We start from the raw sequence: 55,998 nt of genomic DNA, 5'->3' as shown, positions 1-55,998 counted from the left end.
AACTGAATTGGAAGTGTCACATGCAAGAGCGTATTGAGAAAACTCACAGATGTTGGACACAATGTAGACGGGCTGTAGGCTCGAAATGGGACTCGAAGGATAGTGCACTGACTCTACAGGAGCGTAATAAGACCACTACTTACTAACGCCTCATTATATTATAAAAGTGCAACGAAAGCATAATGCAACACGTTCAGAGAACATGTTGTCTTGGAATAGGCGGAGTGATGAGGACCACGCCCACTAAGGCACTGGAGACTGTTCTAGACATTCGACCCATTGACATACAGATTAAGTGTGAGGCAGCCACTGGGGCTATGAGACTTAATGGGGGAGTGGATGAAGGAAAGAAGCTGGTCATACCATTGCGGTATAATCGAGGCGACGATGGGAACCCCGGATGGATCAGAAGAGGTTTCCGCTCGGAGACCTGACACTTGAAGTCGAGTGCGAGGCACTGCTGCCGGAGGCACAGCCTTGGATTGATGGTTCTCTGGTATTGTCATTTGGGAGATCGTGCTATGCAGATGGATCAAAGCTAGAGGAAAGGATGGGCCTGGAGTCTACATTGAGGACCCAGGGACTGGGACTGTTTTCGACTGCCTGACCATAATACCATTCTATAGGCAGAGATCCGGGCGATCACGGAATGCGTGAGTAGTGTGCACAGAAAAAATGAAAAATATGATTCAATAAAGAAATTTGTACATTCAATTAAAAAAATTCGCTGAAATCGCACCTATAAACGAATTTGTATTGTTCATTATAGATTTTGTAATTTGACAAGCTCAAAAATACAATTAAGGGCATTATTACCTCAATAAACCAATTTATTAGAAAGTTGTCCCTTCTCTCAAATAATATTTTGTATATTTTGTTCTTTGCGTTAATAAGAAAATTTTGTTATTGCTAATAAAACATGTAATATATTGCTTTAAAATATTCATTCTTATATATTTTCTAAAAGAAAGAAGAAAAAATTGCCTTTCCTTTATGTGTTTTTCTTCATTGTTGTGGATACCGCCTGTAAAAAGTAAAGTGAACGATATACTTTTTGCACATATTAAAGAGAATCGTAATAAATACCAATCTTAGCACTTTGCGCACAATACCACGAAATCTAGCTTCACATGAAGTTATAATGCATTCGTTATATTCCATCATCTAGTCTCTATAAGAATTATAACATATTAAAATGAAAAAATATTTAATAATATTTATATTCGTCTACAATCCTCCATGTCCTCAAATTTGTTTCGTTTGGATTGTACTTATTTCATTTGTTCATATTCTATTTTTTTTTTTTTGCTTTACACAATTTCAGCATAAAAATTTTTAAAATGTATTGTTTTTACTTAACGATTGTTATTTAATAATTCGTTTTATTTTATTGAGAGATAAATAAAAACCACACTTTCTATTTTTCTTGATTTTTTTGTCTACCCACGCCACAATGTGTCGGTCTATGATAGAAAATAGACATATATTTGGCTCATTCGTACTTCTTCGCTTACATATGTGTGAAAGAGGACACAACAGAACGCAGATATAGATAATCATAATTTGTGTTATAAAACAACAATTTAATTCGTCCAATTAAAAATATGTTCAACGTATGCCTTCTTTACCAATCACTTGCCATGATACAAAAAGAATGGATTTCAATATAAAAAATAATTAAAGCAATTAACACTATGTTTGAAAAGTTTTTTGTATAAGTCAATACCATTTTTAATCGGTCAAATTTAAGAGTAAGGTGAGAAGACTGCCATCAATAAACTTTGTTAACCCGAAGCCTTTCGGGTCCACGTAGTCAAAGTCGACGAATGCGCATGTAACACTGTGTGAGCCATTGGCCAAAGTTGGGGGTTTATACCCCGTGTCATGCACTGGGTATATACTGCAGTTGTCACACATATGCTATATGGTATTGTGGTCTGGTGGACCGCGCTTGAAAAGTCCCCCTACTGTTCTAGACGACCAAGTGGGCTTTGGGGTGTTCTCTATACATCTAGAACTGGTCATATTGAAAAGGTTAACCGATCACTGCAGTGTCTATCAAGCGGAAATCCTTGCAATTATGGAAGTGGTGGAATGGCTATGATATAATTTCATAACGACGATTGGCATAGATATCTACTCAGACAACCATAAAATCCCTGCAGAACGTATTTCTCAACACACCACATATCGGTAAGAAGAGTGCTGTGTCATAATTTGACATAATTTTCTTATACGTACTCTAAAGTCTAGTTGCAATGATCATTTCAAATATCTTCAAAAGAACGGACACAAACGAGATAGGTCGATAACCGTAAAGCTTTTTTATGTCTTTTCCAGGCTTTGGGATAGGGGAAACTCGTTCTGTTTTCCAGTCATGTGGGTAAACACAAGACATTGTTGTAGAGATTAATAAGCCTTAATTTCATTTCAATTGGGTATTTTTAACCATTAGTAAGTAATCTTGCCTATAGATGGGGTGGTTCCCTTAAGTGTCTTAAGGGTTAATCAAATTCTACCAAAAGAACTATTTTCTATATTACTTAAACTTTTGAGGTAAAGGCGTTTCTTACGTACGACACTTTGACTAGGTTGGCGTCAGAACCAATAGTAGCCCATTTCTGCGCAAAAAGATTTGGCAAATCAACAGGGATTGTAACCACGCAATCATTGCACAAAAAAAAAATAAAGAACAAAATTGATATAGACCATATATTGATGTTTTTTCAATACTTGTAATGTTAGGAATTAAATTGTTATTTAATATAAGTATAAATTGTGCATTGATCAAGATTATATTGTGCTCCCTTTCACACATAAGTAATGCGAAAAAAAGTGAGAAGCCTCAATATGTCTCGCTTTTACCATATATAGGTACAAAGTGGCGTCGCTAGACAAAAATATAGCAAGAAAAATAGAGCGTGTTTTTTTATCTCCCCATAAAATATAACCCATTTAACCATAGTTTCAAAGTAAAAAAAAAATAAAGTGTGAATAATTTTACGACGGAATCGTGAAAAGTGGGAAAAATTAGGTTTTGAAGAAATATAATGGATAAATTCCAAACGCAACAAATTGAAGGAGATTGTAGAAAGTAAGCATGCCAATTAAAAGTGTTATTAATACTATCATATTTTAATAGTTTATTATCCATATAGACTTGGAAAACAGCACTGAGAAAATTATATGTTATGGATAGATCTAGATTTCATAGTATTGTGTGCCAAATGCTAATATTGGTATTCATTACGATTCATTTTAAATATTTCTATAAATTAATTTACTCTTTACAGAACATTTCCCGAAACGAAAAGGGACTCATAATGGAAACGACAATTTTTCTTCCTTTTTCGAAAGCTGGGATCATTAAATAAAATATATAACTATTTTTAAGCAATTTATTTCATGTTTAAAGGCTGGTAGTAGGTTTTTTTTGGTGAAAAATTTCCTAAAATCGTTCTTTCAGTAGTTTGACAAGGTTACCACATTTGATTTTTTTGCGTTGCCACTTACATATAAAACTTAATATGGCACCAACAAATTTATCAGCTGCTTGCATGTATGTGTACACACAAATGTGAGTGTTTGGACCGTTCTCTAATGCATATATGGTGTTGTAATCTCAACCAAACCCTCCCCTTCGAAATTAATAAATAATGAAACACAAAACTATTTAACAGGAAACGAAGTAGCTTTTATTTGTAAATATAATTAGATTTTGTAGTATTTTCATTGGTATTAGTTAACTGCACTCATTGATATGTGAGAAGTTTGCCCCTGTCCCTTAGTGGAATGTTCATGGGCAAAATTTGCATTTGCATAAGTTCAATAAGCACTACATTCGAAAAGCCTTTGCCAGCATCTTCCACTTGTTTCAAAATAATGTTGTTGTAATTGCAATACCAAAAGCAAAACACTAGCTTTCACAACGTTATTTCTTCTTACAGATTCATTACAATAGCTTGCGATGAAATAAACATTTTTTAGTTATTTTGGAAGTATATTTATATAAAAATTCTTTCTTATATATGCATCCACAAGTAATAAGTTGTTTTCCACCGCGAGTAAGTACATGTGAGCAAGATCACTAGCACAAACAAACACTTAGTTACAATCAGAAGTTTGACGATCGCGTTTATTATACGTAAGGGCTGGTATTCTATCCTGCTTTCGAAATAGGCGCGGAAATTTTAATTGTTCTGCGAGCGGAATTTGACAGTTAGGTTTTGTTTTTATATGTATACCAAAAGACGTTTTTATCTGCTCTTATGGTTTTTTATTTTCGCAAGTAAATAAAATAACAAAAAGAAAAAACGAAGCATTGAAACCAATAAAAGTGACAATGATGTCAAGCGTTGCCACTAAAAGTTCTTTTTCAATTTTTCACCTATTTTCCTTCAGCATTTCGCCGACGTTTTGTTTTATGTGGAGTTTGACAGCATTCCGCCTGAAAATCTGTACAGAATACTCAGCTTAAGAAAACGACTTCGTCATAAAATGTAAATTTTCCCTAGATGAAAAAAAAAATTATAGTGAAAAAAACATTTTTTATTAATAATTTCCGCTTTTTTTATATGGAGTTTCACCGCGAACACCGAATATAGTACCAACGTTTTTATGTAATTGAATCCAATAAAATAAAAAAGGGGTTTTATTCATGTGAAAAAAATTAACTATTTATTGTTATTAAAACAGTACAAAAGTTGGTTAAAAGAAAGCCAATTTCCAAATTATTGGCTTATGGTGTTAATAACCACTTTAATTAGGTTTTTGAGGTTATCATTAATCCAAATTGTAAAATTTTTAATCAATAATACAAATTCCTTTATATATCCGATTTTATCAAGTTTTTTAATTGATCGTTCAGCTTGATGGCAAAAAGAAGGATTGCAACATATCATTCGAGGTTGTTGTACAAATGAGACCACCTTTAATTGTTTCGCCATGAATCGAACCTAGTTTTTATTTTTTTTCTGTGTACCAATGCAACAACGTACAAACTAAAAACATTTTGTTAACCAGTGAGATCCATACACTTGTACCATTACAGGTAGTTGCAGTTGCTGTGATTAGTGCAACTCTGATTTTGAGTATGTCACTAGATCGCGCCATTTTTCGTTGTTTGTGTGTCTTTTAGTTCCTAACTATAATACACACACAACAAAAACTCGTTGACAGATAGTGCACTTCGCTAGAAAAAATTGTTTCTTGTGTTTAAGGAAAATAAAAAATATTTTAATGCAATACATTTCATTTTGTATCCGCAATTAATCGACTAAAGAAAAAATGTTTATTATTAATTCAAGTTTTGGTATAGGACCGATTTCGACAAAATTTTTATTGAATATAATACAAATTTCTTAGTTAAATCAAAATCACATCGTTTGGGTGCCGGGCCATTTTTTTCTGTGTACTATTGGCTCTTTCCAACTAAATAATAGCAAATGCCGCCGACTAAAAAGATGATTCTACGCCGTCAACAAGACTTTGACCCGTCTTCATTCTTAGTGCTCTCCACGCGTATGGCTAGCTGTGTTTACGTTTTTTTTGTTATCAGTCTTAGCTAAACAAAATAATCTATGCAAATTCATTGTCAAGTTAATAAAATAAAGTAAATAGAGTTATCGGGAAACAGCTGATATAAACAAACCATCAGCGGATTATTTGTGTCAAAGTGAGCGAGTGCAACATAAGCCTTTGAATTCTAACCTAAAATCGTGTGTCTCGTTGAATATTTCGCTCACTGCCCCTTCATTCGGACGGACGGACGCGTCACCACCCCACCGAAAGAAAATCGAAAGTGGTTGTATGGCGTTACCATTAAATAATCGTTTGGTTTGAGAGCGATGAGAAATGGGGAGTGCATTTGGCCCATAAACAAAGAAAGAGCGTAGCAAAACAAACTCGCAATTACAAAAGTTGAACGCATTGGGGTGACCACCAATCAAGATTCTACAGAAAGCTTCAATTAGCCGGTTTGACAAGCAGTTTTCGTATTGTTTATGCCTGTGCGACATCGAATGTATCATTCATTCATCATAGCACACACTTAAATACATATGCACACAATATCTGTAGATTGCTGGTGCTGCTGTGCGGATTTAATATTTGGTTTAGTTGAACATTAGCCGCAGAAGAGAGCATACACAAGTGCTGACTAAGATTGCGACGGCCCAAGATGCCCGTGACGGAATTACAATCACCCACCAGTGAAATGGTTCTTCTGACACCAAATCAGGAAAATCCTCCTCCAATTATAGGTGTCAATAATCATGCCGGTAAAGCTTGCGGCAATGATGATCGCAATAAACGTGGAGAATCTGCGGATAGCAATGACAGCAGGGTTCAGATGAAGAAACGTCTGGGACTATTAGAAGGAGTCGCAATCATTTTGGGAATCATATTTGGTTCCGGTATATTCATATCACCAAAAGGGGTAATACAACAGGTGGAAACTGTTGGTACATCTCTGATCATTTGGATTCTTTGTGGTCTGTTGTCTATGATTGGGGCCCTATGTTACGCGGAGCTAGGTACATCGATACCACAGTCAGGTGGCGATTATGCATACATATTGGAGGCCTACGGTTCATTGCCCGCATTCCTCTATCTATGGGATGCCATGATGATATTTGTGTAAGTCTCCTTTTCAATTGTACTTATTTTTTTCTTATTTTCTTATATTATTTTCATTTGTGTGTGCGCATACTACATACGTAACAGCCTAATTGTTTGTCACCGATGTGAGCTTTTCTATCTTTGTTGGATTGCTCCATTTGGCTTTCAATAAAACGGCCAGGCCAATGTTGATCAAACGACAATAGTTGTTGTTGCATATGCAAAAAAGCAACAATTCGTACATCAGTATTGAACATATTTTTATTTATTTATTACTTCCATCATATAGTAGATGTAGGCTGGAATATACATGTGTGAAGTAGGTTTTTTAAATCACATCAGAATGTGTAATAAATTCGAATATTAAGTTGGAGTTCCGAGGGGTATGGAGGCATTTCTCAAAAGATATGTTGTTGATATGTTTCTATCTAGGATTTGTTAATGCTTTGCATTAATCCTGGCGAGAATACAAAACAAAAATTTTCAGCGGTTGTCATCCCCTCCTAATGCTGGCACTGCGACACGCCGTTCGGAGTCGGCTATAAAAAGAAGATCCCTTATCTTTGAGCTAAAACTTGAATCGGACTACACTCATTTATATGTGAGAAGTTTGCCCCTGTTCCTTACTGGAATGTTTATGGGCAAATTTTATAGCTATTTGGTTAAAACCGTATGACCGATTTGACTTTTCTCAACCCAAAACCATGCACAAATTTATTACCAACCAATTTTTATTTGTTATTTTTTTTGTTGTTGTGGATTAGAAAAGCAAGTAAAAGCGGGTGAAGTGCGGCCGGGCCGAATTTTATATACATTTATAACTTATATGGATTATACTTTTTAAAGTATACAGTAGCTTTATTAAGTTATGGACCGATATGGACGATACTTGTCATTGTTGTTAGAAGTCATAAAAAATGCAACGTTAAGAATTTCAGCCAAATCGAATAATAACTGCGCCCTCTAGAGGCTCAAGAAATTAATTCGAGAGATCGATTTTTGTGGCAGCTATATCACATTATTAATCGATTTGGATTGTTCTCTGCACAGTTGTTGGGAGTGAAAACAAAACATAATGTGCAATATTTTAGCTAAATCGGATAAGAATTGCGCTCTTATCCTCAAAAAGTCAATCTCTAGAGGCTCATAAAGTCAATATATTATTAAATTATAAAATTATATTGCATATATAGTTGCATTATGTTAATGTCGGAGTGGATAAGCAATGTAGGATTTTGTTCAGTAGAATTGATTGATGAGATTGATTGATTGAGATTGATATGGAAACGTATGCGCCGACTCCGCTGCTAAATATGCATGTATGGAAGCAATGAAAGAAATACTATAATGGAGCGAATCGATTTAAAAATTGTGATTATAGCCGAACTTCTACAACAACAATTCAATAATCGTAGAAAATTCCAACATTGTCACTACAACGTAATTAATCCGAACTGCATAGATCCAATATACCCTAATTTTATCGAAAATAGGAGAATCCGTTTTTTGCCCTAGGTATGGGTCATTTCATTGCAACACACCAACATCTCATTAATAGAAGTGTTGGTCACCTATGCTCAAAGTATGGAAACCCTTCTACGGCAAAACATTTTCTAAAAAAATGCATATCAATCTCACACTATCATCAATCAATTCTACAGAGAAAACAGTCCATAATCGATTGTGCTTAACACCAACATTTTCACGAGGTAGGTCAGATCATTTGGGTGGGTAGCACTTTAATAATATTGCATCAAGGGGTAAGATCCTTTTTAAGTTTTGACTGATCCTTCCGACGGTAGTTTTCAAAATGATGCCTAAAATCTTAAGATTATTAACAACGGGAAAGATCAAGTTGTGGGCACAAAAAATAAGTAATTATTTATTGTATTTATTTATTCAATACAAATACAAAATTTCAAGCGTCTGGCTTTTTATTTCTTTGAAAGTTAGGTTGGTTTAGACAGACTGACAGAAGTGCAGCCTGGCGGACGGGCGATCAAGAATACCAGCATATGTATATACTTTGTTGGGTCTGAGATCAATAATTCGATGTGTTAAGAATGATGGATGTATAAATTAGGGACTCTCTATATCAAGTAGTACATCAGGCGGGTCTTAATAGCATTCACGAGGATATTGTAGTGGATAATATAATAGTTCTGGCATAGGCACGTTCCGCACTTTGTAGCTCCGTTAACTCTTTTAATGTTTCAAAACCAACCTTAGGTAATAAGTTTGTTATTTTTGCTCATAGTGTTGTTCTTATTCCTGAATGAAAGATTTTGTTGATTTCCTTCAATTGCAAAGATGCACATTTTTCATTGATTTTAAAAACACAGACTATTTTAGACTGAATAACAAAGTGTACTACATAAAAGATAGCATTAGTATTTGCCTTTCTTAGCTAGGCATCAATACAATTTCCATCAATACAACTTCCAACAGATGATCAAAAATCATGTGTGGTACGGAAGCAGTGTAATTTACCACATACAGAATGTCTGCCATTACACAAATATAAATGCATTGGAAAAAGTACAGCTAATAAGCTGGATTGTCGAGCTTGGTTAATGTGGTAATTGTATCATAGATGCGTTTTCGCAATTAATACAATTCAAATACACCATACCAACGCACGATCCCTGAAGCCATTACACCTAATATGGTTGAAAAGTCTTCTAACCAAAGACCAAAGTGTTGCTATCTTTGGCTTTCCTTTTTCATTTGCATCTCCGATCATTGAGCTCGACTCGAAAGAGAAACAAACAAGAATTGTAAAATTTAATGATCTCGCCTTAACAGGCAAAAAACTTAAAACATTCTCTTACAACATAATTTCTCATGGCCATTAGCTCGACTCTCTTTGGAAAAAAGGCCTAAAATAATTAAAACACATGGCCGGCCAAACACACAGAAAACAATAAATATCGGTTTCAATCACGAAAATAATTGATTCAATTAATTTTTTAATTGAAATTGCTTCAATAACGAAAATGATAATATCAATCACAGTTTTTGGGGAAGGTGATTGAAATAATTCTCAATTAAGAAATGATTAAAAATATTTGAAATTTCCTATTATTTTTTAATTGATCCAATAAAAAAATTATTGAATTTTCATAAATTGTTAGTTAAAAATCCAATCAATTCTTTAAATTTATCGATTAAAATTTTAATTGAAAATATTCAAATATTAGAATTTTTACGAAAAGTCCGCTGGATAACGCGCTCTTCGCTGCAACATGGTCCACACATGTAAAACTTCTGGAACACGAATTTGAGGTTTATGTTTGAATCCATGATCACTCCTAAGAAACAAAGCACTTCCATGGGTTTTTCCAAAAATGAAAGGGTAAATATCGTTTTCTGAATTATAAAAAAAAGAGTAGCGAGGCAGTAACTTTATGAATTACATGCGGTGGGAAAGTGAACCCAACAAAAAAACATTTATTTAAATTATGTTATAATTAGATCGATGCTAAAGAAACCGTTATGCCATAAATATGCATATTTCGATCATTTATAAAATTAGAAATGCGTATAGAAATTTAAATAGAACGTCGAAAAACTGTTTGTTGGTGGGGTGGTTTTATCTTATTAGAAATGCGTATAGAAATTTAAATAGAACGTCGAAAAACTGTTTGTTGGTGGGGTGGTTTTATCTTATATCTATAAAGAGTATTTGTCAAAATTTTGAGCGGCTAGACTTTTTCAAACACGAGCAGTCTTAACAATGCTGTCGAATCTAAAAAACTTTTCGGGAAATACTTCCTAGACCACTAACATTTTTTTTTTCTTTTCTTTACTCAATTTGTTCGCCAAATCAATAAAAACAGCTGTTTTCCGTCTGTAAAATGCGCTTTTCAATGATTTGATAAACGAATTGAGTGACAAAAAGAAAAAAAAGTTATTGCTCATGGTCTTTATTGTACAATTGTAGAAAAAATCAATTTTCAATCACATTATATATATAAAAAATTTTTTAAGATTTATTCAAAAAATTATTGAATCAAATAATTTTTTAAATAAAAATTTTAAAAATTGCAGTCACGATTGTAATTGAAGAAAATTTCAGATTTAATTTATAAAATTATTACATCACTTAATTATACCCACCACCGATGGCGGTATATTCATTTTGTCATTCCGTTTGCATTTCCAGCCCTATAAAGTATATACATTCCTGATCGTCGTAAAAATCTAAGACGATCTAGCCATGTCCGTCCGTCTGTCTGTTGAAATCACGCTACAGTCTTTAAAATTTGAAATATTGAGCTGAAACTTTGCACAGATTATTTTTTTGTTCATAGGCAGGTTAAGTTCGAAGATAGGCTATATCGGACTATATCTTGATATAGGCCCCATATAGACTGATCCGCCGATTTAGGGTCTTAGGCCCATAAAAGCTACATTTATTATCTGATTTTGCTGGAATTTGGGACAGTGAGATGCGTTAGGCCACTCGACATCCTACCTCAATTTGCCATATAGACCGATCTCTCGATTTAGGGTCTTGGGGCCCTAAATGGCGCATTTATTGTCCGATTTTGCCTTAATTGGGAACAGTGAGATGTGTAAGGCTTTTCAACATCCTTCCTTAATTTGACCTAGATCGGTTCAGATTTGGATATTGCTGCCATATAGACCGATCTCTCGCTCTCGAAGACGGATTTATTGTCCGATTTCGCCGAAATTTGGGACAGTTTTTCACCGAATTATGACGAGAGGTGGTTTACATAAAACCTTTTTACATGTTGTTTATTTGAAAATGACAAAAATTTCAATCACGATCGTAATTGAAAAAGTATAGTTTCAATTAAAAAAATTATTGAATCAATTAGTTTTTAAATTGAAAATGACAAAAATTTCAATCACGATCGTAATTAAAAACAAGTAAAAGCGTGCTCGTTCGGCCGGGCCGAATCTTATATACCCTCCACCATGGATCGCATTTGTCTAGTTCTTTTCCCGGCATCTCTTCTTAGGCAAAAAAAGGATATAAGAAAAGATTTTCTCTGCTATTAGAGCGATATCAAGATATGGTCCGGTTTGGGTCACAATTAAATTATATGTAGGAGTCCTGTGCAAAATGTCAGCCAATACGAATAAGAATTGCGTCCTTTGGGGGCTCAAGAAGTAAAATAGAGAAATCGATTTATATGTAAGCTGTATCGGGCTATAGACCGATTCAGACCATAATGAACACGTATGTTGACGGTCATGAGAGGATCCGTCGCACAAAATTTCAGACAAATCGGATAATAATTGCGACCTCTAGAGGCTCAAGAAGTCAAGATCCCAGATCGGTTTATATGGCAGCTTTATCAGGTTATGAACCGATTTGCAACTTACTTGACACAGTTGTTGAAAGTAGGAATAAAATACGCCATACAAAATTTCAGCCAAATCGGATAGGAATTGCGCCCTCTAGAGGCTCAAGAAGTCAAGACCCAAGATCGGTTTATATGACAGCTATATCAGGTTATGGACCGGTTTGAACGTCGTGCAAAATTTCATTCCAATCGGATAAGAATTGCGCACTCTAGAGGCTCAAGAAGTCAAGACCCAAGATCGGTTTATATGTCAGCTATATCAAAACATGGACCGATATGGCCCATTTACAATACCAACCGACCTACACTAATAAGAAGTATTTGTGCCAAATTTCAAGCAGCTAGGTTTACTCCTTCGGAAGTTAGCGTGCTTTCGACAGACAGACATGGCTTGATCGATATAAAATGTCGCGACGATCAAGAATATATACACTTTATGGGGTCTCAGACGAATATTTCGAGTAGTTACAAACAGAATGACGAAATTAGTCTACCCCCATCGTACATTTTTGACATTTTGCATAGGTCGTTTTGGAATGACTTCCAACAACTGTGCCAAGTATGGTCTAAATCAGTTAATATAGCTGTCATATAAACCGATCTCCCAATTTGACATTCTGAGCCACTGGAGGGCGCAATTTTTACTCGATTTGTCTGAAATTTTGGAGGTGGTATTTTGTTATGTCTTGTAACAGACATGACAAGTACGGTTTATATCTGTCAATAACTTAGGGTTGTCCATACATATTGAAAAAGTCATTCAAAGAACTTGACAAATGCGATCCATGATCCATTTCTTGTTTTTTTCTGCGGGGCTTCTGAGAACCCTCGTTGGGCCGAAGACTGAGGGCCGTAGGCTATTAATTGTGTGTCAAATTTTTGGATAATTTCCGTGGGAAACGGATGTGGAAACGTTTTATATATAACCATTAAACGATTTTTATACCTACCACCGAAGGATGGGGGTATATTCATTTTGTCATTCCGTTTACAACACATCGAAATATCCATTTCCGACCCTATAATGTATATATATTCTTGATCAGCGTAAAAATCTAAGACGATCTAGACATGTCCGTCCGTCTGTACGTCTGTCTGTTGAAATCACGCTACAGTCTTTAAAAATGGAGATATTGAGCTGAAATTTTGCACAGGTTCTTTTTTTGTCCATAAGCAGATTAAGTTCGAAGATGGGCTATATCGGACTATATCTTGATATAGCCCCCATATAGACCGATCCTCCGATTTAAGGTCTTACGCCCATAAAAGCCACATTTATTATACGATTTTGCTGAAATTCGGGACAGTGAGTTGTGTTAGGCCATTCGACATTTTTCTTCAATTTGACCCTGATCGGTTCAGATTTGGATATAGCTGACATATAGACCGAACTCTCGATTTAAGGTTTTGGGCCCATGAAAGGCGTATTTATTGTCCGAAGTTGCCGAAATTTGGGACAGTGAGTTAAGTTATGCCACTTGACATACTTCTGCAATATGGTGCAGATCGGTCCAGATTTGGATATAGCTGCCATAGAGACCGATCTCTCGGTTTTAGGTTTTGGGGTCATAAGAAGCGCATTTATTGTCCGATTTCCCTGAAATTTGGGACAGTACGTTGTGTTAGACTCTTGGATATCTTTCTCCAACTTGGCTCAAATCGGTGCAGATTTGGATATATCTGCCATGTAGGCCGATCTCTCGATTTAAAGTCTTGGCCGCATAAAAAGCGCATTTATAATCCGATTTCACTGAAATTTGACACAGTGACTTATGTTAGGCTTTTCGACATCTGTGTCATATATGGTTCAGATCGGTTTATTTTTAGATATAGCTTCTAAAAAGACCAACATTTTGTTATACACAATTACAACTTATTAGTATTTGGTCCAAATCGAAACATATTTCGATATAACTGCTGTGGGACATAGGGTATGCAATTTTCACCCGATTTTGATGGAAGGTGTTTTACATATATACCCGAGGTGGTGGGTATTCAAAGTTCGAATTTTTCATAATAATAGAAGACGTCCAAATTGAGCTGGCTTTTAGATTGAGGTGTTCTTTCGACACCAGCTGTTGTTGTTGTAGCCACGTCTTCATATGGAGTTGGCGATCCTCGTCAAGCTCCTGTATGAGAAAGCCCGTTCCGAAGCAAAGGACTGATTGCCGCGGGAACAAGGTGGCCATTGGTTATTTAAAGGCGCCAATAAATCGCCTTGTCATATCAAGCATCATAGGCACTCAGTATTTGTGCAAGAGCCGGTGCCTCCCGACCCTTCACTAAGACTCTCCGCACGATACCGCTGATTATCCGCTACGTCCGTTGCAGCTACTCCGTATGGAACATTCCACTATCCGCAACCTGTAGACGCGCCCGGTAGCTCTCAGCTAAGCTTCTCGTGACAGCATTGAACACTACACAGATCGGACCTCAATGCACCAGCCTGTGTGGTGCTCACAGCTATCCCGTGCCTGGTTCGACAGCAGTCGTAGTCGTAGTCGAATTCGAATTTAAATTTTGTATGTACATATCATCGTACTAACCAAAACCAGTACTCAGCATGATCTTCGTAAATTTTTAACATTTTTTGAAATTGAAATTGCTAAAAATCATTTGTTAGTTTCCTAGAAAATGGATGGTTCTTTGATCCCTTCTAATGTTTGCCTTCACTTATTCGCGTTTTCGGAGAAATGTCTAAGAAAGCAAATATTAAACCCTTATACATATTTTAGTATTTATCAAACAAATGCCATAAATTTTTATAGCGTTATCTTGTTGTTTATTCTAAAAATACATAATGCAGAAAGCAAATCTACAAACACGAAATCAGTTTGGTGGACATGGAGTTAGCACACAAATTGTAAGAAACGCAATTGTTTCTTAAACATATGGGCAAGATAACCTGTTTGAGTGTTCTTACATAATATTATGTATCTATATATACATACACGTTATTTGTGAGACATTAACCTTGTGTCTTGACTCCTATTCAACATTGGCCTTCAGTTAATCTTTAATGCCAACGGTTGTGTTTATGCACTTTTTTACATATGCAATACAACAATAGAGAATATCCATAGCCAATGTGATCGTATGATGGCATTTTCGTTGAATTTTTTGAAAAGTTGAATGATTGATTCATTGACTATTATCGAGTCTCATGACATAATGAAAATTGCGAGTTGCGAATTTCATTTTCATATGCTTCTTAGGTCAAAAAAACCGGAATGGTACAACCTAGCACCTAACGAAGAAAAGTCATTAAGTGGTCTCTTTTTTTATACTCAACTGGATTCGAATCCTGACGAGAACAAAAAAAAAAATCAGCGGTGCCTATCCTTTCTCATAATGGATAGCCATCGCACTGCGGGACACCGATGGTGGTGGGAGGGTGGGAATACTAATCTAGCCATAGGTATTCTTGATCGTCTTCACATTCTAAGTTGATCTAGACAATTCCTTCCGCTCGTCTGTCGAGATTATGGTGGCGGTCGAACAAATAAAGATATCCGCTTATAATTTTGCATAGATACTTTTTATTGATATCGTTGGGGATTGAAACTGGGCAATATCGGTTCAGATTTGGATATACTTAATGTTTTGAGATCCTGAAAGCCATAATTGAAATCCGATTTGGCTGAAATTTTTGCAAATATCCGATATCAGATAAATCAACAAATTCTGAAGTCTTCCGACAACATATTACCGAGTTCGTTCTGAATTCTGTTCGACACTCTGAGGAAATTTTTGTACCGACAGTTCTGAAAAAAATCTAAGCGATGTTTGACAATTTTTTCGTATTGTTTTTTTTTTTTTAATTTTTCTTCCGACTTCTGAACTATTTCTGCACTGTTTATCTGTAGGAATATTTGTTCAGAAAGTTCCGAAGAATTCTCAACGATATCTGAACGTCCTGTCGTAAATTTTTTAATTTTTCTTCGATAGTTCGGGTGTAAACTTTGAACGTCGTCTGAACGCCGTCTCGGATGTTTTTAGCTTTGTTGTGCTTGTTTTTTCACATAATTATTTGTTTGAACCGTAAGGAATTTTTGTTCCGACAGTTTTGATGGAATTCGGAACTCTGTGTCGGATTCCTACTGTCTTCTGTTTTGTGCTTGCTTTTGTGGCACAATTTATCGTTAGAAAAAATTTCGTTACAGTTCGGAAGAAATTCTGAACGATGTCCGAACACATTGTCTAATGTCTTTGTAAGCCGCCCGTAGCTCAGAGGTTAACATGTTCTTCTGTGACGCTAAGTGACTAGGTTCGAATCCTGACGAATACATCACCAAAAAATGTTCAGCAGTGGATATCGCCTCCTAGTTCTGGCGACATTTGTGAGGTACTATCATCAGGAGTCTTAAAGACAACTCTAAATTCCCTTCCGAATTTCCCATAATTCTGTGAACATTCTGTCAAAAACTTTGGCACATACATTAGTTTACCCTCCGACATTTCGTTCCGAAATCGTGTCAACCACTCCATATATTTTTCGATAAGAATTCGGATAGACTTCGGATCCGAATTGGGATAAATTTAATAATAAATAAATTTCCGACTTTCGTAGAAGCTTGTTCTTGACCATAGAATCCATCGTCGCAGGATCGTTATGGCCATTGGATATTCAAAGGCGAGAATAACTCCCCTTGCCAAATCAAGTATCACAGACACTCAGTATTTATTTATTTTTTATTTATTTATTGATTCAGAACATGTAACAAAAAACCATAAAAACGGCCAATGTAGATAATTACAATGGGCTACTCATTAGAGTGTTTTACAGTTAATAACCATAATAAGTTAACAATAATTAAGTAAGCAAGAGTCGGTGCCGCCCGACTTCTAACTGAGACTCTCCAATTAGGTTAGGTTGAAATGAGGGTGCGGATATTAATCCGCCCCATGTCACTATGAACATACACCTTAGACAGTAATCGGCTTGTTGTGCCCTCTAAAAGCTAAAAAGTAACCTCGAAAAGAAAATTTTAAGTTCGGAATTCCGTGCTATTTACAAAATTCTTTCTTTTCCATACCACTCCCCAAAGTTGGTTCAGGTCTGGTTCGCTAAAAAAGATCTAATGTTTTGTGGTATAAATGTGTTTTATAGGGTGTTCCTAACATTCCGAAAATGTTGCCAGTAGCTGATATGATATGGTCCTTCCATGTTGGTGTTCGATTAATAATTACACCAAGATTTTTTGATTTATTGGGTTGCCCAAAAAGTAATTGCGGATTTTTTAAAAAAAGAAAGTAAATGCATTTTTAATAAAACTTAGAATGAACTTTAATCAAATATACTTTTTTTACACTTTTTTCTAAAGCAAGCTAAAAGTAACAGCTGATAACTGACAGAAGAAAGAATGCAATTACAGAGTCACAAGCTGTGAAAAAATTTGTCAACGCCGACTATATGAAAAATCCGCAATTACTTTTTGGGCAACCCAATATATACCTGTATGATAGCGTTATTTCCAATTTGTACACTTCTGGCTGCGGTTTGAAAAGTTCATTGATATATTTTGATTTATGTGCAGTTTGTTTTCCATAACCCACTTGTTGACATTGCTTAAGTCAGTGTTTAGCTTCTCTATTCCATGGCATAGCTCAGTCTTTGAGCAACTCAGACAAATGTGTACACCGTCTGCATAGATTTGGATATTTGAATGCGTCAGTCAGTCTGATGATAGGCCCTTAAGGAACTCCCTGCTTTGTATGCAACGGTGTGAAAACGTGATTTCCTATCACGACAGATTGAACACGATCCTATAGGTAGTTAGATATTAGCTTTGTTGCAATGCTTGGTACATATTCTGCATAATATGTTATGGTTAACACAATCAAATGCTTTGGATTGACTTAGCAACACAAGCACAGATAGTATCAGTGTCTTGTATAGTGTAAATTTCGTCTGTCGAGAGGTGGCTATGCTCCTCATCTGCTTGCTTAATCCAAACTAGCATATGTTAGCCAATATCCACAAATGAAGATTTGAGAGCCCGAACAATTTTTCGAAATACCTAGTTGACTAAATTTAGGATCCTGCCAAGAGGCACCGGGACCACCTATGATCTCGATAACACTTCTGCTCTTACCCTTTCAAATAGGGACTTTATAGCACCTTTAGGTATATTGCCAAAATGCATTACTCTAGTCTTACTAGTGTTTATTACACACCAACATGTAAACGAAACACAGAAAAGTCAAATAATCTTTGAAGGACATCCAAATTTGCATAATCACATCGTTAGCAAATGCAAAAGCTGAACAATTACTAGACATTAAAGACGCAAACAAATCTTATATATAAATTTCAATTACCTTGAAATTTTCACAGATGGTGTAGGTTGGTCTGGAAGGAAATATTGGCTATATAATTTTTTGATATCGGGAGGGGGCGGACACTCCCCCATCACGCCAAAAGTACTACCTAAAACTAATAGTGGACCGATCGGGACAGTATGGGATTCAAATGAAAAGTATTCAAGAGTAGAGTACGAATTTCATAATAAAAGTTGGGTCCAAGTACCTGGGGGCCACCCCAGCCCCAAAACCCCTAAAAATAGGTTTATTTGACGATCATGACAATATGGGACTCAAATGAAAGGTATTTGGGAGTAGATTACGAATATGGTCAGGAAGTAGGAATAGGCTTTATAATTTACCGTAACCCCAAAAAGACCACTCAAAATCAAAAGTGGACCGATAACGACAATATGGGTATCAAATGAAAAGTATGCGGGAGTAGATAACGAATCTGGCAAACAATTTCATGTGGAAGTATAGAGGGTCACCCCACCCCCAAAAAAACGCCCAAAAATGGGCACATTAGCCAATCACGGATATATGGGACTCGTTTTGTTTGTTCCGTATAGACTGAAAAACGGCAGAACCGATTTTCTCGAAATTTCTCATATTGTTTAGGTTGATCTGGAAGGAAACATAGCCTATATAATTTTTCGGTATCGGAAAGGGGGACGGACCCTACCCCTTTTACCGAAAACACAACCCAAAATCAAAAGTAGACCGACCGGGACAATATAGGTATCAAATGAAAGGTATTGGTGAGTAGAATATGGTAACTTTTGAATCTGAGAAACTATCGGGCCGCCCCAACCCCAAAACTCCCCCAAACAGACATATTGGACGTTCATTTCAATATGAGGCTCAAATGAAAGGTATTCGGGAGTAGATTTCTAATCAGGCATACAAAATCTGATCGAAGTAAAGGGGGTCACGCCACCACTAAAAAACGCCATTAGAGCCATTATGACCATATGATAATTGACTGAACCGATTTTCTTAAAATTTTTATAGATTGTGTACGTTTGTCTGTAAGAAAACATAAGCTATATAATTTTTAGATATCCGGTGGACGCGGACCTTCCCCCTTTCCCCAAAAACCCCACCCATATCCGAAAGTGATCTGATGGGCACAATAAGGGTATCAAATGAAAGGTACTGGAGACCAGAAAACGAATATGTCATTAAAATTTGGGTCCAAATACCCAGTGGGTCCGCCAACCCCAAATCTCCTCTAAACAGATATATTCGAAGTTCATGTCAGAATGGGACTCAAATGCAAAGTATTGGGTTGCCCAAAAAGTAATTGCGGATTTTTCATTTAGTCGACGTTGACAAATTTTTTCACAGCTTGTGACTCTGTAATTGCATTCTTTCTTCTGTCAGTTATCTGCTGTTACTTTTAGCTTGCTTTAGAAAAAAAGTATATTTCATTAAAGTTCATTCTAAGTTTTATTAAAAATGCATTTACTTTCTTTTAAAAAATCCGCAATTACTTTTTGGGCAACCGAATATTAGGCAGTAGATTACAAATATGGCATAAAACATTAGGTCCAAGTAATGGGAGGTCGCCCACCGTCCAAATACCCCCAAATAGGCATATTAGCCGACCATGGCTATATGGGACTCAAATGAAAGGTATTTGTGGGTAGATTACGAATATGACATTAAAAGTATTAGGCAGTAGATTGCGTTTCCTCCTAAAGATACCTCAAATGGGTTATTTGACCCATTATGATAATATGGGACTGAAATGAAAGGTATTTGAGTGTAGAAAACGAATTTGATAAACTGAACTTCATTTCCGTTGGGAATAAAGAACGAATTTGATATCTATTTTCAGTGCAAAGTGCCGGTGTTCGCCCTAGCCCCAAAACACCCTCCAAACGGTTCACATTTATCGGCTATGGCAACATGGGGCTCAAATCAAAGGGATTTGGAAGTGCAGCACGAATTTGATATACATATTTGAGTCGAAATGTCTGAGGTGCCATCCCTCCCCTAATGAGAACATTACCCTAAGAAAAAACATTACCACCAGGAATAGAGAAGGGGCAAATTCTCACACATAAATGAGTGCTTTCCGATTCAAGTTTAAACTCAATGATAAGGGACCTTTTTTATAGCCGAATTCGAACGGCGTCCCGAGGTGCGACACCTCTTTGGGGAATGACCATGCATGGCATTGTATCTCGTAAATGTCGGCAACATTAAGAGGGGATAAACACCGTTTTGTCCGATGTTCTCGCCAGGATTCGAACGCGTTCAGCGTCATAGACAACAATGGCGTGAATTCGATATCCGCATTCAGGGCGAAGTATCTACTCACCCTATTCGTTAACGCAATGCGGTTGCGCCTAAAACTTTAAATAAATATTTTAGGATCTTTAATATATTAGAAGATATTATCTGTATTTGGGATGTTTAGAGGTTTCAAAAATTCGCATCTTGGTTTGGCTGTTTTTGAGATGAAAGTCTTAAGTGTATGTTCCAATTTTGAAAAATACTTTTTTATTTCAGATGCTTATTCACGCAAATATTTAAGTTTTATGTTTTTCTGCATATTTATTAACGTTTTTAATTTTCTATCATTTGTACAGACCTACAACAAATGCCATTATGGGACTAACATTTGCTTCTTATGTACTTCAACCTTTCTTCGATGCGGACTGTGAAATACCTACGGCTGCCAAACAACTATTGGCTGCAGCCACCATTTGTTTCCTAACATACCTGAACTCTAGTTACATGAAAGTGACTACAAAAATGCAAAATATTATTATGTTTACAAAAATTGCAGCATTGGTCCTTATTATTATCATAGGCTTAGCGTGGATGTGTATGGGTGAGGTGACAGCAAAGCGTGCATGATTTCCTTGCCATTTATTTGGCTGTTTTTTTTTTCTTAAACAGGTCATGTTGAAAACTTCTCGGATGCTTTTGCCAATACGGAAACTGATCCTGGCAAACTATCGGTGGCATTTTATTCTGGCATATTTTCATATGCCGGTTGGAACTATTTGAATTTTATGACTGAAGAACTGCGTGATCCTTACAAGAACTTGCCAAGAGCCATTTATATTTCACTGCCTTTAGTGACAATAATTTACGTGTTGGCAAATATGTCATATTTAGCTGTATTAACTGCGTCGGAAATGATTGCTTCAGATGCTATCGCCGTGGTAAGTGATACTTTGCCATGACAGCTTTAAAATACATGGAAAACTAAAACTTGGCTGTTCTTTCTCTTCACAGACTTTTGGTGATAAAATTTTGGGCGCTTGGTCACTAATTATCCCCTTAATGGTAGCTATTTCGGCATTTGGTGGTCTTTCGGTTCATATTATGACTTCATCACGTATGTGTTTTGTTGGTGCTCGCAACGGCCATATGCCGGCTGTATTGTCTCACATAAGTGTTAAAAAGTTCACTCCGGTGCCGTCTTTAGTTTTTCTGGTATGTATAGCAACTTATCGATATAAATGCCTCATGGTAATTGGAATTCATCTTAGTACACACACGAGTTCTACGATGTATTTAAATTATCTTGGTGATACAGCCCCTGTGCATAAGCATTCGAGTGCCATTAAATTTATTTTAATTTCATTTGTCAATTAATTTAATTCCAGTGTATATTATCAATTATAATGCTGCTGTGTAGTGATGTATATGTGCTAATAACATACTGTAGTATCGTGGAATCTTTCTTTATTATGTTGTCAGTATCGGCTGTATTGTATTTCCGTTATACACGACCGAATTTGGAGCGTCCCATAAAAGTATGACTTCTATTGAATAGCATCTTGTCATAGGAGGCAAGAAATATTTTTGCGCTAATTTGCTAATGGCTATCTATCATTTCAATTTACAGGTTGCCCTATGGATACCAGTAGTGTTTGTCTTGATATGTGCCTTTTTAGTTGTAGTGCCCATTTACGTGGCACCCTATGAAGTAGGCATGGGTGTTTTAATTACGGTTGTGGGTATACCATTCTATTATGTTGGTGTGGTATGGCAATCCAAACCCAAATGGTTGCTCAATACAACAAGTGAGTATATCGAAACAATTGAATGATTAGTAGCCCCTTGACGATCTATGTATATACAAAATATAGGTATTTGTAATAAAGGTAATATGTTTGGGTTAAAAATCGAGTGGGAAAACTGAAAATTTGTTTCAGGTGTAGTGTTATTGCCGCCATTTGTAGATAATTTAGCCATATGAAAAAAAATCTTCAGATTAAAAAAAAATTCATGTTTCGCTCAAATTAAAAATCGCTTTTTTTGTTCGTGGCTTTTAACGTCAACAGTGTATGTGTTTACCCGAAATTGGGCAGTTGTGGTTTCGTTTTGTATGGGCATATTCAATAGACTCCTTATTTCAAACATAGATTTGATTGATTACTAACTGAATTGGGCTCATCCCATCGAAGTCCACATATTGTGCTATGCACAAAATCTCTTATTTGCTTACTTTTTAATGCACTTAAATCCAGGGCTGTGGAGACGAGCAGTTCTGACTCGACTCCGACTTTAGGCTAATTGCTCAACTCCGACTCCTGAGTCGACTCCGGGCACTTAAAAATGCTATGTTTTATACCCACCTCTAAAGAATGGCGGTGAGATGCTCCAACCTGGGCAATATGGGTATCAAATGAATGGTATTAGCGAGTAGACTATGAATATGTAAAAACAAACAAGTAAAAGAGTGCTAAGTTCGGCCAGGCCGAATCTTATATACGCTCCACCATAGACCGCATTTGTCAAGTTCTTTGTCCAGTATCTCTTTATAGACAAACAAGGAATAATGGATAAAAATTGCTATTATATTGGACGTTTTGTAACGATTCGGACCATACTTAGTTTGGATGGTGGAGGGAAGTAATTGTGCAAACCATAGTAGAAGTAATTGTGCAAACTTTCAGCCAAATCAGATAGAATTGCGCCCTATAGGGGCTCAAGATATAACATCAGGAGATCGGTTTATATGGGAGCTATATCAGATTCCCATGGCAGCCGGTTGTTCGTATCGGATTGACCCGATGGATTCCTTCATCGGCAAGGTCTGCCGCCTCAGTGTACAACACTGCTACAACAACAACAACAACAAACCGATACAGATCATATTTGGCACATATGTTGAAAGTTATAGTAGAAGTCGTTGTACAAAATTTCAGCCAAAGCGGAAAAGAATTGGGCCTCTTTATGCTGAAGAAGCATAATGGGAGCTACATCAGGCTATGAACCGATTTGAATAATACTTGCCATAATTTTTAGAAGTCAAAGCAAAAGATTTCATGCAAAATTTTGGCCAAATAGGATAATAATTGCGCTCTCTACAGGCTTAAGAAGTAAAAATCCGAGATCGTTTTATATGGCAGCTAATCAAGTTATAACCCGATTTAGACTATACTTCAAACAGTACCAAGATCGGTTTATATGGCAGCTATACCAAAACATGGACCGATATGGCCCATTTGCAATCCCAACCGATCTACACTAGTAGGAAGTATTTGTGCAAAATTTCAAGTGCCCAGCTTTACTCCTTCGAAAGTTAGCGTGCTTTGAACAGACAGACGGACGGACATGGCTAAATCGACTCAGAATATCAAGACGATCAAGAATATGTATACTTTGTTGGGTCTCAGATCAATATTTCGATGTGTTACAAACGGAATGACGAAATTAGGATATCTCCATCCTATTGTGGAGGGTATAAAAATTGCACCTGGGAAGGGAACTATGGGAACTTGAGGATTTTGGACCCCCTTTAACCCAAGGAAATGTGGGTACCAAATAAAAGATATTAAGGAGGAGGAAGCGTTTTTTCCAATTTTCATTTCTATCCAAAATTTAGGATGAAGAGGAGGAGGACGATGGTGAGTATGAAGACATCAATCATATAGTGGGTGTAAATGGACCCCAATTTAAATATACTCCTGGGGGCATTAAAATGTGATTGCCACATTCACGCGGCAAACCCTGGGTTGCGCCAACGACAACAATGAGGAGCACGTCCCCCGAGGGGCCATTTTGACCTTTTTCCCAGAAACGGATTTCAGAATCTCGTTCCTGGGCTCATAACTAGGGGGTGCGCCCTATAAAGTGCATTTTTCCTTCATTTCGTAGTCAACACCTCGAAATATTTGTAATAAATATTATCAAGTATTCAGTCTAGCCATATCCGTCTGTCCGTTCAACAGGTAGGCAAAATCACGATACCTTCGGAACGAATGAGGCTATCCGCAAGAAATTTTGCATAAATACTTCTTATTGTGGCTCGTTTGCTGTCCAATATTGGCCATATTGTGTAGATCGATTTTAATTTATACAAAAAGAAATTTTAAACCATATACTTAAAAATTGTAGTGATTAATGGGCAACTTTTTCCTGAACTGTCTGTTCGGAAACTGAACTTATTCAAAAAAGTGTGCAAGTTTTTAATAATTTTAAATATTCATTGCAGGATATGCAGAATAAATATGGAAGAACTAAAAAGTGACATTTTCACTTAAATAATCAAACAATTTTTGTCCTGTGATACAAAATTGAACGAAATTTTTTCCAAACGTAAAATTTCCAAAAACTATTTCGATGAAGTGTTTTTTTTAAGGCAAAACTTTTATTGCAATTTTTATATAGAATTTTTCATTCCGATGTTTTTTAAAGAAGAGAAAATGTTCTAAACACAATATTTCAAGGACATTTTTAAAGACAATATTTCAAAAGAGTTATTAACGAAAAATGTCATTGATATTTTCCAAATTTTTTCTAAAGGTAAACTTTCAATAAGATTATTTGTAAGGACAAAATTCGATGAATTTTCTTTAAAGACAAAAATTCATTGAGATTTTCTCAAAGACTAAATTCCAATAAAATTTTTTCTCAAGACAAAATTTCGTTCAAATTTTCTCTAAAGAAAAAAATGTCGACTAAATTTTCTCTAAAGACAAAATTTCGATCAAATTTTCTCTAAAAACAAAGTTTCAATGGAAATTTTTCTAGAGACAAAATTTCAATAAAATTTTTCTTAAGACAAAATTTTACCCAACCTTTTTCTAAAGACAAAATCTCAATCAAATTTTTTCTGAAAACAAAATTTAAAAGACTTTTTTTTAAAAACAATGAAATTGTTTCTTTGACATAATTTCATGACATTGTTTCTAAAGACAAAATTTCAATGACTTTTTTTCTTAAGACAATATTTCAATGAAATTTCTAATACATTTTTTCTAAAGATTATATTCTAATGAATTTCTTTTTTTTATGTAATTTTTTTGTTGGAACATTTTTTTCTATTTTGCCCGGAGTCGGTGTCGAGGTAATTTTTTTGACTCCGACTCCAGGGAAAATGGCTCGATTCCGACTTTAAGCCTCCGACTCCAACTCCAACCCGGATTTGTATATTAATCATACGCTTTGTTCTTGAAGGATATGCAATTGTATTTATAATCCTTACTGTCATTTATAAGACTATTGTCTTGTTGTGCAGGAGAAAAAAAGTAAACATTATTTGAAGGTGTGAAAAATGATAACATTATGTTTTTTTTCTACTTTGTTCGCTTATAACTTCCAAAAAATCGACGATAAATGAGCGGCGATACAAATACGCGTTTAGATAAGGGATGGCAATGACAAACAAAACACACTAATTATTGACGATAAACAACAACAAATAGCTGCTTAGTTAAGTGACGTTAGCATTTTATTTATTTATCGGATACCTGAGATGGAACTTCAGGTCGAGTGCGAGGCACTGCTGCCAGCGGCACAATCTTCTATTGACGGAACTCTGGTATTGCCACCTGGAACATAGATGGATCAAAAGTAAAGGACAGAGTGGGAACCAAGGGACTGAGATCTGTCTATTTTCGACTGCAGAAATGCGGGCGATCTCGGAATGCATGAGGTGGTGTGGTTATAACTTGAGGACGTCGGGTGTGTTAACGTCTTTAAGGATAGTAAAGTGGCCATCTAAGCAGTATACTGTCCGTACTGTCTTGGATTGTAAGAAGTAGATTAACGTCTTTTCAGAGGATAGCACGATCTGCAACTTTTAGGTATCGGGCTATACTAAAGTAAAGGGAATGAAACAGCAGACGATTTGGCAGTGAACGCCAGAGGACTGCCGTCAATAAACATAGTTAATCCGAAGCCTATCAGGTCGACGCAGTACGAGTTAAGGGCGTGGGCGACGAACGGTTGGCAGGACGCCCAAAATCCTCTGGGAAAATCCTGATTGTGAAAGGAAGTAAGAAGGAGGTCAGTATTGCCTTCGGTATCATAACGGTACATATAGGACTATGGCCTCACTTATTCAAAATGGGTGCGGCAAGTGATACATGTGGAGGGCGTATGGTAAAGATGACGAGACGTTGGGGCATTTTCTATGCCAATGTCTGGCTTTCGTAGCTAATAGACACAGGTGGGGACACAGTTCCAGACATGAATCAACTTAGGAGCCTGGTATGGAAAACAATTACAATGGAATACAACAATTTTGTAAGTAGCACGGAATACTGACTTAGAATTTCTTCTTTCGAGATTACTTTTTTTAGTATCTAGAACAACATGGCGATTGCTACCTTATTTGTATGTTCATAGCGGCATGTGGCGGATTAATATCTGCATCCTCCTTTCAACCTGTCCTAGGTTAGGTTAGATTTAAGTGGCAGTCTGCCATCAGACTCAATTAGACGTTTTCGTCCATTGTGATACCACAGGAACAGAAGAAGGAAGATGCCTTCTAGTTCTTACCGTTGAACCATCCAGATCGCTTTAAAAAGCGCAATAACTTTCACATCCGCTAAATCAGACAGGTTTTCAAAGAAATGAGATCCTAAAGTCGAACTCCTTCTAACTGCTAGTGCGGGACACACACACAGAATGTGTTCTATATTCTCTTCTTCTTCGATGTCCTCACAGCTTCTGCAAAAGTCGTTGCTGGCAACCTGCAGTCTGTCAGCATGTTTTCCGTCATGACGGACACAATAACTGAGACGTCTATTTTAGCCAATGACAGCAGAGCAGTAGACCTCTTCAAGTCTAGATTTGGCCACATAGTTTTGGAATGCTCACAGCCCCCTCTTTGTGACCATCTATCATCTGAAAACTAAGCTTACATGTCGCTAGAGGCATACCCACGGATTCCAGTATCCTTGGCATGTGTAGGGTAGTTCCTAGTCTCGCAAGCTCATCCGCTTTACTATCCCCTGGGATATCTCTGTAACCTGGCACCGAGAACAGGTGAATTTTGAACTGTTCAGCCAACTCGTTGAGAGGTCGGGGACAGTCGAGGGCGATTTTTGTGTTCAGAAATACGTTCTTCAGGGATTTAATGGCTGCCTGAGAGAAGATATTTATGCCAATCGTCGTAATGACACTACATCTTAGCCAATCAACCACTTTCTTAATTGCAAGGATCTCTGCTTGATACACACTGCTGTGATCGGTATGACCAGTTGTAGATCTTTAGAGTACACCCCAAAGCCCACCTAGTCGTTTAATTTGGAGCAGTAGGTGCATTTTTGAAGCGCCATCCACCAGACCACAACGCCATATAGCGTTATAGGTTTGACAACTGCAGTGTATACCCAATGCATGACCCTTGGTCTATACCCCCAACTTTTGCCAATGGCTCTCTTGGTGTATAGGGAAAGAGTAGCCTTTCTTGCCCTTTCCAAAATATTGGATTTGAAGTTGAATTTCTTGTCCAGCAAAACACCCAGGAATTTTTCGCTTTCTGTAAATGGAAAATTCTCTCCACCCAAGGAGACAGGTTCCACTGTAGGCAACTTGTATCTCCTGCTGAAAAGAACTACTTTTGTCTTGCACGGACTTATACCTAGACCCCTTTCGGTAGCCCACTTTGCTGTTGCACTGCAAGTGCACAGAACTTCCTGAAGTATATCTCTTAGGGTGCTGGGAAACTTTCCTCTAACTACAATTGCCACGTCATCAGCATATGCGACCACTTTTACGCCTTTTTATTCCAGAGACAATGATATATTGTTAATGGCTATATTCCAAAATAGAGGAGACAGTACACCTCCTTGAGGTGTTCTTTTGCTGACCCATCTTTTTAGATCCACAGATCCCAAGCCTGCTGTAATGCATCTTTTAGTAAGTAAGTTATTAATAAACTTTCTTACGGTAGAGTTGATGTCTAGAAACTCCAACTCCTTCATGATGGACGTGGGTTTTACATTATTGAAATCAGCTTCAATGTCAAGAAATGCTACCATTGTATATTCCTTGACAGCGAGTGAACCCTCTAGTAGCCGACTAGGTCGTGAAGGTCTGTTTCAGTGGATTTGCCTTTACTATATGCATGCTGCTGCCGCGACAGGTGATCTCCAGGGAATTTTGCCCTAAGATATGTTTTATTAACCTCTCAAGACTCTTACGCATAAAGGATGACAGACCAATATGACAAAAATCTTTCGCCTTCGTGAGGTAGGATTTTCCTGCTTTCGGAATGAAAATGATTTTCATGTCCCTCCATCCCACAGATATATATGACATTCTGATACAAACAGAGTATATCACCCTATGCTAGGGAACCAGTCTATCAGACACAGTTTGTAATTCAACCGGTGATACATCATTAGGGCCTGGCGATTTAAAGGAGTCGAGACTTCTTATAGCCCAAAGATTTTCGGCTCAGACACAATTTCTCTGATAGCCTCCGACGAATGCATACCAGTGACAACCTCTTCTGGCGCCACGTTGTCCGTTGGAGAATTTCACGGGAAATGTGTATCAACGAGTAGTACTAGTGTTTCCTCACTGGACATTGTCCATACATTCTCTGACTTCTGAATATACCCCACCGTAAAGGTCTCGAGGACAGAATCTTCCTTAGCCTAGAGGCCTCAGATGTATCCTCCACGGAGCTGCAGAATTCCACCCATGATTTGTTCTGAGCCTTTCTAATCTCGCCCTTATATTTTCTTAGCCCAGCCTAATAGATGTCCCAATCGTGTGGTGGTCTTGTGGCTTTTGCTCTGTTGAAGAGTTTTCTGCAGTCCTTCCTTAGACCAACCAGGTCTGGGGTCCACCATAGCGGTCGCTGTTTGCCCCTTGGATTGGCAATAGGGCTTGCTGACATAAGCGAGTCATTCATGGCCTTCGTGATTCGCTTGACCACTATGTCTATATCCTCCATAGTTTCCACTTCCTTTTCTAGTCTAGAAGGGATAGACGTGCAGAATTTGTGCCGAAATTTATCCCAATCCACCTTTCTTCTATTTAGCCGAGGGACCACTACTTCAGTAGTGACTTCAAGGCTGAAACTAATATAACGATGGTCAGAGAAGCTGTGGTTATCCAACACTTACCAGTCGCATATTCTTCCACTTATATCTTCCGATACAAAGGTAATATCTAGTACCTCCTGCCTGTTCCTGGTAATAAAGGTCAGTTTATCCCCTTTATTACAAATCGCCAGATTGCAACTTTTAATATATTCACAGCGCAGCTCACCCCTTTCGTTGATATCCGAACTTCCCCATATCTAGTGATGTGTATTAGCATCACTTCCTACAAGAGGCTTTTCTTCTCTACAGAAGCGGCTTCAACGAGGGACTTAAAGTTTGAAGGTGGCATCTCTGAATCATGTGCCATATATAGGAGAGTCAGCCAGTATTGAGACTTGTTTATTTCAAGGCTGGCTATTACTAAATATTCATTGCTTAGCGACGGAAAAAGAAAAACATTTAGACTACTAACCTGTCCTAACCTTTACGCATCATAATAGAACAATTTAACATTGAGGCTAGTACTGTGTTTGCTTTTCGCGAAATTATTTTTTTTCCATTAGTGACGCGATAACTACCGCAAAAAATTTTTTGATATTCTCGCCAGTATTCGTACCCCGGCGTTCAGAGTCATAGCCGGATATGCATACCTTTGTGACACGACGGTCACCTTATTCGATGTGTATCAACTCTTAAAACTTCTTGCTGTTGTAGTTGCCACATATATGCATGAGGGGGTAGCGACACTCGTGTAGCTTCTATAAGCAAGCAAGCTCGTTTCAGTCCATATAATCGATCGCGCCGGGAAAGCGATGATCATTGGTTATATAAATGCGCCAATAACTTCATATTTCATATCGAGCAGCATAATCACTGAGTATTTGAGCAATCGCTATATCTTGGAGATCGGAGTACAGATTTAAGTGAAAGTTTGTTTGCTCTCTTAGGGTTATCCAAAAATGCGAATCTGTTATAAAACTTTGAGGTCAAATTACATGGGAGAACGGCCCACCCATAATTGGCATGTAATACTATTTTGACAATAACGGTGTCATATGAAAGGTATTTAGATTGGAATACGAGTCTGATATAAACATTTGCCCAAGTGCCTGGAGGCGCCGCCATCACACCACCAAACAACTCTCCCCAAATCGACGAGATGATCGATGGTACTCAAATAAAAGGGGTTCGAAGTATAGAACGAATGTGATATCGTAGTTTTGAGAACAAGTTCCTGAAAACCATCCCACTGCCTTACGGATATGTGTATGTATGTATACGCCGACCGGGAAATATGCATCAGTTAAAAAGTTTTTGAACCATTTGTTGCTAAGGGGACCATCCACCGTTCAAACCAATCCGCTGGTAGGCCGAATGGGTTAAAATGAGGTTCAAATGTAAGATCAATTGGAGTAGAATACCGGGACCGGCCCACCTCCATAAAATCCTCCAAACGATCATGAAGGCTGTTTAGAAACCATGTGCTTTAAAGATAAAATATTGACAATTCTTCGCCTATGTGCGTTCAAGACAATTTGTTTGGGTTGGCAGTTACCTTTCAAATACGGTACCAAATCCTTCATCAGCAGCGTATTTCCACTAATTATCAAGTCAATTATCAATTGCTTTGAAGAGCTTAGTTAAAATTTACCCAAATGCGAACAATTTGCTCTTAGACTCGTAAAAAGCTGACGGTAAACACATTTGAAAACCTTTGGATTATTATGCATTTCTGCAATCTGCGGAGAATATGCATAGCATTGTCTGACACAGGAAAACTATGAGCAACACCCAGGCTGAAACTTTGAGCTTCGATCTGTGTGCTACCGCACGCGTTCCCAGGTTTGCGGATAGTATTGGGTTGCCCAAAAGGTAATTGCGGATTTTTCATATAGTCGGCGTTGACAAATTTCAAATGTCAGTTATCAGCTGTTACTTTTAGCTTGCTTTAGAAAAAAAGTGTAAAAAAAGTATATTTGATTAAAGTTCATTCTAAGTTTTATTAAAAATTCATTTACTTTCTTATAAAAAATCCGCAATTACTTTTTGGGCAACCCAATAGAATGTTCCATACGGAATAGCGGTAACTGCAGTCGGACAATCAGCGATATCGAGTGGAGAGTCTCAGCGAGAGGTCGGGCGGCACCGACTCTTACTTAAATACTGAGTGCCTATGATCCTCAATATGATATGGCGAGTTATGACAAGACCTTAAATTAACCAATGGTCATAACGTTCCCGGTGATCGGTTCTACGGACCGGAATAAGATGGGTCGCTTATGGAGCTGGACGAGGATCGCTACCTCCGCGTACAAATGTAGCCACAACAACAAAAAGCATTACTGTAGTTGCCAGAGCAAAAGCAACAACAACAAACTCTTTCATCGTTGTTCGTTTTTATTGGTCTACACCAGTGATGGGCAAACTGCCACTATTGAAAAGACCAAACTGCGTTTGTGTATCTTCAAACATCAACTAAATAAAATAGCTTTGAAATAGAATCAGCCGAACAGACCCAACAGGCTCATCGTCAAGACGTTTAAATAAAGGGTTCATGACCTTGTTAAATCGTTGAAGACATATAGTCGACAGCCCATGCAAATCTTTGATGAAATTTTTATATATTGTAGTTGTCGTGAAAATCATGCATGACATTTTTAGCGTCATTGTGAACGAACATGTCGCCGATGAACATAATGATGACGGAATCCCCCATATGTTCGTAAATGAAACTATTTCAAAATATCCGAAGGATCCGCAAAATTGTTATTGTCGAATCAATTTATTCTTAAAGTTATTTTTATAAAAAAAAAATAAATTTTTTGAAAATATATTAATTTTGATTCTCCTTTTGTTACCGAGAATTTGGTTTATGGGTGGTGTTATTTTTTCCGCCTCGCCTTTTATAGACTTTTATGGACATTTAACTACGCGTAATATAAAAAGTATACTTTACAATAATTTATCTATATGTTTTTACGTTTTTTGTTTGATTACAAAAAATAATTTAACCAAAACATTTTAATATTGATATTGTTTTTTTTTCAGCATACTTGACGTACATGTGCCAAAAAATTTTCGAGTCTGCCAAAGAGGAAAAGGAAGATTAAATTTGATTTTGTTTTCAAGTGACCTGTATTTTTTATGTTATGCTTTAATTCGCATTTTTAAATGCGTGTAATGGATGGCTTATATTTTTGAGGCATTTTTTATTTGAAACTTTTGTTTAAAATTTGATTTAAGATAATTAAGAAACGTAATTGACTGACACAAAATTGCTAAAATATTTGTTCTGCGAGAAAAGTCACAAAAATTTGATACCAGTGTTAGATAGATTTTGTACGTAGTTAGTAATAAATTCAGTGAACATAGGTGTATGGCTCATGAAGCAGCCACAATTTGGAAGTCACCAAAAGTGAGGTTATTGCAAACATCGAGCAATAGGGCCAAATAAACAACAACACATCGAGCATTCACATTGGGCAACTTTTGTTTTTTTCGAAACAAATATATAAAAATTTTCAAAATATATGTTCATAGAAATTAAAGCATTTACATGTGCACTTAAAATGTCATCACAAAATATGTTTGTTTATATGTAGCATTAGATATATCTTCATTTTTTTTATATACACTTTTATATAATTTATTGTAATTTTGATTAAAACGTGTTGATATTTTTGATTTAAGATTTTGTAATTTATTAACAAAAAATTTAATAAAAAATTTAAAACTTTCAGGTATACCAAAGTTATTCAAAGCGAAAAAAACAGATTACATGCTCTATGCATGTATAATTTATTTATTATAGATTGTTGATTAATAGAAATATTAATCGATTGTTTTGATTTATTTAGTTATCACCTCAGGTTAATTTATTACTTTGAACGATTTTATTATATTAAATGACAAACTTCCAAATATTGACCTTAAACATTAATGTATTGTAATAACGCATCAATTTATAGTCGAACAAAATAAAATACAAATTAAATTGCATTACTTGTCGTTGCAATATTTATGTAGTTTCAAAATATTTCTTTAAAACTTATGGAAACTGGTAGAAAAAAATCTTATAATTATCAAAGGAATTCAAACTGGTATATGGTCTTAAATAAAGTGATATTTTGCAAGTAAACGTACAAAAGAATAGTTAAACCTCCATTATTCCGGCCTCTTTTATCAGTGGTTACCTCTTATTATCCGTGCTTCAATTATGTTCCCTCTATTATTTGTGCACCACAAACATGACTTTTTATGCAAAAATTTGGAACTCCACTTTTTTGAGTTTAAGTTGAGAAAATGGCCCAACAACAAAAGAGAAAAAAGAGCAAGTAAAGTGCCTAGGTTAGCATGTCCTCCTTAAACGCCGAACGCCTGGGTTTCAATCCCCTGGCAGCTGGTTGTACGTACCGAATTGACCCGATGGATTCCTTCATCGGCAAGGGCTGTCGCCTCGGTGTACGTTTTCGTTCTTTTTATACCCACCACCGAAGGAAGGGGTATATTAATTTTGTCATTCCGTTTGCGACACATCGAGATATTCATTTCCGACCCTATGAAGTATAGATATTCCTGATCAGCGTAAAAATCTAAGGCGATCTAGCCATGTCCCTCCGTCTGTTGAAATCACGCTACAGGTAATATTATATTAAAAATAGAGATATTGAGCTGAAACTTTGTACAGATTCATTTTTTTTCCATAAGCAGATTAAGTTGGTAGAAGGGCAATATCAGACTATATCTTGATATAGCCCCCATATAGACCGATCCGCCGATTTAGGGTCCTAGGCCCATAAAATCCACATTTATTACCCGATTTTGCTGAAATTTGGGACAGTTTGTTGTGATAGACCAGCCGACATCCTTCTTCAATTTGGTCCCGATCGGTCCAGAATTGGATATAGCTGTCATATAGACCGATCTCTCGATTTAAGGTTTTGAGCCAATAAAAGGCGCATTTATTGTCCAACATCGCCGAAATTTGGGACAGTGAGCTAGTTAGGCCCCTCGACATCCTTCTTCAATTTGGTCCAGATCGGTTCAGATCTGGATATAGCTGCCATATAAACCGATCTCTCAATTTAAGGTTTTGGGCCCATAAAAGGCGCATTTATTGTGCGATTTCGCCGAAACTTTGGAAAGTGAGTTGTGTTGGATCCTTCGACAGAACTCTTCAATTTGGCCCGGATCGGTTCAGATTTGGATATAGCTGCCATATAGACCGATCTCTCCATATAAGGTTTTGGGCCCATAAAAGGCACATTTAATGTCCGATTCCGCCGAAATTTGGGACAGTGAGTAGCGTTAGGCCTTTAAACAACTTTCTGCAATTTGGCTCAGATCGGTCCAGATTTGGATATAACTGCCACATAGACCGATCTCTCGATTTAATTATTTTTGCCCCAAAAAGGCGCATTTATTGTCCGATTTCGCCGATATTTTGGACAGTGAGTTGTGTTAGGCCCTTCGACAACTTTCTGCATTTTGGCTCAGATCGGCCCAGATTTGGATATAGCTGCCATATAGACAGATCTCTTGATTTAAGGTTTTGAGCCCATAAAAGGCGAATTTATTGTCCGATTTCGCCGAAATTTAGGACAGGGAGTTGTGTTAGACCCTTCGACTGCCCTCTTCAATTTGGCCCAGATTGGTTCAGATTTGGATATAGCTGCCATATAGACCGATCTCTCGATTTGAAGTCTTGGCGCCATTAAAGGCACATTTATAATCCAATTTCGCTGAAATTTGACACAGTGACTTATTTTAGGCTTTTCGACATCCGTGTCGTATATGGTTCAGATCGGTTTATATTTGGATATGGCTACCAAAAAGACCAATATTTCGCTCTACAAAATTAAACAATGACTTGTACTTATTATCTCACTATCCGTGTCGAATTTGGTCCAAATGGGACCATATTTCGATAAAGCTGTAATGGGGGCATACATTATGCATTATTCACCGGATTATGACGGAAGGTGGTTTACATATATAACCGAGGTTGTGGGTATCCAAAGTTCGGCCCGGCCGAACTTAACGCCTTTTTACTTGTTTTTGTTCATGGGAGAGGCACATCCCGGAGTGCCTTCTCCGCACGTTTCTGGTTCATGCCGGGATTGAAAAAAACCCCGGACCCTGGTTCTGTTCCCAAAAGGGGTAACCGGTGCATGGAGTGGGTGCATTTCCGATCTTGCTCTGGCCTTACGTCATTACGGGACTTAATATGTTGCAAGGTGCTGTGCGAACATAGACAGCGGTAGGTCACAAGCGTCGCCGCCGTCGCCCTCTGCGTCCTAGTCGTCGGACTATATGACCCCCCGACCTCTCCCGTGCGACAATATACGCAACAGCAGCATCCCAGCCCCAATATTGATCGATGAGATAGTGGATTTTATTAGTCGAAAGAACATATTGGTTACAGCGATCCAGAAGAAAAAGCTGACCAACAGCTGCAGCTTGGACAGTTGTCACGGATACAATGTGGTGGGTACGGATCGCTTAAGGAATGGGAAAATGGGTGGAGAAATAGCCTTCCCAACATGGAGTGCATTGGGATAGCAGTGAAGTCTGGTACTGCCGAGATAGATCTATATAACGTGTGTATACCGCAGATTGGTAGTTGTGACCCAGTTAGTGGCCAAGCTTACGAACCCGACATAAGTGGGCTACTGGCCGTAATCGTCTGGTTCTCGGAGACTTTAATGAGCATCTCGTTTTATGCCATTCTACCCTAGGTAACGACCAGCGGGCCATAGCTTTGGCAGAGCAAATTTAAGGCTTTACGTTTTGCCCGTTTAATGACGATGCCCCCACTAGGATTACGGGGAGGTGCAGCAGCTCGCCAGACATTTCCATTGCACCCCCTGATTTCCTGAGTGACGTATCCTGGCAAGTCGTCATTTCTTTGGAATCAGACTTGGGTCGGCTTCAGAGAGTACACCAAGCGCCGCTTCAAGGAACTGACACCCCCTCAAATGTTCTATTGGGTTGCCCAAAAAGTAATTGCGGATTTTTTAAAAGAAAATAAATGCATTTTTAATAAAGCTTAGAATGAACTTTAATCATATATACTTTTTTTACACTTTTTTTCTAAAACAAGCTAAAAGTAACAGCTGATAACAGACAGAAGAAAGAATGCAATTACAGAGTCACAAGCTGTGAAAAAATTTGTCAATGCCGACTATATGAAAAATCCGCAATTACTTTTTGGGCAACCCAATAGTTGCCGAGAGGAAATTCCGAGACATCATTAACCTAGCAAATGCTCGCTTTATACCAGCCGGTCGAATAACCTAAGTGCGGCCCAATTTCCCGGCGCAGGCAGTGGTACTCGCGGTCGAGAGTGATGGGATTCGGTGCACGGACACCCCAATAACCCCAGAATCAGCGAACTGAATCTGGAAATAGACAGGATAGTCAACAAACATAAGCGGAATTTGTGGCTGGAATACTTGGAGTAATGTAACCTTAATACCGGTGCACAGTGGAAGAAAATCGAAAAAATAGTTAAAAAATATGCCGTATGAGAACGGATAACGATATCTCTTTGAAATTTGGAAAAGTTAGAGACGAGGTGGTCGATTGCGGATGCGAGAATTAAGCCCCTGTGTTGCACGATGACTGCATGCCATCACCGCACACATTTGCTGTGGCTTCAATCAACCCAGGCCATGTGATAGGAGGGTCCTATTGGCACTGAACTTGTCGAAGGCATTTAGCGATGCCGAACTATTTGAGGACATCGCCAACACGTTCCTCCAGCTAGGCTTAAAACGCTGGGTCGCGAATTATCTGTGTGGTCGCTAGTCATTTGTTGAATTAAGGGATAAGAAATCGAAACACCGTGGAGTGAAACAGGGAGTTCAACAATGCGATGCGATCTCCGGTACTATTTGACTTCTACGTATCCTCCATTCCATACCCACCAGACGGCATAGAGATAGTATTATATGCAAACGATTGTACGATTATGACATCTGCGGTAGGTCAAACATCTCCTCAGTTTTTTTAAGCGGACTATCTCTATTAGGAGACAAAGATTCTTCCCGTGCGAAGACAAAATTACATGCTACATCCAAATCATCATCTTGTGGATAGATATTTAACGCCCAAAAGCTTTAAGGTAAATCCACCTGATCTATAGCGTGAGATTCAGTGCTACAAGAGAGAACGTCTAGATCAAGCGGGCCTGGACAACTTTGAAGTAGAGATGATAGCAGATGCGGTGAATAACTATAAAGCCTTAAGGTGAATCCTCCTCATCTAGAGCGTGAGATTCAGCGCTACAAGAGAGAACGTCTAGATCAAGAGGGCATGGACAACATTGAAGTAGACATGATAGCAGATGCGGTGAATAACTATCGGGTGATTGTGGTCCTTTGACCCCACCGTTAAACCAGAGTGGTTCTGGCTCAATTACGAACCGGCAGATGCAGCCGCTTCAACTCCTACAGAGCAAGGATTGATGCCAACGTGCAGGAAGTGTGTCCCGATTGTACCCTGGGACCACACGATACACATCACCTCAACAGAATCAAACAGGCGAAAGATAGAACACAGCACACTGCTACGAAACATCAACAACGCATGGGTTCAAGTTATGGCAATAACATCAAAAATGTTAAAATTTTTAGCGGTGGTTATCTCTTAAGCTCTTTTTAGATAATGATTTCGAAGCAAAAATAAAAAAAACTTGCTGATTTCATTCAGCAGGTCATTCCGTCATTACTTATGAAAAAAATTTTCATAAAAGTATTATGTTATCACTGAGATTTTTGTAGTGTTTCAAAAAAGTAACCGTGAAAAACACCTTAATACTGAACTCAAAAAAATAACTCGTTTCACACAAAGAAATTTTTCGCGAAGTAAACATCTTTTCTGAAAAACGTCGACTTTTTATTATTGTCCTAAACCTGTCTTTTAACACTCTTATAGTTCTCGATGTCTGGAAGATGGACAGAGTGATCCCGCTACTCAAGCCAGGAAAGGACCCGAGTTTGGGGGAGTCGTACAGACTGATATCCTTTCTCTCAACAGTAGCCAAGACGCTTGACATACTACTCCTCCCGAGCCTAGTAGGAGAATTTCCATTAGCCGGGCATCAGCATGGATTCCGAAGACTGCATAGCACAACAACTGCTTTGCGTGCCATAACCGAACACCTTTGCCGTGGCTTCATTCAGCCCAGGCCATGTGATAGGACGTTCCTTATGACACTGGACCTATCGAAGCCATTCGACACGGTCAGTCATGCCAGACCTGAAACGCTGTGTCACGAATTATCTGTATGGTCGCCAGTCATTTGTGGAATTTAGGGATAAGAAGTCGAATCATTGCATAGTGAATCAGGGAGTTCCCCAAGGCGGGGTGATATGTCCGGCACTGTTTATCCTCTACCTACCATCAATTCCACCCCCCAGACGGCATAGAGATCGCATCATATATGACTTTTTATAAGCCAACGACTAAACCTTTGGGTTTTTTGTACATGCTTTGAAACTAAATCTATTTAGGACTCGTAGTAAGCTTGGTAGTAGGCTGGGAGAAAAATAGAAATTGAAAAGAAATATATATGTATATAAGATTGTGCCACAAAAATAATAAAAAGGCAAAACGGGACTTTCCGATATAGATTTATCTGAAGGAGGACAGAAGACAATTTTGCTGTCCATTTGCTGGGGTCATTTGCAATACTATCGAGCAGAGAGACATTATGAACCTACAATTCTCCAGAAAGAAATTCTCTAGAAATTGAATGCAGTAAACTTTAAATTTTGAACCTCTCCTTGCCAACATTTCGCCGGAGCAGCAATTCACAAATGTGCCAATTTTTCAAAATACCCGGATGTGTCAACTTTTATAAAATATCTAGATATGCCAAATATTACAAAAATACCTGGATTTCAAGATACTTTTTAGCTGTTCAACCATTTTAAGCTGTAACTAAAAAAAGTGCCAAGAATCCATAGAACTTTCTTTGCAAAATATATTTTAAATTTATCTCATTTATCATCACAGTTAGATTAAGTATTTTTCGTTAAAATCAACATTTTATACAAATTAAATATGAAATTAAGAAGACTACCGTCAACAGGTCTGTTGACATCGTGGGAATTAATTTGGTAAGTCCAAAACACACTTACACATATTTCATTCCATTTTTATTTGTTTTTAAATGTTTCATTATAAAATTAATTATCCATAATTTTAGTTTTATTTGGCTTATTTTTGTTTACCTCACTTATCTTTAAAACCCATTTTTTTTCACAGAAAATTAAGAATTTTTATTTTACATTTAAAAAATCATTGAATTACGCAAAACATAATTTCACGTTTTGTACCTTATTATGAATTATCATTCACTTTTGAATATAAACGTTTGTTGTTGATTATGAAACTTTTAATGGTTTCATTATCTCACGAAAGGTGAAGGCAATCTGTTAGGAGGTGCAATTAGGGCTGACGAGAATTGGTAAGTCAGCAGGTTGGGCGGGTAAAGAATCCAGAGCAACAACCTTACATCTAATGTTGCTCACTTACTATTAATACCATCCGAGTTCTCAAGCTCACTAACACTAATATACAAACACACACATCACACATGACACAATAGCTACCTTTTATGTAGACGCATCCGAATAAGTCTCCAAAGGAAAACAACTGCCACAGGACTGAGCACGGCCGGGGCCAGAAGGTAGCGACTCCGAAGGGGATTGAACCAGATGGGTGGATCATCACAACTATTGTACGATTTTGACATCAGGCCCCGACCCATGGATGACATCTGCAATCGGTTGAACGTCAAACTCAATGAACTTGCCTCATATTTCGCTGCAAGAGATCTGAAGATATCTGCCACCAAATCTTCAGCCACATTGCTCACTTCAAATACGCGTGAAGTGAATACTGAGCAAAAAGTGATGGTCGATGGAGAAATGATTCCGAACATCAAGTGTCCCAAAATACTTGGCCTAACATTTGACATTCCCCCCCCCATGCCACAGCAATTTGCGATAGAGTCTTGCAGGCAGCACTTGGGTGCTGACAAAGAAACCTTGTTGACCACATACAAAGCAGTCTGTGGTAAGTCATGCAGCGCCGGTGTGGTCTCGTCAGCTCTGTGACATGCAGTGGAATAATATTCTGATCAGTCAAAATCCCGCCCTTCGATTTGCGACGGGCTCGACCGCCTCCATCAGGAGACAAAGATCCTTCCAGTGCGAAGACATAACTACATGCTGTCTAAGCAACATCTTTTGGGCTGTTATCGCAGAGACCATCCAAATCATCATCTTGTGGATATATATCCGCCGCCCAGTGTGAGGTTCAGCGCTACAAGAATGTACCTCTAGATCAAGCGGATCTGGACAAAATTCATGCAGACATGGTAGGAGATGCGGTAAATTGCTACCGGGTGAATGAAGTCCTTGGAGAACGACCGCCTCCCGTTGTACCTGAAGAAATTGACCTTCCCCGGCAAACCAGAGTAGTTCTTTTCAATTACGATCCTGCAGATGCAGCCGCTTCAACTCCTACAGAGTAGGGATTGATGTCGACGTGCAAGATGTATGTCTCGAATGTGATCAGGGACGACACGATACATGTCACCTGTTTAACTGCCCAATCAGACCCAGATCCCTCTGGACGCACCACATATTAGTCGAGAGTTCCTGGATCTGGAAACTTAACAGAATCATGAAGATGAAAGATAGAACACAACTAACTGGTGGAACAACGTGACCTAGCTAACGCTAGATCGTGGTCCTTATGACGCCATTATTCGCCATCAATGCAGACTGCCCCATTTTACCGATGAGTCTTTCATTCAAACACTCTAAGTACTCCCTCGTCTGATGTGGCAAAATTAAGCTAAAGCTTAGATGTAGCTTTAGCTCTACTTTGTGCATTTAAATTTGTAGCAAAGTGTAAATAACCAACATTAATTAAACCTGAACAATATATACGCTTGATTATTCTGAAGGTATATGGCGATTAAAATATGTTATTTCACCCAGCCCCAACGAAATAAAAATATGCGTAAAGAATAAGAATAACATGTACAGCTACATTTATTAGTTAAATTTTATAACTTCTAAGATGTGCCATACGAATTTTAATTAATTTATTTGAAGAAGGTGTCAACTAGAGATGCGCTGGTAACCAAAGCAACAAATTTCTTACGAGGAATTAATTTAAAGCTGCCTTATACGTATGAAATATTTATTAACAAACAACAAGCGCTTTGAAATGGAAACGCGGTATTGCAAAATTAAGGTTATAAAGGGTGATTTTTTTGAGGTTAGGATTTTCATGCATTAGTATTTGACAGATCACGTGGGATTTCAGACATGGTGTCAAAGAGAAAGATGCTCAGTATGCTTTGACATTTCATCATGAATAGACTTACTAACGAGCAACGCTTGCAAATCATTGAATTTTATTACCAAAATCAGTGTTCGGTTCGAAATGTGTTCATTCACCGTAACGTTGCGTCCAACAGCATCTTTGAAAAAATACGGTCCAATGATTCCACCAGCGTACAAACCACACCAAACAGTGCATTTTTCGGGATGCATGGGCAGTTCTTGAACGGCTTCTGGTTGCTCTTCACTCCAAATGCGGCAATTTTGCTTATTTACGTAGCCATTCAACCAGAAATGAGCCTCATCGCTGAACAAAATTTGTCAAAATTTGAACACATTTCGAACCGAACACTGATTTTGGTAATAAAATTCAATGATTTGCAAGCGTTGCTCGTTAGTAAGTCTATTCATGATGAAATGTCAAAGCATACTGAGCATCTTTCTCTTTGACACCATGTCTGAAATCCCACGTGATCTGTCAAATACTAATGCATGAAAATCCTAACCTCAAAAAAATCACCCTTTAGTATATTATTATTATTTATTAATAGATTGATTTCAACTTACAATTCAAGATTTTTACATATTCTTTATAAAGTCCTTAAAAATACAATCTATTTAAGGCTTAGCAAAAATGTTGGTAGCCGTTATACAATGCTTTTTATCAAATTGTTGTTTGTTTATAATATATGTGTTTTCTTTTTTGCTTATCAATTAATTAATTTTCTATACTTATTACAATTTTCTATGTATTTATGTAGTGATGAGTTATTCGTGCCATCTACATATATATAAAACTCAAAATGTGTTTGCTTGCCTGCTCATCTGTTCCGAACAGATGAGACAATTTTCTTGAAATTTTCACAGGCATATTGGACGATAATGACAATATGGGAGTCAAATGAAAGTTATTAGGGAGTAGATGACGAATATGGTCTGGAAGGAGCAATTGGCTATAGAATTTGTTGATATCGTAAGGGGCCGGACACTCCCCTTACCCCAAAAGCCACCCAAAATAAAAGTGGACCGATCGGGACAATTTGGGACTCAAATGAAAGGCATTAGGGAGAAGATTGCGAATATGGTCTGGAAGGAGCAATAGAATATAGAATTTGTTGATATCGTAAGGGGCCGGACACTCCCCTTACCCCAAAAGCACCACCACATTGCCCGATCGGAACAATATGGAACTCAAATGAAAGGTTTTCGGGAGTAGAGTACTAATTTGATAATAAATATTGGGTCCAGGTGCCTAAGGGCCCCGCCCGACCTAATCCCCCTTAGATAGCGTATTGGACGATAATGACAATATGGGACTCAAATGAAAGCTATAAGGGAGTAGAATACGAATATGGTCTGTAAGAAACAATAGGCTATAGAATTTGTTGATATCGTAAGGCGGACCCTGCACCTTACCCCAAAAGCACGACCCGAAAATAAAAGAGGACTAGTCGAGAAGCATGTGAATATGGTCTGGAAGGACCAGAAGGCTACACAATTTATTGATATCGGAACCTTACCCCAAAAGCACCACCCAAAACTTAAAGTGGACCGGATGGATGGATGGGGACTCAAATAAAAGCATTGGAGGTTAGAGTACGAATTTGATATTAAAAATTTGATCCAAGTAACCACCCATGACAATATGGGACTCTAAAATTCCCCCCAAATAGGAATATTTGCAAAACATGGCTATATGGGGTACAAAAAGGGTATAGAATTTGGCAGTAGATAAACAAATGGTTGTCGGGAGAATATGATCTCGAGCTGGAATATGTTTAAAAACCAATTTCAGTAAATAAAAAAATTGGAAAAATTTCTCTTTGGAAAAATTTCTCAGCTTTCTTTTGAAAACAAATACTTTTTAGGACAAAACTTGGTGTAGCGAAGCACACCGGGCCAACTAGTTTAATATATTTAATACTTCGAAATCATTAAGTCAATATTTTCCAAAATAGTTTCTTCTAACTTCCCAGTACATTGTTAAGGTCAAGTAAATCACCTCTAGTTTTTATGATTAAGCTACAATAGTAGCTCATGAAGATAAATTAGCAGTATTAAATGAAAAAATATTACAATCGAGCACAGAATAGAGATCGTGGAACTGTGAACTTCTTGCATTAGATTCGAATTCATCTCGTTCTTGAATTCTCGAAATTCTGATACATTGTCTGGATAAAAACATATCGGAGTTGTAGCATTAGCAGGAATATATTGTAGAGTTTGGCTTATATTTGACCATTCGTTTGCCCACTACACATTCAATTCTATGATTTTTCCCTCAGTATGCGACATAAACGGTAAGAGCTTAGTCGCAATATTTTATTAATATAACTAAATTGTAATTTAAGAGTATTACAAAACATAGAGGAAAGCCCAGTTTTTCGATATACCATGTAGTTTGGTGTATTATTAGACAAATAAAGCATTTTCTTAATAAAAAAAGCGAAACAATTTCTCTACATCATCAAACCTTGTGTACACTGAAAAAATGAAAAACTATGTTCAATTAAGAAACTTGTACACTTAATTAAAAAATTTGCTAAAACCGGGCCAATAAAGGAAATTGTATTATTAAAATTATTATAAAAATCCAATTAAAGTGGTTAGTCGGCGACACTCTTTGTAAAGATAATTATAAATTGTATACATTGCAATTTATATATATAAAAAATTTAAAATGAGTCGTTATAAATACTAATCTCAGCATTTTGTTTGCAATACCACGAAATCTAGGTCCACATGTTTTGTCTTCCATCCTTAAGTCAATTTAATCTATTTGCTAATTTTGCCCATGAACATTCCACTAAGAAACGGGGGCAAACTTCTCACATATCAATGAGTGCAGTCCGATTCAAGTTTAAGCTCAGTGATATGGGACCTCCTTTGTACAGCCGAGTCCGAACGGCGTGCCGCAGTGCGACACCTCTTTGGAGAGAAGTTTTACATGGCATAGTACCTCATAAATGTTGCCAGCATTAGGAGGGGAAAACCACCGATGAAAATTTTTTTTGATGGTCTCGCCAGTTTTCGAACCCAGACGTTCAGCGTCATAGGCGGACATGCTAACCTCTGCGCTACGGTAGCCTCCATCCTCCTCTATAATCTATATATGAATAATAAAATAAGATTATATTAGTAATAGGTATTTATGAACCATTTACATTCTACAATGTCTTCTTATTTGTTGCGTTTGGAATTTATTTATTCTATTTGTAAATATTCGACATTTTTCTGCATTACACCATTTCAACACAACATTTTTCACAATAAATTTGTTTTAAAGGGTGATTTTTTTGCTATTATCTTTTTGGCAATACTGGTTTAAAAAAGCTCACGCACGTTTCGTGTCTCGTTTCACTGTCAAACATCTTCAGTTTGGTCTATAATTTAACCATAAACCGTCTTATAAACGAACAACGATTGCAAAGTATTAAATTTTAATATAAAAACGTGTGCTCTGTTAAGAAAGTTCATCGTCCGCTTTTTCATTTTCCAGTTTGGCTCAATCGGCACGTAAATAAGCAGAATTGTCGATTTTGGAGTGAAGATGAACCAGATGCATTGCATTGAAGATCAACCAGACGCCGCCTAGATCGAGCGATTTAACGCTTTTAGACAATTTTTTGTGTGGCTATGTTAAAGCTCGTGTCTATACGGACAAGCCCGTTTCAGTTGACGCATTGGAAGACAACATTGAAGCATTTATTCGCGAGAAATGTTGGAAAGAGTATGCCAAAATTGGACCATTTGAGGCACAGTCACGGTCAACATTTGCTTGAAATAATCTTCAAACATTAAATTATATGGACAGTGCTATCGATTCAAATAAAGATTTCGTGCATTTTTCTGAATTTTATGTGCTATTTTTTGAGAAACTTTCCTATTGCTCTTAAAAAATCACCCTTTGAAATGGACAAATTTTAAACGCAACAAATTAGAGGAAATTGTAGAATGCAAACGTGGTACAATCAGAAAAGTTCTTATCGTAAATAGAAGTTAATTACATAATACTCGTTAGTCCATGATATTTACCAACGATTAGTTAAAATTCCTAAAGAGTGAGAAAATAAACGTTGTACAAATTAAACTAACTACAGGTGAGTATAGATAAAATAGCTTACAATTCGATGGAGTTAGTAATTTTCCTTAAACGTTCATTTTTGAAATAAGCTAGAATTTTACTAAACATTGGCAAAGGCATATCATCGTTGACAATACCTTTTCTGAAATTTATTATTGAAGGTACTACTTAAAGAAATAAAGTTTCTAGTTCAATATAACTAAAACTTTCATTCCCATTCCCATTTCTTGAGTTCATTCCCATTTTCTTGAACAAAATAGACATGGCCTTCTTTGATGAAAAGAAGTAAGAAAATGTTTTGCTATTAAGTTGTTAATAAATATTGAAATGGAAAAATAGTCGAATACTCAAACAATTCTGATTTGGATGAATGAGTATAGCGTCTGCTTTGTAAACAGAAGGTTCTTGGTTCAATACTCGGCTGGGACAAAAGGTAAAATTTTACTTAATTTATAATTGCAATGTTTCATATTAAATTTGTATTCTTCACAATAGCTGAGCAATTGATAGCGAGGGAATGGGTTTGAGTAATAAGGATGTGTGTAAAGATGGATGCTCCGGAGTGTTCGGAAAGATCGAATTTTTTCAATAATATTATCTTTCATTATCAATGCTCTTTAGTTTATATTTAACCTGTGGGAAGTTGAAAGTGGACTAATACTATGTATAAACAATTTCGTAGCTATAAAGAAATTGTTGAACTCGCAACTTTATCGCCATAGGAAGTTCAATATTTCCCAAATTTAGTTCATTTTAACTAGTGTTGAGGTTAAAATTTTTTTGAGTGTATATATAACATATTAATACTATTAATATTATCTTATTTTAATAGTTTATTATCCATATAGGATGAAAGATAACATATGTGGACCTAGATTTCGTGGTATTGTACGCAAAATGGTAAGATTGGTATTTTTTACGATTCATTTTAAATATGTACTATATAAGTTATTTTGTTTATTATACTCTCTACGGACCATATACCTGTCAATGAAGAGAGTCTTATAAAGGAAACGACCATTTTTTTCTTTTTTCGAAACCTGGTATTAGAAAATAAGAAATGTATATAGATTTTTAAGTAAAATACAACGGGACACATAGGACTACGAGCTCACTTATGTAAAATCCGTATCAATTATTTATTTTTATTAAAGTAGTAAAACCTTGCTTAAAAGAAAGAGGTACTTTCAAAAAATTGGTTTATGAAGTTAATAACCACTTTAAAGTGGAGCTTACCATAAATCCAAATTACAAAATTGTTAAACAATAATAAAAACAAATTACTTTACAGGACCGGTTGCTAAATTGAACCTAGTTTTTAATTTTTTCTGCGCATAACACTGTCTTGTTGCTTAGGCTTGTAATATCGGATCAAATAAAACATCATTCTAAGATTTTAGAAAAAATCACAGCTGTATTAACAAGCATTTGACATTTAATATTATTAAAAAATCAAAACAAAAATGAAAAAATTGTACTCAGCTGTTCGTCTGATCTCACATTATAAGTGTATCCTCTATTTCGTCACAATCCGGTGAAAATTGGATATCTTAAGGACCCAAATTCGGCACGGACATTGAGTGGTCTGATATATATGTCACTATTCAATTTTGTAGAACAAAATATTAATCTTTTTGGCAGATATATCCAATTATAAACCGATCTGAACCATATAAAGGTCGGATATCGTGAGGCTCAGAAAAACTCACTGTTTAAAATTTCAGCGAAATCGGGTAATAAATAAAGCTTTTATGGGCTTCAGTCCCCTTATCGGCAGATCGGTCTACATGGCAGCTATATTTAAATATAGTCCGATCAGAACCATATTTAGGTCGGATATTGGGAGGTCTTAACCTACTCACTGTTTAAAATTTCAGCAAAATAGGTAATAAATAAAGCTTTTATTGGCTTCAGACGATCTATATGGCGGCTATATCTAAAAATAGTCCGATCTGAACCATATTTAGATCGGGTGTCAGGAGGCTAAAAATAACTCACTGTTTCAAATTTCAGCGAAATTGGTTAAAAAATAAAGCTTTTATGGGTTTATATGACGGCTATATCTTAATATTGTCCAATCTGTACCATATTTGGGTCGGATGTTAGGAGGCTTAATACTGCTTTTATGCCTTCAGACTTTTTATCGGGAGATCAGTCTATATGGCAGCTATATCTAAATATAGTCCGATCTGAACCATATTTAGGTCATTTGTTGGGAGGCTTACAATAACTCACTGTCTTAAATTTAAGCGAAATCGGGTAATAAATAAAGCTTTTATGGGCTTCAGACCCTTTATCGGGAGATCGGTCTAAATGGCAGCTATATCTAAATATGGACCGATCTAATCCATATTTAGATCAGATATCGTGAGGCTCAAAATACCCCACTGTTGTAAATTTCAGATCGGTCTATATTGTAGCTAAATCTAAATATAGGCGGATCTGAACCATATTTGGGTCTGTTGTCAGGAAGCTTTAATCTACTCAATGTTAGCATTAGACCATTTATCGGAAAATCGGTCTATACAGCAGCTATATCTAAATATGGTCCGATTTGGCCCGAACTTAACCAGCGTGCATAAAAAATACGTATCTTTGCCAAATTTCAGCTCAATATCTGAATTTTTTAAGGCTCTAGAGTGATTACAACAGACGGACATCGTTAAATCTTTGTCTTCGAATTTTACGACAATCCGAAATATATATACTTTGTAGGGTCGGAAATTGATATTTTGATGTGTTGCAAACGGAATGACTAAATGAATATACCCCTATCCTACGGTGGTGCGTATAACTAGGTTCAATTCAGAAATTTGTACATTCAATTTAAAAATTTGCTGAAATCGGTCCTATAAACGAATTTGTATTATTGATTAACAATTTTGAAATTTGGATTTATGATAAGCTCAAAAAAAAAAAAATATTAATCCAAGTGAAAATTGCCCTTTCTTTTAAGCTTCTTTTTGATATTTTTGATATGACTAAAAAAATTTTTAATTCATTGGATTACTATGCGTATAAAACACGAAATATATTTCTTAAGCTTAAAAATATACAGTATCAGCCAAAACCTGAGCACTCCCTCGATAAATTTTTTTATACCCTACACCACTACTGTGGTACAGGGTATTATAACTTAGTGAATTAGTTTGTAACACCCAAAAGGAAGAGAGATAGACCCATTGATAAGTATACCGATCGATCCAGAATCACTTTCTCATTCGATTTAGCTATGTCCGTCTGTCCATATTAATTTGTGTACAAACTACAGGTCGCAATTTTCATCCGATTGTCTTCAAATTAGGTGCAGGCATGCTTTTCGGCCTAGAGATGAAGCCTATTGAAATTGGAAAAAAACGGATCAGATTTGGATATAGCTCCCATATATATGTTCGTCCGTTTTGCAGTAATAGTGCAATAAAAAGGTCACTTGTTAACCGATTCTTTCGAAATATGGTAGGAAGGATTTTCTTGTGACTATCGACATTATTGGTGAATTTCATAAGAATCGGTTCAGATTTAGATATAGCTCTCATATATATATAGCCCGATTTTTACTGATAGAGCCATTGCAAGCGCATTTATTAACCAGTTTTCTCAAAACTTTGTACAACGCCTAGCTCGATGACTTCCACATTATCTGAGAAGTTTGCTCGAAATCGGTTCAGAATTAGATATAGCTCCTATATATATGTTTGTCAGATTTTGGGCAATTTCCAATAATTCTGTCATTTGTCAACCGTAGTTATTATAAATAGTTTGAACATATTTGCTCGCCGAGGTCGATCAAAATTGGTTCAAAATTGGATATAGCTCCCACATTGTACTTATAGGGTAGGTGTAGGGTATTACACAGTCGGCACCGCCCGAATTTTGCCCGATACTGTATATTTGTATATATTTCGTATTTCTTGATCAGAGGTTTCGAAAAAAAGAAGACAATTTTTCCATAATGAGCCCCTCTTCATTGTCAGGGACGCGGTAAAGAGTATTATAAACAAATTTATTTATATACAAATATAAAATGAATAAAATAAATAAATACCAATCTCAGCATTTTGTGAACAATATGTTATCTTACGTCTTCAACGCCGTTTTCCAAGTCAATATAATCTCCATTTAGATAATAAACTATTAAAATAAGATAATGTTAATGATAATAATGTTTATTAAAAATACCACGTTTGCATTCTACAATGTCCTCCAATTTTTTGCGTTGGGAATTCATCCATCTTTTTTTTCCCATCCTTATTTTTTCCACTTTCACAATTTCAGCGTAACGTTTTTAACAATAATTTTTTTACGTTGAAATTATGATGTAATAAAATATATTTTATGGAGAGATGAAACAACTACACTTTCAATTTTCCTGATATTTTTTTTTATCTAGCCACGCTACTTTGTGTCTTTTTGCATTACATATGTGTGAAAGGAAACACTGTATAAACTTGACCAATGCACAATTTATAATATTAAATAACAATTTAATTCGTACAATTAAATATTTGTTCAACGTATGCCGGCTTACCAATCACTTGCCGTGATACAAAAGAAAATCGAATATTTAGGAAAAAAATTAAAGTAATTAACGCCATGTTTGAAAGGTCTTTTAAAAGTCAATAGCATATTTAATCTGTCAAATTCAGGTCAATATTTTTTCTGCAAAAGGCACATCTGAGCATGGTTATCGGAATTATAACAGGATATCGACGCCTCGAAGGACAGATTTCACTTTCTTTGCCAATGCCCTGCTTTATGTCAAAGTACAATAAAAACAGGTTACAGGGCTCTTTTTTCTTTAAGGCACTAGAAGAACTGAGAGGCGTAAATCCGCACAGGCACTAGAAGAACTTAGAGGTGTAAATCCGTACAGGATCAACGGTTTACTTTGTGAAGTGAGTTCATCGGAAGAAGAAGAGGGAAGATGAACAATCACAATGGGCCTTAATTTGGCCAACGTGGATGTTCAGACGACTAAGGCCTTGACATCATCCTAACCTAACCTACAGAGAATTCCGATATTTTATAGAACCACAGTAAAATGCAAATTTTGCCCATTAACATTCCACTAAGGAACAGGCGCAAACTTCTCACATATCAAAGAGTGTAGTCCGATTCAAGTTTTAAGCTCAATGATAAGGGGCCTCCTTTTTATAGCCGAGTTCGAACGGCGTGCCGCAGTGCGACACCTCTTTGGAGAGAAGTTTTACATGGCATTGTGCCTCACAAATGTTGCCAGCATTTGGAGGGGAAAACCACTGCTGAAATTTTTTTTCTGATGGTCTCGTCAGGATTCGAACCCAGGCTTTCAGCGTCATAGGCGGACATGCTAACCTCTGCGCGACGGTGGCCTCCATAGAACCACAGTGGCGAGAGTTAAACGCCGACAATGCAATATTTAAGGGTGTTAATTTACAATGTTCACAATGTTGAGTAGGTCATCTTGTAAGAAGAAAATTGAATTAAACAAACTTGTAGTCTTATTGCAAAAAATTAAAAAAAAAAACAAGTAAAAGCGTGCTAAGTTCGGCCGGGCCGAATCTTATATACCCTCCACCATGGATCGGATTTGTCGCGTTCTTTTCCCGGCATCTCTTCTTAGGAAAAAAAAGGATATAAGAAAAGATTTGTTCTGCTATTAGAGCGATATTGAGATATGGTCCGGTTTGAACCACAATTAAATTATATTTATATTGGAGACCTGTGTAAAATGTCAGCCAATTCGAATAAGAATTGCGCCCTTTGTGGGCTCAAGAAGTAAAAAAAAAAGAGAGATCGATTTATATGGGAGCTGTATCGGGCTATAGACCGATTCAGACCATAATAAACACGTATGTTTATGGTCATGAGAGAATCCGTCGTACAGAATTTCAGTCAAATCGGATAATAATTGCGACCTCTAGAGGCTCAAGAAGTCAAGATCCCAGATCGGTTTATATGGCAGCTAAATCAGGTTATGAACCGACTTGTACTTTATTTGACATAGTTGTTGAAAGTAACAATAAAAAACGTCTTGCGAAATTTCAGCCAAATCGGATAGGAATTGCGCCCTTTAGAAGCTCAAGAAGTCAAGTCCCCAGATCTGTTTATATGACAGCTATATGAGGTTATTAACCGATTTGAACCATATTTGGCACAGTTGTTGGATATCATAACAAAATACTACGTGCCAAAATTCATTCAAATTGGATAAGAATTGCGCCCTTTAGAGGCTCAAGAAGTCAAGACCCAAGATCGGTTTATATGACAGCTATATAAGGTTATGGACCGATTTGAACCATACTTGATACAGTTGTTGGATATCATAACAAAAGACGTCGTGCAAAATTTCATTCCAATCGGATAGGAACTGCGCACTCTAGAGGCTCAAGAAGTCAAGACCCAAGATCGGTTTATATGGCAGCTATATCAGGTTATGGACCTATTTGAACCATACTTGGCACAATTGTTGGATATAATTACGAAACACGTCGTGCAAAATTTCATCCCAATCGGATAAGAATTGCGCATTCTAGAGGCTCAAGAAGTCAAGACCCAAGATCGGTTTATATGGCAGCTATATCAAAACATGGACCGATATGGCCCATTTACAATACCAACTGACCTACACTAATAAGAAGTATTTGTGCAAAATTTCAATCGGCTAGCTTTAGCGTGCTTCGAAAGTTAGCGTGCTTTCGACAGACAGACAGACGGACGGACGGACATGGCTAGATCGACATAAAATTTCACGACGATCAAGAATATATATACTTTATGGGGTCTAAGACGAATATTTCGATTAGTTACAATCAGAATGACGAAATTAGTATACCCCCCATCTTATGGTGGAGGGTATAAAAAACAAGTAAAAGCGTGATAAGTTCGGTCGGCCCGAATCTTATATACCCTCCACCATAGATGGCATATGTCGAGTTCTTTTCCCGATATTTCTTTTTAAGCAAACAAAGGACAAAAGAAAAGACTTGCTATGCTATTGGACCTTTATCAGTTATATGGGAGACCATAGTAGCGGTCATTGTGTAAAATTTCAGCCAATTCGAAAGAATTGCGCCCTTTAGGGGCTCAAGAAGTAAAATAGAGAGATCAGTTTCTATAGGATCAGGCTATAGATCGCTTCAGACCATATTAGACACATATGTTGAAGGTCACGGCAGAATGCGTTGTACAAAATCTCAGCCAAGTCGGATAATAATAGCGGCCTCTTGACCCTCAAGAAGTCATGATCCAAGATCGGTTTATATGGCAATATCAGGTTATTGACCGATATGAATCATATTTGGCACAGTTATTGAAATTCATAACGAAACACCTCATGCAAAATTTCAGCCAAATCGGATAAGAATTGCGTCAAAAGTTAAGACCCCATATCGGTTTATATGACAGCATTATCAGGTTATGAACTGATTTCAACCATATAGTTATTGGAATATATAACAAATCACCTCCAGAGAAATTTCAGCCAAATCGTATAAGAATTGCGCCCTCTAGTGGCTCAAGAAGTCAAGACCCCAGATGGGTTTATATGACAGCTATATCAGGTTATGAACCGGTTTCAACCATACTTAGCACAGTTATTGGAAGTTATAACAAAACACTTATGCAAAATTTCAGCCAAATTGGATAATATATCAGGTTATGGACCGTTTTCAACCATACTCAGCACAGTTGTGGGAAGTCATAATAAAACACCTCGTACAAAATTTCAGCCAAATTTGATACAAATTGCGCCCTTTAAAGGCCGACCTCAGATCGGTTTATATGACAAGACCCAGACGAACGGACAAGGCTAGATCGACTTAGAATGTCATGACGATCAGGTTATATTAGGTTAGGATAGGTTGCAAAGAGGGTGCAGATATTAATCCGCCCCATGTCACTATAGACATACACCTAAGCCTGTAATCGGCTTGTTGTGCGATCTAAAAACTATAAAGAAACCCCTAAAAAGAAAATTTTAAGTTTGGAATTCCGTGCTACTTACAAAATCTTTAATTGTTTTCAATGCCACTCCCCTAAGTTGGTTCATGTCTGATATTGTGTCTCCACCTAAGTACCGGTATCTGTTGGACGCAAAAGCCGGGCAATGACAAAGGAAATCCTCCAACGTCTCATCAACTTCCCCGCATGCCCTACACATGCTATCACTTGCCGCACCGTTATGATACCAATAGCTATATTGGCCTCCTTCTTGCTTCCTTTCAGTAATAGCCTCGTCTTCTCACGATCTGGATTCCCCATATGATTTTCGCCGTCCTATCGACCGTTTCGCTGTTCCACAATGTTGCATGCGCATTCGTCGCCCACTCCCTTAACTCGGACTGCGTCGACCCGAAAGGCTTCGGGTTATCCAAGTTTATTGACGGTAGTCCTCTGGCCTTCACCGTCAAATCGTCTGCCCTTTTATTTCCCCTTACTCCGTTATGGCCCGGCACCCAAACGATGCTGATTTTGCCATCCTCAGAGAAGGCGTTAATCTCCTTCTTATACTGCAAGACTGTTCGTGACCTTACCGTCCTGGTTGTTATTGCCCTTATGGCAATTTTACGGTAAGAATGTTCACACTCGACGACATCGCGTTTGCACCACACCACTTCACGCATTCCGTTATCGCCCGGATCTCCGCCTGCAGGACCGTATTATGGTCAGGCAGTCTAAAACAGATTTCAGTCCCTGGGTTTTCAATGTAAACCCCCAGGCCCACTCTGTCCTCTAGCTTTGTTCCATCCGTGTAACATGATCTTCCAGATGGCAATACTAGGTTTCCGTCAATCCAGGACTGTACTGATGGCAGCAGTGCGTCTCACTCGACTTCAAGGTTAATCTCAGTTATCCGATCGGAAATTTCTCCACTTCCTTTTATGTTTCCTATCGTTGCCTCGATTATACAGCGATGGTATAAGCTGCTTTCATCAATCATCATGGCGATCAAGAATATATACAATATATATTTTATGGGGTCTTAGAGGAATATTTCGACAGAATTGCGAAATTAGTATACTCCCATCCTATGGTGGAGGCAATGAAAACTTCAGGCTTGAACAATTTGGACTTGAGCTCCCGGCTTCCAGGGGCTCAAGAAGTCAAATCGGAAGATCGGTTTATATGGGAGCTATATCAGGTGATAGACAGATTTAGACCGTACTTGACACAAAAATGGGGGCTTCCAGAGGCTCAAGAAGTAAAATCGGGAGATCGGTTCGGATCTTATTCTGAACCGATATGGCCCATTTGCTATCCCCAAAGACCTACATCAATATAAAGTATCTGTGCAAAATTTCAAGGGGCTAGCTCTACGCTTTCGACCGCTATCGTGATTTCGACAGACGTGGCTTGATCGACACAGAATGTCGTGACGATCAAGATCAAGGTGTTTCAAACCGAATGACTAGATTAGTATACTCCCATCCTATGGTGGTGAGTATAAAAAACTTTTTTGTACCCTTCATCATAGAATCGTGGTATTCTTATTTTGTCATTCCGTTTGTAACTTCTGAAACCCCATAAGGTACATATATTCCTGATCGCCATGGCATGTCCGTTTATCTGCGGTCCCTCCGTCTGTATGTCTTAAGCACGCTAACATTCGAGGGAGCAAAGCAAGGAGCTTGAAATTTTGTACAAATACTTCTTACTAGTGTAGGTCTGTTGGGACTATAAATGGACCAAATCGGACCATGTTTTGATATAGCTGCCATTTAAACCGATCTTCCGATTTGACTTTTTGAGTTTCTAGAAGGCCCAATTCTTATACGATTTTTCCGAAATTTTCCACATGCCATCTTAGTATGACTCCCAACTACTGTGCCAAATATGGTCTAAATCAGTCCATAAACTGATATCGCTGCCATATAAAACGATGTCCCGATTATATTACTTGAGCTTCAAAAGAGCGCAATTCTTATCGGAATTATCTGTAATTTTTCACGATCTCTCAATTTGACTTCTTGAGCATCAAGAGGGCGCAATTATTACTCAATATTCCTGAAATTTTGGAGGTGGTATTTTTCTATGACAAGTACTGTTCTTATCGG

The 55,998-nt window shown here is 37.2% G+C and overlaps 1 protein-coding gene across 1 annotated transcript; it reads left to right on the top strand.

The window, feature by feature from the left end:
* Positions 1-5,341: 5,341 nt before the first annotated feature.
* Positions 5,342-32,660, top strand: LOC106087941 (Y+L amino acid transporter 2). Its single transcript, XM_013253162.2, has 7 exons — positions 5,342-6,636; positions 20,858-21,102; positions 21,171-21,439; positions 21,513-21,713; positions 21,887-22,036; positions 22,129-22,306; positions 32,564-32,660. The coding sequence occupies exons 1-7, from the start codon at positions 6,179-6,181 to the stop codon at positions 32,623-32,625; spliced, it is 1,563 nt and encodes a 520-aa protein (XP_013108616.1). The 5' UTR covers positions 5,342-6,178; the 3' UTR covers positions 32,626-32,660.
* The last annotated feature ends 23,338 nt before the right edge of the window (positions 32,661-55,998 follow it).

This window comes from Stomoxys calcitrans, chromosome 2, assembly GCF_963082655.1.
Source record: "Stomoxys calcitrans chromosome 2, idStoCalc2.1, whole genome shotgun sequence".
Classification (NCBI taxonomy): Eukaryota; Metazoa; Arthropoda; class Insecta; order Diptera; family Muscidae; genus Stomoxys; species Stomoxys calcitrans.
The sequence above is the reverse complement of the archived record's forward strand: the minus strand, read 5'-3'. Positions and strand labels throughout refer to the sequence as shown.

What these genes read in the sequence shown, in the direction of transcription:
- LOC106087941 (XM_013253162.2), top strand. Translation starts at nt 6,179, where the DNA reads ATGCCCGTGACGGAATTACAATCACCCACCAGTGAAATGGTTCTTCTG. An exon ending in GATGCCATGATGATATTTGT is followed by an intron (nt 6,637 to 20,857) that starts GTAAGTCTCCTT and finishes TCATTTGTACAG; the next exon opens with ACCTACAACAAATGCCATTA. An exon ending in CTTAGCGTGGATGTGTATGG is followed by an intron (nt 21,103 to 21,170) that starts GTGAGGTGACAG and finishes TTTCTTAAACAG; the next exon opens with GTCATGTTGAAAACTTCTCG.